Consider the following 72,089-nt stretch of genomic DNA (forward strand, 5'->3'; position numbering starts at 1 on the left):
ACCCCAACTCTCAGCCTCTCTTCATAGGAGAGATGTTCCAGCCCTCTGATCATTTTCGTGGCCCTCCTGTGGACCTAACAGGTCCATGTCTTTCTTGTACTGAGGACTCCATAGCTGGATGCAGTACTCCAGACGGGGTCTCACAAGAGTGGAGTAAAGGCGAAGGATGACCTCCCTTGACCTGCTGGCCTTGCTTCTTTTGATGCAGCCCAGGATGTGATTGGCTTTCTGGGCTACAAGCACACATTGCCAGTTCATGTCCAGTTTGACATCCACTAGTATCCTCAAGTCCTTCTCTGCAGCGCTGCTCTCAATCTCTCATCACCCAGTCTACAGTGATACTGGGGATTGCCCAATACTTGTTGCAGCCTAAAGTAGACCCACTCGAGGAAGGGGAGATGGCTACTTTCCTAGGAGTAACTGCACAGGCTTAGCTGGGAGAAGATTTGGGAGCACAAATGAATCTAGACAGGGTGTGAAAGATATTAGATGAGCCTGCAACAGGAGTACAGACCAGGAGAGAAGGAGCAGGGGCTTTCTGCCCAAAAGCCAAAGCCAAACTTCAGAGGCAAAGGAGAGAAGGAAGGCTTCCCAGGGACCGTGAAGAGACCTGGCAACCCCAGCGGTGCTTGCAGGGAGTGGACTTGGGGAAAGGACCTACTCTTCATGAGCACAGCTGACAGGGGACCTATTTAATCAAACCTTTTAAAATAAGATTTGCCCAACAGCTCTGTAGTTGCTCTGCTGAGAGTCACCCTGTTGCAGATGATTATTTTGTACTCTAGTAAAATCTAGCTGTAGGGACTGGAAGTATCTGGTATTTTTTTGGCATGGGAGAGCCCTTTTTACTTTAAAAACATTCCACTTCCGTGAACTGGCTGGCTACCTGTCACACTACGTTTCTGTCACCTCATAACACCCCTTTCAACGTCAGTTTGTATCAAATGACAGGTTGGGTTTTTCACAGAGAGCAAGGGCTTTTCTCACTTTCAGATTCTGCTGCTGTAAGCGTATATTTCACTCCAAAGGACAGTACTGACCCATCTCATGTCTCCAGCTGTAGTGCAGACTGAACACATAACTAATTTGTATTTCCTTCAAAGAAAGCTGTGTAGACCAAGCAGGACCTGCTAGTCCAGTCAGAATCCATTAGCAACAAAGATTACATATTTCAATGTTTGGTCCGTTGTTTTGACTGTGGGAACAAGGAGAAACAGTTCTTAATTACTAATAATCGCTAGCATGCATTATTAACAGACTATTTTGTTCAGGTAGTTGGAGCCTGCAGTGTTTTACAAGCTCCATGTACAAAGTATTCATCTTTGCTGATGATAATGAAAAACTTTGTTATTTATTGTTTTCCTGGGAGAACCTTTCTGCGGCAAGGCAGCCCACCTTGTGAGGGAAATAAAAACTAAAAATGTAGTTCAGTTTTAAAGCTGTAATAAAAAGCTGTGATAAAAAAAAAAAAAAGAATCCTGAATCATCACAGATTTATAAACTAGCAACTAGAAGAGAATCAGGCCCAAAGCTATTAGAAACCAGAGAATTCAAAGTGATTCATTACCAGTGATGTGTAACTATATTACGGAATCCTACAGTATCTACAAGCCAGAGTGATATTACACAGTCATGTAGAACTGTTCATCAAATAAACTAATGACTCATGTCTTTAGGATTTTTATAGAACAGACAATTTTGTTACCAGAAGTGCCATGGTATCCCAGGACAAATATCAGTCAGGTAGACATAAGACACAGCAGTAACGCTCATGTCCAGGATGCAAAGAAACTCCTTTTACTGAGTCTTACTCTGTAGTGAAAAATCAACATCAAAAGCAAGCAGCTTAATTCATTAGTTATTAATAAAAACATGTTAGGGAAGTAGAGCACACTCTCAAGCATTGCTCTGAGAGCAAAATATGAGACCGCTGGGAAAACTTTTTTTTTACTTGTTCTTTTTTTTTTTTTCCCAGATGTTTTTCAAGTCATTGAGCTTGAGGAAAAGGTGAATTAATAGGCATAGCTTCTGTTTCTGCCAGAAATCTTCGCATGACCTGTAGTCGGATACCTAATTATCCAATTATGAAAGTGTGGATGTAGGGTGAGAATGTGCCTGAAACTGCTTTTCATTTTACAAAGGCTATAAAGGTTGTTATTATAATCTAGTTTGAGCAGCACAACACAGGATATAAAAACATCACCCAATCAACTACTTACTACTGGAAAGGCACAGATGTCTTTAGGAAGATGTCCAGTCCAATTTATTTGGTGATGGAGAAGAACAAGCATCCACATTGGTGCCACAGGGGCTATTCTGGTTCTCAGTAAACAGCCTCCAGACAGGCACTTCACTATACAGAGCAAGCATTGCAGGCTATAAAAATTCTTTGGAGGATTTCCCAAACTAGTTATTTAGGAAGGGTGTGATGAATTGTAGCAGTTGCTGAAAATTTTCCTGGGGTAGCAGTACAGAAAGATGGATTTATAGGATATATCGCATACCCAGGAAATGTTTTCCATGCCTAACCTGAAATGACTGCACCTGAAAAAGCCAGAGAACATCATCAAGAGCAAAGAGAAAGTATAATTGGGCAAGCTAGAAGTAAGTTGGGGTGCTTGGGGATGTAAAGGTATCTCCTGTGGTCCCTGAGAGAAATAGTCCTGGGGTAAAGCTAATTCCAGGCCATAAAGTAGCAGCTGGTATGGCTACAATGCACTTTGGTAGCCTTTTGTTTATAGAAAAATGCTCACTGAGGGTCAGATTAAACTCTGGTTTTAAGCCAGGTTTTTATGGCATTATAAGAAATGCATCAGTCAATACAGAAAAATGTCTGGATATGTAAAAAAGTGAAGGCAAGATGCTGTAAAGGAATGGCAATGGACTTGCCTCATGACTATTTTTGAATAGCAGGGTAGGGAGAGGTGGTGATGTGGAAAAAAAACATTTCAGAGCTGGAACACAAAAAGGTTTATGCACTTCAGTGGCCTTCAGAAAGAATCAAGCTGAATCTAACTTATGTGTAAAATACAAAGGAATGGCAGCAAACTCCCTGCCTGCTAAGTTAGCCCAATTTTAAGCTCCCTTTGATTTGCTGGAATCACGCTAAGGGACACTGGTGTAGGTCAAAATATGACTCACTCTGTGTCAGAGTTGAGAATGAGATCAGTTACTAAGGACTATATTTAAAAAACCAAAAGGGAATGGAGGGAAAATTCACAAGACCGCTACAAATGTTAAAAGTGAGTGAGATGAAGCCCTTGCCAAAGAACCTATAAAAAATAATGAAAGTGATCTCAGCATCATTCTTATGAGAAATCAGGGTGAAAGGGTCTTTCACTGAAAGTCCTGAGGATGGCTGAGATGTTCAAGGCAGGACATAGGGTTGGCAGAATTTGCAGTAAGTATCTGGTACTTCCTGTTACAAATATATACAATTGGCATTTGGGATCCACTTCTTACACAACTTTAAAGGATTTAGGTGAGATAGGGCTGTACTTACTTTAGTCTGCCTATGAAGTCAAAAGAAGGAGAGATGGGGTCATTTCCAGAAGACAGATGAGCTCTCAGGTAAGATGCATAGCAATTTTCAGTAACTACACAAAAATACTACAGTGCCTCAAGTCCTAATTTATACATGTGGGTTTTTAGGTAGATGGGGTAAACCAGAGCCTACCACCCAGTCCTCTTTGATTTCTTCACTCAGATCAATGGGAGACCTCACTGGAACGGATCCTCTGGAGGATCAATAGTTAAATAATTTTCTTTCCAACAAGGAGGATATTTTAAAAACAGGCCTTCACAGAAAGCAAGCTCAAGTGAAACAGGGATATCTATAAACAGAGGCATCAACCTACAGCTACACAAAGCCACTGAACAGATTCCCTTTGAATTAAAAAAATCATTAAATTAAAGCCAGCGAGTATCAATTAAACTGCCTTAGAGACTACTGATGATAACTGGGTCTTCACACCTAGAGAAAAGTAAAGTGCATAAGACATTACAACCCTTCTGTAGCTTCATGATCAAACCCTGGCCTACTTTGACACAAAGCCAATTGCCTGGGCAGACCGCAGATAGGGTTGCTTTCCTGGGAAGGATTGCTGTTCTCAGAGAATTAAATGGATGTGAGAATGGCCTTGTACAAGGTAAACTGAGACTCCATTGTTGCCCTAAAGATACTGAATAATCAGATCCTTTGAAGTGTAAAAACCAGGAAGATTTTCACAACTGATACCTTTTTCTTGGTGTCTTTTGAAAATTGTCACAGTTCTTTCTCAAGAATGTTTGGGATGCCTGAGAAAAGTGAGTGCAGCGGCTTCAGGTTTGCAAATAGCATGTTATATACTACTGCAAAAAGGCTTTATGAACTTAAATGTTACAATCACATAAAAGGAACAAAGGCCTACCTTTATCCTTATCTTAGATCAGAAAGGAAATACAAACAAGGCCAAGAACATGTATTTAAGCACACAAATCTGTAGAAGAGTCAGGTGCAGCTCTCAGACCACCCCATACTTGGTCTCCCCCTTACCTGCAAGATCATCCATCAAATTTGCCAGACTATTTTCTTTTCTTGTTCATTACTAATCAGATAACTTTCCTGACTGATATTTAGACAAATTTTTTCATGTTTACATTGCAACTTTCTCATTCTAATTGTTAAGCCGGTACACTGAGCCAAAATAGGTGCAGCATTCTTTTAAACAATCCCTTCTGTATTAGAGGCCATTTACAGTTCACAGTCTTTGTTTTCAGCTTGAGATTCTAGATACCAGACTAGATTGGTATCGATACAGCACACCATAGATAACACTTGAGCTCCAATTCCACAGCCAGGGGATCCACTCAGTGGAAAAGTTTGTAAAAGAACAGTGCCTCTCCCCAGATAAAAATCCAGAGCACACCTTTAATTTTCTTTTCCTCCTTGCAAACACCAATAATTGGTAACAAAAGCCAAACAAAAATTTAGCTAAACTACGTCAAAAGTAGTGTTGGGAACTGACCTTTCCAAGCCACAAACCAATAGGCAAGTCAGAGTAATGGCAACCCAGGCTCAGAGCACACCAATGACATGATAAAGCGTCTTAGGACTTGTTCACCTGACACAAGGCAGTATCTCCGGCAAATATTTATTTTAGCAATATGGGACAGTACTTCCTGGTATGTTGCCTCAGAACTGTTCAGTGAGTGGGAGTACCATCCTCGCATGATAAGAAAAGAATGGCTACAGGCTGAAACCAGCTGAGCCCTGGCCCAACTGGCTCAGCTGAATGCTGGTTCTCCTGGGGTTACCCTATTGAAGTGGATGCTGGTGTAAAGAATTCACACAAAAGGAAGAAACAGTACTTGGAGACATGCCACTGATTTTTCTTGAGTTATGCCAGGGAAATGTTTGGCTTGCAGAGACTAGTCACTAACTGGAAGAGATGGCCTGGGGCTACAGATGAGGGCTTGACCATGCACACGTGAGAAGCAGTCACACAACAGTGGCAGCAAGATCATGGTCAAGTAAAGTGTTCACAGGGAAGCTTCTCCTGGAAGAACTGCTTGTGTTCAACTTTGCCAGTTCTCATGGGGAGCTTGTGACAACAACCTAAAGAAGGACACACAGACTTTAGCTGCAGTCCAGCTTGCTCTGTGCAAGCAGCAATGCTGCTGCATGCAGAGGCAGAGCCACTCAGCAAGAAGGGCCAGCCTTGCAAGTGGGTCATTATATCTATTTGCTCCCAGTGTAATGCTTTCCCAAGATCTTCAGCTTTCCGACTGATTTTTGTTTCTGCACATTTGTGGGTGGGTGGCAGCGGGGAGGTGTTTGACCCACTGACTGTCTCTGAGTTGAGGAAGGTGAAAGTTCTCATTAAATAGGCTTTGCCTTGCTGGCTGCATCTCAGCTAAATAGGACTCTGCACCTGCAAACAGAGGACCAATGAGTTCACTTTAATACCCCACCATCGGAGCTGTAAATAACATTGCACAGGCCAGTTAGATGCTGGACTGAGTGAGTAAAAGAAGCGCCAGGTGTAACTGGGAATGGAGAAGAAGCATGTGAGGTTTCAAATGATCCACTGTTCAAAAGCACTCTGGAGATGGGAATATGCCTTTGGTTCCAGCATTTCACTTGCCTGAAAAGCAAAATGCGTGCCAAAAAAGAACAGGAAAGTATACCTTTAAATCAATGCCATTCTCAGTTTCTGTATAAAGTCTCATCATCACTAAAACACACAGGAGAACAGAAATCTAAGTACACCTGGTAAGATTAGATTGTGTTTTATGCCCTTCTCCCACCTGAAGATAATGCAGAGATGGGAAAGATTTCTGATCATGTTCTTGCTAAGCCATCTTGCTGAGAATGATTGATATGCAGGGTTTACATGAGTGTGTATCTGACTACTTACAGAGTCTGATGAGATAAAAGCACTCAAGAATGATTTCTTCCCCCTCAGGGAAAGGCAAGGAGGAAAGAAAAGAATGTCCTTTTTTGCTGCTGTTCTTTCCATTGTAAAAGCATGCATCCACTTGATTTGTATCAGTAAGAATGTTTTCTGGGCTAATGTGAAATTTATACATGAGCCTTACTGTCAAGCAATTGCAACACGTGCCTTCCAAGGGAGTTGCATTGCACTGACAGGTAACTCAATTATTTGGAGATTCCTATAATTTATAATCAAGCAAACGGTCCACTGACTAGTGCAGAAGCTGGAAATGGGAGAGTTAGGTTCAGTTCAATGATCCTTATGGGTACCTTGCAACTTGAGGTGGTCTATGATTCTATGATTCATTACTTCAGCACAAACACCTTGTTGGATTTTGTTGCCCATGTTTCCCAAAGATACCTGCAGTGCTCCTATTCCCACTGTGATCATTAGGTACACCCAGCATCTCTTTTGTGGCTTATAAGGAAACAGAATAAAAACAAAGGATTAAATTCTCTTCTTCTGACTTCAGCTGTCTAAGCCAGCTACCCTGGCTCTCAAAATAGCCAGTGCTGAGAAACTGATAACTTCCCAAGGGCTCTTACATCAGTCTGAGACAAATCATTCTGGAAAGGGGCTGGGGAATGGGTTAGTTAAAACAATCTGAGCTGAATCCTGCAGAGGCATAACACGGACTAACTACCATATTGCATTACAGTGAAGACCCAATAAGCATGGGACTCACAGGTGAGAGGAGAGAAAAACATGTACCATTCAACTCCTATGCCTATTCAAAGTCAAGGATTCCCACAATTTTAAGGCCAGTAACACCATAATGAAACAGTACACATGAAAATAACCTGACGCCAGCTGAAATGATTTATTATGAAAAAGAATTAAATTAAAGATTACTTGGCACTCAATAGCTGCAGCATTTCAAAATGGAAAGCTAAAGGTTAATGCACTTCATACCTGTTTGGTCAGTTCAAAAGGATTCCCTTCAAAACAATTCCCAAAAGCCCTCACACAGCAGGCTGCAGGATACTGCACTCTAAGGAAGTCACAGTCCTCAGTTCTCTTTCAGGTCACAAAAGACCAAATTGCTCAAGTAGCAGAAGCATCTGCCTTCCTTGCGTACTCTGAAGGTATTGTTGGACCATTTTGGTCCCTGTCCACATAAGATTCTCACCAGTAGCACTGGACATGCTAGCTGGGAGTCAATCATTTATAACACAAATCATAGTCGTGCAACCAGTAGTGAGACTGAACATCAGTCTCTCACCTCACACACAGCTCAGAGTTTGATGTTGACAAATAATAAAAAACACTAGTGAGATAAGGACTCACAATAAGGGTGCAAATATAGTAATTTTGTAGCGTATATGTAAAACACGTTTTTACACTCCTGAAGTAGTGCTCACTGTGCAGAAGGGAAAAAGCACTTTGCTTTCCTTCAGTGACCCAGAGTCACAGCAAAAGTAGGTTCAGGACCACTGGGGAGAAGAATACAAATGCGCCTCTGAGCTGAGTCCTGCCTCTACGACTGAACCACAGCTGTGGAAGTGATTGCTGTTTCCCTTCTAATGGAAATGAAGTGATGCGTGTGGTTAAGGTTTTACAATGTGCACTTTCTTCAGGCAGGACTTTTGAAAGGCACCAACTGTCTCTAGAGTGTCTTGTAATAACCTTGGTTTATACACCACTATGGGATTAAAGACATTAGCCACCTTGCCCTGTTAGCAGCATCACTGAAACAGGAGAACAAGTCCTCTTTGAAATGCAGTTTATTCTACAAACATTTAGAGTAAAATCTTTAGCTAATTTCCATAATTGCATATAATACTAGAAGGAAAAAGCACAAGAGAGAAGTATGGTCATTTGAAGGTTACTCACAGCTGTTTTCTAAACTACTCACTTGCTAGGGAAGCACTAAATGGGAGCTGAAATGTTTCCTTTAGTTTATGCTCATGCTCTCCTCTTTGGGCATTTTGTTTCCACACATCCACATTCATCTACATGCACATACGTGAACTGGACTGTCTTATGCTCAGAGCAAACCAGTTCCACCTTCACTTCGTGACTCCTTTTTTCATGGCAGCAAATGCATTTGTGTTCCATTTCACCGGCCTCAAAGGAATACCTATAGAAATGAGATTTGCACATCAGTCTGCTGCCTGTTGTCTTCCCAAACTGATCTGTATTTGCTGCTCCGAATGGAGGTACTTCTAAGGAGCAGAGGAGCAAAATTTCCTATCTATTTTTCTGCTGATTCATAACAGACTTTCCTCAGGTCACTACTAGCCATGCAGGGCCAGATCTTCTGACACCAATGGGAAAAATCCCATAACTTCAGTGGATTTTGGATTAGGCCCATTCTGGCAAGACAGAAAGGAACAATTCATGCAGAGACCAAAGAGGAGGAAAAAACTCCACTAAACACCAGAGCTGTTAAAAAATGACATAAGAACATGTTTAAGAACAGATAGTCAATAAATTTAGCTGATGTCTTTTCAAAGGGACTGATTTTCCTAAGATAAGGCACTCCTGTCACACTAAAGACACTTTGTCACATTGCTAGTGACTGCCATTCTGCATGCCCAGTTTCCCAACCAGGTCCCTTTAAACAGCAGGAAGAAGACAAACAGCTGCATCCCATTAGCGACAAGAACCCAGGAAGACCAGATACAGGGAAGGACAGAGAAAGATTTCCTACTTACACGGAATAGGTACTGCACGTCCCTTCACAAAAGGGCATGGGGACCGGAGCAGCTGACTTACAGTTGTTGTGGATTATATATTGCTCTTTCACACTGCGTTTGCATTTATGTGGCAGGTCGATACCTGTGTAGGAGAACACTTCTGTTAGAATTCTTCAGACTGGGGAGTAAATGTTTTGAAAGCTATCTGCTAGGAAACCAAAGGCAGATCATCCTACTAAAACTTTTTACAGTTCAAATGCATAAACAAAAAAACAAATGAGAGTGCAAAGAGGCACTAATTCAGCAAAGCAATTTCCTGCTGGTCAAGGCACTTTTCTATTTGTGGACTAGGTTAAATGAAGACTTACGTATAAGTTCATGTAAAGATACTATTGAACCAAGACCTAAAGGAGACATGAAGGTTTGGGTTTTTTTAAAATTGCTATAAATGACATTTGTGACTCTATAACAACCTATGATTTCTGGGTGGATGCTACAGAAAAAAGATCCTTTTTTCCATGCAATTTCCAGATGGAAGAATACAGAGCACGTTTTCTACACATTTTCTTATCAAGAGTATAGTTCAAACTAACAGTAGTTCAGTTATTTAAAAATCCAGAAAAGGACGTCAAAGAATTTTAGTGTCCCCACTGGAAGAATGAGGCAGATTTTTAGCCTCAGCTGTGAGTAGATTTTTAACCTTAGCTGTGAGGTACAAAACAGCTGCAAGAACAGTGTTCCAGTATGTAGAAACTGCAGACTCTCAGTGCATGCAGAAACAGGACTACAGGCAGGGGAGAACCTAACAGTATTGGAATAAGGAATCAGCGATTTAGTGCACTCACATGTCTTACAACAGCCATCCGAAGTCACATCAACTGTCCCCTGTATTGAAAGCAAACATAACCAGAACAGTTCAGATGCAAATATTGCTAATCAGCTAGTAGCAACGATGAGAGTTCAGGTATATTCTCTCATCTCTAACCAACACAGATTCCTCATCAGACCTATCTATGTACCAATTATATAAAAAACTGCTTAAAAAAAATCCAGCAAGGAAGGGAATGAATTTTCTTAAAATTATATATCCTCTCTCACAAGCGAGGTAAGATGTCCTGCAACACACACCTGACCTTAGGTCCTATTGAAGCCAGCACAAAAAAACCAGCCCCAGAGAATGACAGCTGCTCCCGGAATTGAACAGCCTGACCTTCACAGAACCTACCCCAAAGCTAATTCAAGTCAATGGCTGTCTTTGTCCCTGCTTTGGTTTTCAGATGTGCTGCAAAGCCCCACAGCACTTCTGAAAGTTACTGGAAACCACTAATTGCTGAAAGCCAGGGCACGAATGGTGCCCCTTGCTCATTCATGTACAACTTCTTTGCTTAGCAATGCACCATGTATCAGAAGACACTGTGTTCATCAGTTCTCCAGGGGTCTATGGTAAGTTACCATTTGCTTGATCTCGATTGCATTTCGTAACACTGGTGTTTCTCAAGTGATGAAAAATCCCACGTTGCTATTGCCCCAATACTCTTCTCTTTCAAGTTCTAGTGCTTATCCCACAACAAGTAAAATGTGCGGGTTGTTTGCAAATAGTTTTGGTTTACTTCCATGGGACACTCCATTCAGGGCTGAAAAAGCACATTTCCTTCAAACAAGGATAATCAGTTCAGAATGATCAAGAATACTGAAGTGGCTCAGTCAAAACAGTAAATAAAACTCCCAGGCCAGCAGCAGGAGTCATTCCAGAAGGCTTTTTTTCCTGGTTCTAAAATACTTACTGGGACACAGTTTGATTCTTCAAATGGTAGGCAGACCTTGACTGTACTAGTCAAGGAAAACTGTCCCGCTGATTCAGTGCATGTATACTGAGTACAGTTATCATATGGAGCTTTATAACTCTTTCCAACCTGAATAAAAACAGGGAAAAAAACCCAACTCAATACAGTATAGCAATAAAAATAGAATAATGCAATAGTAATGCAGTCAATTAATTGGCAGAGGGACTGGGTTGTTCATATCACTCTGAAAGTGTTGAGATGTCTGGAACTCACATCTGCAAATTATGTATCAAGCTCACCCACTGCCAGCCTATGCAAAATCCCTTCTGTGGCCACCGAGGTGGAAAGAAAAGCTGGTGGCAGAATGAGCATAGAGGTATGAACAGAAATGCCAGAAGGTAGGTGTGTTAATGTATGTTGAATTAAATATACACAAAAGAAAACTAATTCCTTTAAAGGATTTCAACCGTTTTCTTTTTTAATAGATGTAAAAAACCCAAAAAGTGTGAAAGAGGAGAGAAGTCTTCATAATAGATGTTAATGGATAAATGCAAAGCCTCCTCATGGAAACATAAAAATTGTATATTGGCACAGGAGAAGCTAGCTTGCAAGATAAATTACCAAGGAATAAAAGGATGAAATAGAAAAGATGCAGAACACAAGAGCGACTAGAGAAGCAATAGCACATAAGACAGTAGTCACCGGTTGAGACAGCATCATTAACCGTTCACAGGAGTGGCAGGCTGTGATAAAACCAAAGAGCTAGCCTGAGGCTCAGCCCATGTCTACACAATGCTACACTCACAAGACATGATGTATTGCCTGGGTGTGTTACCAAGTCACACTACAGCAGCTATGCCACTTTTGATTTCTGCCTCAGCAAATTCAGAACTAGTACAGCTATATCAGCTCACTCACACTCCAGGGCAAGATAATGACATTGTTTCCAGATCAGAGCAATATGATGTGAAGCCAGCTCACGTATCTCTGCAAGAGCAGTATTACACAGTGTCACCATCCCCTCCAGATTCTTTCTCTCTGTTGCATGTGAGGAGGAGGGGTGGTAACGTGATTTCCATTCCTGCCAGAGATGCATGATTTTCAAGACAGTGGTGCCTGTGAGATGCACACAGCAGAGAGCAGCTGTATAAACATTTACATTTACTTTGGAAATACGTTTTTAAATCTTCTAGAGGTCTTCCAAGCTTCAAAATGTATGACACTGGTTCAAAAAATGCTGAGGTCTTTTTGATAATTCAGCCTTGTGTGCAGAGCAAGGGAGTGCTTACCTCAATCGTCACATTACCAAATGAAAAATTTGCTACACATGCCACTTGCTGGCACTGGCTGCAGCACTGACCCTCCTTTTCCACATAGCGGAAACCCTGTGGGAATAAAGTTTCCATTTAGCCATGTTACCTGATATCTTGTTCATGAAGCACCTTTGGATCAAAGCCACACTGGCGATGGCAGAGGAAATGAGCCAACCTTCTGGTTTCATTTCTGTTGTCTTTAGAAACTTGTTGGAACCGCTTTAAGCCTGACAATAAAAGCTGATAATTTCTTTCCCTTATTGAATAGTGACTTCTGGGCACTTCAGTTACCATGAAGACCCTGTCATTGGCTATTCTTCTTTGGACTAACACACAAGTCAGGCCGAATAAATTAATTCAATGTATGATTACTTGCACAATCTACCACCAGCATTTGGTCTGATATGATTATCCACAAGAATTGCTGCTGTCAGACATGTGGAGATGATGCACCAGTTATTTCCTCCCCTGTGTTTTAAGTATCCGTTGGTCTCTTGTTGCATGTGGGTGTGGCTGGCTTCAGGATAAAGAATAATGGTTTTATCCATTTTTAGGATTGGTGGTGCGTCTGGCCTTATCTGGGCAAGAATGGAAAAGAAACCACTCTGCTTACATTCAGTAATAGACTGAACAGTTTGTGTGCACTCTCAGCTCACAAGTACTAAGAAGTGTCTGGAAACACATAAAACACTGTCAGTTTCTTTACAAACTTAATTTTTGAGCTGACAAAGGGCAACACCAACAGAACAGCACAAACATCGTCTTTCAGCAGTCAGATTTCTCTTTAACAGGTTTGCAATCGTCCTCCCTCAGGTTATCTTTCCAAGGGTGATCTCTTAAATTTGCCAGAGCAAAAATAACCAGCACCCTAAAAAGGACTTTACAAAAAAATCTAATAGAAGATTATATCCTGCTGTCTTTCTGTGAGGAAGCAGTTATACTATCCCAGTTTTACAGTACATCCCCTAAACAGCCATTGTTCGTGGTCAGGGAGGCTGAGCATGCAGCGCTGACCTGCTGGCAGGTGGTTTGGCATTTCATTGGAACACACTGGATGCGGTTGGTCCGTGTCACAACATCCTGCTCATCTGTGCACACACAGTCCTCGCAAGAGCTTTTAGGCACCATTGCCCCAGGCTGGAAATATAGAGGAGAGAGGAGACAGGCCATGGCAAGAATTCAGTGCATTCTAGAATAAACATACATCCCCTGGACTATCAAAAATGAATGCTTATGCCTGGGATTTATTTTTGGAAGAACTTCCTGAACTTAATACCTCCAGATCTCTAAAACCTCACACTGTCAGTATCATAAAATGAACACAAGGCTGACGCTCCCAAGTGCATCAGTCGTGTTAAATGAGTTATTACGTTATCTCATAAATTCCATGCATCAATTTTCACTCAGTTTGACTTAGTAATTAATCTTACATCCAATTATATCTAAAATTTGTATTCAATCACAATTCTGACTTCTTGACTCTAAAACATAGCTAAGATCTCACTTAGTAAGCAAGCTGCTGGTCTCTAGCATTACCTATTGAGTAGCATTTCTAATCGTACATAAGACTACTGGCAAGGAAAAAATACAGGCCATTCTAATCCTGCTTTTTATGTGAGTGTTGACAATAACAACTTCAGAAAATTCTGACTCGGACAGCATTAACCTGTGGAAGACATGTCTGGAAGAAGACTTACCTTGAATTCAACTCCTTCAGAAACACATACACCTTTTGGTACTGTAAGAAAAAATAAAATGAAAAGGATGTGCTAGGGATGATGTAGACAGTTACTGTACTCATCTCTGAATTGTGAGTGATTTAGAGGAGACAAAGAGTAGAACCAAGCTTATTCACTAACGTTAACGGCCTGCACAAAAGGTGGGAAAAAGTAACTAGTACGTGGTGCTAACTGTTATTCGGAAGCCCACATGTAACATCTGCTCAGATGTTATGCATGAAGTGGGGGATAATTGTATATCCTTTTATTCTCCATATGAAAAAATCTATTTAACTCATGTTTTTTTACCCATACTTGAAATTAATTGAGCTTTTCTTTATTGTTAACCACCCTGCTAGTAATAGAGCCAATGGGAAGCTGGGTCAGGTATGTGAATCTGGAAATGTAATTTGGCAGCAGAGCTGTGGGATGGGTTCAATGCAACCGACATTCAGTATCTGATCAATAACTTAACTCACTGAATACTAGCTAGAGAACTTGCACCAGTTATCTCACCTCCAAAAAAAAAAAAGAAAGGACCAATTGTAAAGGCTGAGAGGCAAGGGGAGAGGCTACTGCTTACAATTTTGACTCATCTAGAAAAAATGAAATAGTTCAAGGAATAAACAGAACACCTTAAAGAAACATGGTACTTACTACAGGAGAAGATAGGACAACAACCATCCTCGGATATAGCAACCACTGGTTGGAAGCCTAAGTCACATGCTGTTTTGTTGATAATGCAGGTTTTTATATCGCATTCTGCAATAGACAACACAGATAAAGTAAGCCAAGGCATCCTGTCCAGCAGTGTTACTTGCAGACTGAAGCTTGAACACCCCAGAAATTGGGTAGAAATAGATGATTCTTGAACCACACATTTTTTGAGTTTGGGACATGTTCAGGTGAAGTATCTCTAAGCTTCCTCTACTGTAAAGTTCTTCCCTGGACGTGTACTTCAGGCCCTTGCTCCTGCTTCTCTTCCCCCAGTCGTTGTCACCTCTAAAAAAACTAAACACCCTTTCTCAGAGAAACAAGTTGGAGTAAAGGCAAATGAGTCAGAGTGTGAAAAAAATGAAGAGTGGATGAGAGCCAAAGATGTAAAGGTGGGGACATACAAGGCAAAGCACCCTGACAGTGCCCACTGCTCCCTCAAGGCATCAAAGGACCTTAATGGACCACTGTCTGGCAGCATGAAGGGACGAGGAACAGAAAAATGTCCCACCACCATGCCAGGATGCCCTGTCCTATAGGTGCTGAGAATGGCCAGGCTTAGGAGCAGGCTGATGAGGAGGTCCTGTGCTGTGGTGGGCATTTGGGACTGGGAGGATGCAAAGGGAAAGGTGAGGGCAAACACATATCAAGAACCTCCACGGGAGGTTTTGGGGGATCCTGGAAGATGAGCACACCCTTGCTTACTGGATGGGTCTCTGTGCAAGGATCACCCTCTCATATCAGAAGGGAGAAGAGCCAGAGGATCCTATGAAGCGCCTGGTGGTCCCAATGGTCCATGGGGGATTTTCCAATGTAAGTATCTGGCAGGTCATGGCACTAGTTTAGAATACAAGCTGGACCAGAGGAGGTCTCTTCTGATAGCAAGAGCTCCTGGCATATAGATGGAAAAAATGACCACCTCAGTGTGTTTATTTGAATCTGGTACCTGCGGGGTACCAGATCGCACTTGAGGATTGCCTCTAAAGACAAATGATGCCACATTATGACATCTGAATTATCTACTCACCACAGACTGTCTCTGTACAGCATGGGTCATCCAGACGTGTTTTTATTGTGTGTACAAAACCCTCTTTAGTGCAGTTGATAGGTGGAGATTTAGCACAAGGCCGGGGGAAGCAAGAGATATTCAAGGTCACTTCATTGCAAGCGCAGTATTGACAGTCATGCTCCCAAGCCTCTCTAGGCTGTGAAAACAATAGGGATAGCAGTTCAGAGAGCAAAAACTAGAAGCATTATATTAATGAATGCCTGCTGCAAGACAGTGTATGGCTGGGTTTCCCTGATTTATTACATAGGAAAATCAGAGTTCAAATCCCAGAGAGGGGAGAAGGGAACAGTAAGAAAAGATGCTATTATCTGCCACCTTCCTTTGCAGGTTTACGTGCTCCCGGAAGGGAAACCTGGTAGTTCTACCATGAAACAGTGATTCCCACAAACTGCTATTTCTGCTTCTGTACCTCAAGTGATTAATAAAGTTCTGGAGTTAAAATTTGCTGTTTTTTTCCTCACTGTCATTGCAGTTCACTAGTATTTAAGTTTAGAATTAAAAGAAGAAACTTATAGTCATTTTTACAGGAGGTCACAACGCCCACCTATAGTATAAAGACAGTATTTTCCTTTTTCTTACCTGTTTTACTGACCCATCTTGTGCAGTGCAACCTATAAAATGAATTACAGATTCCTTTAATGACAACTGAACTGGAGAAAACAGCAGAAACAGGAAGACAGGAGTAGAAGGAAGGTCTTGAAATCTGAGAAACAGACACAAAGAGAGATCATAGAATGCTTTGGGTTGGAAGGGACCTTGAGAGATCATCGATCCCAACCCCCCTGCAGTGAGCAGGGATTGAACCTGTGAACTTGGCATTATTAGCACCATGCTCTAACCAACTGAGCTAACCCCACTGGTCCAGAGTGCAAAGTCACAGGTTGTGTACCCAAAACATCTTAAAGAGCCTCCTCTTTGTTCTTTTGAAAGCTGCATTTTCTGCATAAAAGCAGGCAGAAATTGCCAATCCAAAATGTTTCCAGCCTAACTAGAAAGGGTCAGTATCAAGGTCTTCCCCATTTCCTCTGTATCCAGAACGTCCCCCTTAATGTGCACTTCCAGTCAGGCTCTTATCCCCGGCTCCCATCCCACCAGTTACATTATTTCTTACCACAGACAGAAACACAAATGCCATCATGATCATTCAGTAGAATTTTTCCATCAGGACAGTAGCATCCCTCAACAAACACTGATGTGTTATTTTGGGAGGGGAGGGTGTCCATAGTGATTTGTCTGCACAATTAGAATATAAACAGGAATGAATGACAGGCAGAAATGTGCCCCAGGGCAGTCAGACACCTAAATCCCAGAGAAATGTGAACTTCTAGCCTTCCTTGGCAATTTTCATGTTTTGGACTTGAACAGTGCCTTAGGAAATGACCCACCTGCTGAAGCAAGTGTTTCTTTTTGCTTCCCCGCATGGCTTGTATACCTGATCCTGAAAACAGCTGGCATCTGTGGAGCATTACAATACACGGGTTAGAAAGCCCAGACCCGTGAGTACATTTCAGATCACAATGGATGAACCGCACACACTAACGCAGCCCACCCCACGGATCGGCAAAGCCCAGGCTCCTGCCCAGCGAGGGGGGGCCTGCAGCTTCAGCAAGAGAGTATCAATGGACACAGCAAGGTGCTTGTGACAGTACTAGTAGTGCTTACCCCTGAATCACTGGGTCCCCCTGAGCAAGCAAAGCATGCAGAGAGAAGCTGTGTGTTGCCATCTAGCGATGAAGTGCTAGGTAACACATAGGGCTCCTCAGCTGCGCTGCTCAGGAGAGACTATGGGCCTGTTTCCCACTTGTTTTGCACCAGTTCTGGACTGGAACAACCTTTTTGATTTGTTCCTTCTTTTTGTTAGGTCCAGAGCAGCTCAGGACAGATTGAAGCCTGATGATGTGGAGGAACACAAACAGGTGTGTAGGTGAGGAAAGAACAGACCAGAGTCACTTCAGCACCAGCAGGTCTTTCCCAGGCTTACCACACTGCCCGTTCGCCTGCCTCCTCCAGTCTACACAGATCCCGTGAAGCCCGCACAAGGCTGCGTACGTCTGCATGCTCTGGCACCTAGTGCTGGGGTGCCGTTCTGAGCACCCGCTGGCCACACATGCCTCATAGTAGGGCTGTGGGGGGACCACGCCGTGGCACTCGGTCAAGTTCCTTTGCAAAGCAAGGAGACAGACATGGCATTTCACTTCTTTGGGCTACTTCCAAGGAAGAATTCAACTCAGAACCAAACCCATCCCAAGAGGAAGTCTTAAGGTAAAGATAAAACTACAAATTGCTCTGACAGGCAATACACCCACACATCTTAATTAAGAATGAGCTTTACCTCCTATTCTTTACAATGGTTTCAAAGGAAGTAATTTTATGCTTGGACTGCTACCTGCAAAGAAAAGTCTCCTGCACAGCTCATAGCTATAATCGATATGCTGACATTTTTATGTCAGCATGTTTGACAATCCTGTTTTAAACGACAAAATTATTTTAAAATCAGTCATACACATCTGTTTACTACATTCTGACTGTATTCCTTTTCATCCAGAGCTTTCAGATACTGGATTATAGCTAGCTCCTTGTTGGCTTCTCCAGAACTGACAGGCAGAGGGAGTGCCAAGCAGCAGACACTATTAAGAGAGGACTGGTTTTGATGATGCAGCTGAAAAATATCTATCAAGCTCAGGAACATTCACGTATCAGTTCACTGGTCAGTTTTTCAAGGTATGCTAGACTTCATATTTTCATCATATCCTATAAGCAGTTCACCCAAGTCATGTAGTGAAGCACAAAATTATCTTGTGGACTTATTTTTCTAGCACTTTGGTAATTGTCTTACCAGATTATTTTACACAGATTGGCAGGCTCACAGTGCTGATCATATTCAATCTCAGCTGGTTCTGAGACACCTGGATTACAGTGTCTGTTGGTAGGATCTGGGACTTTCCAGTCTAATGCCATCTCTTTGAAGGACTTGATAACCTCACCATTCCTCTTCATAGCATCATCAGACTTCTGGTTGGTGCAGGTACCTGGTAGCAATATAAAAGCGCAGTGCTGATGAAGCTGCTTTTAGAGAAAACCTCGAGGGATGTTCTCCTTGTGGGAAGGTAACAACATGTGGGGTCTTCGATGAGTTCACAAGAACTATTTGTAGGAAGAGAAGGCTAGAAGAAATAGTTTACCAGTTACTCATGAAAACCAGAGTTGATGTGTTGTTGATGCATTTCTCCTGGTGGCTAAAGCAACTGAGATGGCTCTGTCTAGCACAGGACTCTCCAGATTTCATACATTCACATATTGAGTAGATATGATCAACAGGAAGGGCTCAGAAAGAGCCATCTACCAAAAGACTGTGAACAGAATGAAAGCAAGTGACTTAAAACTCCATCTTCTGACAGTGTCTTTCCACCAAATTGAGATAAATTTGTTAAAATTTGTGAGAAATAGAAATCAGTGGAGTTGCAAGCATTTAGAGATGTTTACAAGGGGACAAGAGAAAGAAGGAGGAAAATTTATTGTATTCATTACTGTCAGCTGATGAGGGCACTCACCACACAGTCCCATGGTATTGTTATAAAACTTTCCAAAAGGGAGTTTTACGTAAAATGCAAGTCGACTGTAGGAGACATAAACTTCTAATTCAGGTATTTCAACTATGACGTAAAGGCCAGAACTGGTTATCCTGATACCATTCTTGGAAATGTCTGGAACAACTTTCTTATCATTAAACAAAATCTAAAAAGAAGAGAAACAAAAGGTCTTTATGGACATCCTTCTGTTGAGTAAGGTATACAGTTTGTGCAACTGGAAAGCAGAGCAGCAAAAATTCAGACCTCAGGTGTACCGCATGAAATCTGTCAAAGGCAGCTATTTAAGCAGTCCTCTATGATTCCTTTTTAATAGGTTGCAATTTATATTTGAATAGTCATGTCAGGAAGAAAAACACAGCTTTCAATTATGTGATCATTTCCCAAGTTTTCAGAATATACAAATTTTTGTTGACGCAAAGGAAAAAAGAGAGAGAGAATGTAATTGCATTTCCTACCCATTCCATTTTTGACAAGCTTCATCCCTTGTCATGACAAGATGTTTGGCAGTACAGTAATATAACTACAGCAAAATAATACTGAGAATTCATTTTAACACAATACTCTACCAGGTTTGTTTCTTTTCCATGTTCCATTGCTTGCGTCAGAATAACAACAGAGTTGGAGTGAAAAATGAGAAGGGACATTGAACAAATTGCTCCATCAATGGCACCACAGTAGTAGTTGTCTATGTGAATCCAGAAGCTGTGAGAGTCAGGATGAATTGACTTCACGAGGACATAGGTGCAGTTTTCTTTAAAATGATAATATGTTCCATCAAAAGTCACATAATGCTCATTTCCCCATCCACTGCAAATACCTGGAAGACAGAGTGACAGACTTCAAGTTTGGCTTCTGAGCTTCCTGTAAGTACAAGCTGGTTTTAACTCTTTTACTCGCTTTCAGTGAGAGCTGAAATAACCAGTTTGATAAAGAAAAATTAGCTCTGCAGGGACACTCTTATCTGCTCTTAACAGCCCATGTTTTAGATGGGACTTCTCTTCCATTACATCCTACTGAATTAATATGAGCATAATATAGATGTTGACCACATAGACGTATTTTTCTTGAGGCCCAACTGAACATGACATAAATTTCAGGAATTCTCCTGCCGCAGTACTTACACTGACACTCAAAGAGTTCACAGCAACCAGTTTCATCGTAGCGTTTCATGAATGGGAAACCATTGACACAGAGTTTCAGTTGCTGAGGAGGGCAAGTCATGCTGGATAGTTTAATACTGTTTCCTTCTCCCAGGCAAGTGGCAATCTGGCAGTTTCCAAAGTTCCATGTTTCATTAAACTATTGACAGATTGAAAAAGAAGAGAGGCACATAACAAAGTAATGTAACAAAATCTTTAAATAAACACACACAGCAACTATGCTCCATTCAGTTAATTGTCTAGCATGGCATTATTTGCTATCTACTCTTTCTCTGGAAACTGGCCAATACGAAACATATAGCAATCAACAGAGCCTTGATACCTACTTCTGTTTTACAACATTTTGTATAGGACTCAATATTAAGGTCCTGACCACTTCTGATGATGGAACACTGCCAGATGTGGTTTCCTAGCTTTTTTTCAGTAGGTAGCTCTGCCCACATACGATCATTCAGATGTTTCATGTGAACAGAATAATCTTCAACTTATTCCCCCAATTATTTGGGGACTTCTGGTGTACTTCTAAATCATCTAATTCAGCCACACCTACAGTCCAGCTGTAGTGGTGGTTACTAGCATCAGAGGAGATCACCAAATCTTGGTTACAGGCAATACTGTAGCTGAAGGAACACATCTTCTTTCCAGTCTCTCACCTTTCTGGGAGGAATAAGCCCAAGACAATCGCTCACAGGAGTCCCTGTGGAGGCAGTAATGCGGCTTGTTGCACTAGGAGCAGACGTTGGTGGACAGGCTTCAGAGTCTGGATCACAGATCTTGAGGGCCTCAGTATGACCAGTCTTACACTCTGCCCAAATTAATTCAATCTGACATGATGCATTGCAAATGGAGTAAGCACAATGACCTGATACATTCACTGGCAAAGAAACATTTTCTCCTGCAAAGCCAAAACCCAACTGTTAGTGCTGGACTGTGCAAGAAACTGGTGACTCTCAAGGCCTATGAATCACAGATTGGCCACATATTCAGCCTTGCATTTAACTGGCTGGGTCTGCGTGTACCTAATGGCCATATTCAGGTGTGACTGCCTGTCTGCAGCTCCTTGAATTCAATACTGAACTGGAGCTCAATTCATCCAAATGGCAAAGGCTGAGGGAGGGTCACAGGCAGCTAATCTGAAATTCTGCTCTTAAGTACATTAGGGGGAATTGCAAAGTACATTGGCGGGAATTGAAAATGAGTGTAAGAGGAGAAAATACTGAATACATCACTGAGTGCATCTGGTCTTCACAAAGACCAGGACATAGGTGGTTCAGGAGCTACTAAGAGATGAAGAAGAGTCTTCCTTCCTCTTTTTTTGAGATATGACTGTGGATTACAAGCCCATGTTCAGCAGTTTGGGATTCAGGTTTTGTGCTGGAGTCCACTGAAGTTAGCATCTGGTATAAGCTTCCTTACACCAGGGATACCCAAACCAGGAAAAAGTTATAGGATATGGGAGAGTTGTAGTTCTGAAGGTGTAGTTACAGTTCAAAGACGTAACAGCTTGTGGTAATGTGTAACTGCAGCAGGCTGGATGAGCGCTTGCTGAAGCAGCTTTATCTAACAGTACCTCTTCCAACATCAATGGTGCAGAAAAAATATTTGCTTGGTTTCTCACCCATTTGTATCAATTGTCCATTGTCATTGCAGAAGCAAGGAGTGGCTACTGTTGACAATGGAGGTGCAGTTGTTACAGGTTCCATACGTAGTTCTGCAGAAAATGAAATCAATTAATATTCAAATCCTCTGCTACTCTACTTTAAAGCCCTATGGCATCTATTACATTCTCTACAATCACAAAAAGAGGAAAAAATATTTTTTATACCCCTACCACATTCTGTACATGTACACACTAAACCCATCGTTTCTATTTATATACACTCTCTATTACACTGTATGCTACTAGAATAATACACACACACTTCCCCTTGTAGTTAGTTTCTTTTTATATAGAATACAATAAACCACCCTTCTGCTGTCACTTATTCATTCCAATTTAAGGTTTCTTTGACATTTCTAATGCCGCAGGACTTCACCTGACTTTGGAGAGGTGATTTCCAGTGGCATTCCATTTTGCCTTTTAATGTCTTGTGAAGAATCTGTGGGTGTAAATACAGACAGGTCATTTAGACATTTTACTATGCCACCTACATTCTGCTTTCAATACTCTTTCCTTTCCTAGCTATTTCTCCATTATACTTCTTATTCCACTTGTTAACACATTTAGTAAATGCCAAACACATGGGCTCACCATCAAGTCTTTAGCTCTTCCACTCACTTGAGTAGAGAAGATAACTTTTAATTTTCCTTGTCCCCTTTCTATAATTTGCTACCAGGATAATACACATTTTTTTAGCCACTTATTTTTCTTTGCCATAATCATGTAGCAGAATTCCACCTTTTCTTTATTTCTTTTTACTTCCTATTTTTCTGTGCATTCACATCCTCTTTACCCTGCAACTTCTCTTTTGGGAAGGGAGTAAACCACCAGGCAGTTTTATTTTCTTGTTCCAGTGACCCATTTGAGACTGACTTATTCCAATGCAGAAAACAGTACAATAAGAACCATAGTGTGATATAGGTGATGAGAAGGAGAAAAACAAGGTTTAGAAGTATGAAATATTGAGCCTAACACCACCAGAGTGTCAACTGCAGTATGCCCAAGGTTATTGTAAAAACTACACTGAAAAATGGTTCAACATCTCTATTATCTCTTTACCCCATTGACAGTAAGAATCTATAAAAATTACACTTTTGGTCCCCACCATGAGACCCACAAGCACTGTCCCCTCATTCCTGAACCTTCAACTTCCTAGACATGCAGTAGGAGTCTTTTTCCAAGATGGAGGAATCTTATTACCGTTACAGACTTTCATAAAATCACCACCAAGCCTCTTATAAATCTAGTACCTTGTGCTGGTGTGGATGGTGTTCTGCAAGGGATAAGTGTTTTAATGATCTCTCCATTAGGGCCGCAGATAGCATCACCGCACTTGGTCCCATATACTTGGCTGTATACAGTTTCATTTAAGGTGTAGGTCTTTCCATTGTAGCAGCAAAGGCAATCTGAGGCACGAAAAGACCAAGTGCCATGGTAACAGGGGACACTTGTAATAAAATACAAATGAAAAGAAAACCAAACTCTGGATTTACCCTTCTGCGTTCATATCATCAAACGTGAATTACCTGGCTGAAAATCTTTCTCAGTTTCTACTTGAGAAGATGCACTGGGAATCTACCTCATTTATTTAAAGTGGGTTGGATTTTTGTTATTGCAGGTGTTTATTGGTGTCATCTTGCACAGAGGAATTACTGGCTGGTGAAAGCATCAGAACTGGCACTCTCCTCACCAAGCATGGAGCACAAGTGCATTCCCTCTTGGCAGGGAAAGTGATGGGGATTACTGCCTTGCTGAGTGATAAAACACTAGCTCAGAAAGTGTTGCCCAGCCATTTCCATCCACTAATGAGGAACACGCAGTGATAAACAATTTCATTCAAATATGTGAGAAGCTCTCCAGGTTTTGGAGAATGTACATTCAGGAACCCAGGGAAATGTATCTGTTACTGTAACAAAATCAGCAAATCTGAAGATGTGTTGTCTACTGGGTCACCCTGCATTTTGAGATGTGGTTTCTCCCAGATAGGGGTATGAACTCATATCATACCTTAACCAAGTATGTCCTTTAGGCACACAAACATGTCTTTCATAAGCTAGTAGTCTAGTCCTACTATGAAATTAGTGGATAGGAAATAGCATCTCTACAAGATTTGCCCTGTTCTAAAAATGATCATTAAAACAGGTACCATGAATGGCCTGCTTCAGACTACTTTCTGTCTGTCTTCACTGACTACCAAGGAAATGTAAACATGGAGAAGTGGCACTTAACTGGGTGAGATGAATCCCACATTTCACATCTCTCTCCTTCCTCCCTAAGATTATGCTTTAGACAGTTCTTCAGGTCAAAGGCTGTGTTTTGCTTATCAAAGTATATCTGTACTGCTGTGCATCCACCTATTGAACTAGCTAGCCGGAGTCCTATTACCAATACACCTGCAGTAACATGTGATGTTGGGTTGTTTCAGTGCTACCATCATTCAATAAATGGTGAGGGTGATGAAAAGTTACCTTTGGAGTCTTCAGTACATAGTTTCTCCTCAGGATCGCTGATGATAAAAAGAAAAGGAGAAGACTTGTTTTATTGACTTGAATCAGTATGTACAATAACAATGTCCGCAATGGTATCTTCTTTTATGTAAAAGCCTACCCCTGGAGGATTTAATGATAATTGTCACTGCCTATGAATATAAACCAAACATTGCCTAGCTTGTTCTTTCCAGTCCTATTCTACCTCTCTCACCATCAACTGACCTACCATGAAGTGCAGTTGGGAAGGGAGACACACTCCCTGCTCTCCTCATCAAAATATGGCTTGTCAGGACTACACTCTGGGTAACAGCCTGGAAAGTTAAAATAAACAAAGTATTCTTAATCTGCTTTACATCTATACAGGAAAAACACATAAATATCTCTATCAGATGCAGATTTGATCCCAACATGAATGTGATCCCAGCATGAATGTTCTTTATGCTACCATTTTTTTTTCCATGTCCTCATTTTCCCTCTCTCCCAAAAGTTTTAATTAACTCTGTTCATCAACAGACAATCATTCTTTGCAAACTTAGACTGAATGACCTTTCATCTCTCCCCAGATTTAAAGGTAACAGGCAAATTCTGCTATGAATGGCACAATCACACAGGGATTTAGCCCAGGCGAGGCATGGTCAATGAGTTTCTGAGGCAAATGGGATAGCCTTTCAGCAACCTTGATGCTTAAGACATTTAAAACCAGACTAACAGCTTCAACTCCCATAAACTTCATCGAAGTCAAGCAGGAATTACCTTCTAAACTGTACAGCAAGTTCCCACATCTCCCTTGTGGGTTCCTACAGGTCTTTAGACAAGGGGCTCCACAGGGTTTATAGAACCACTCATGTTTGTCAGGTGGATTGTAATAATCGCAGAACACAGCTGGAAGAGAAAAATACAAAACCTCCAAGTATCAGACACTAGGCAGGGGTTATTTTCTAAATATTGTAAACAAGAGCTTGTTAACTCATGCATGCACAGCAATGTCAGAATTCTGCTCTTAATCTCCCATGTGCCTGAGTGCATGGAGCACTGCTTTTCTGTGTGCATTTTCAGTGCAATACTTACGGCAAATGGCGGGCGTTCTCCAGTCGATACAGACACCAGCTCTGCTACAGCTTCTTGAATAAGCAGCAACTGAGGTACAGAAGCACTCACAGTCTCCCACACTGTCACAGCCACAGAAGTCAGAAATACAAGACTCATAATATGGTATTGGGTTCACCTATCAAAATACCAACAGATCTGTTACCACAGATGTACCTGCTGCACTGTGTTCTAATGAGAGAAAGGGCTCTAAATTTCTGCCATCCACTGGCAGTTTCTTTGGCGGACCCAGGCTGAATCTGTGACAGACTGGGATTGTCATGAAGGAGCTATGATATTTTACAACAGGTATTTTTCTATTTTCACCTGTCTGGTAGAATTGGACTCTAAATCTTCTCATTCTCATGTGTGTAATACCGGCATTTACGTTCAAAATGTCTTTCCAGTGTGATTTCTGCAGGACTGCACTAGCCTGCTTTGGGTTAGCACAATTATATAGTGTGTGTGCTCTCTAACTGAGAGATAGTGATTAAGTGAGTATAAAAGGAAATACTGTTTCCACTGAACTTCACGTCTCTTGTGTTTTAACCTGTGCCAACATGAACTAACCAAGGAAATTAAGCCAAGTTTACTTTTAAAATGGCTTATTAAACTGCACTGAAACTTTGTATAGACATTCTCATCAAGGATTGGTAACCTTTTTCTGTTTAGATTAATTCAATTTGTGTCTAAAATAAACCAAATAATTAATCTGTTTAGGTAATTTGAATAAACTTCCCCAAGGATCCCCATAGAAACAGTCCTACGCTAACTTATCTCTAGATTTTACAAACTAGTACCTAACTTTTTACTTCTAATGGCCAACTATTATCCTCTTTGTCTTCAGTTGCTCAAAACAGGCACTGTTGTTTCCTTACTACTGTGCAACAGGATTCAACTGGCACAGCTGTAAAGTGAAGTTTTAAGAGAGGTAGCCCTTGTACTCGAGGATACTGTGTAATAGCCTTTAATAGTAAAAATTTGTGTGCAAATGTGCTGCATAATAGCAACAAATACCTAGTGTGAAACTACAGATGATGACAGAACAGGATTACCTTACTGTGACAGGCTTCAAAGATGTTACTCTTAATGATGCTGCAGTGCTTCTGTCCCAGGACAGACTTGAAAGGCTGATCAGCACACAGGTCTGTCATGTTTATATTTGAGCAGGTGCTTGTTATTTTCCAGCTGTTTCCAAACTCCTGGATGCTCATCTCCACGGACTGCCCTCTGGTTGTGAAGTCATTCCGTGAGCGGCCATCAAAGTCCCCACAAAGGCCACAGACTTTTCCCTGGGTAATTTGCGTAGGCACAGTAAATGGTTTGGTTATTTTGAGTGCAGTCCACTGTTTGACAGAAATAAACTATAGAAAAGGCCAAGGCAAAATAGCTGCAAATTTCTGAAGAGCCATCAAAACACGGCTTAGAAAAAGCTGGACTTCTAGTGACAAGATCACTCTTAGCCCTCCAATACTGCAAAGTGTCTGGCTTTACTTCTAGCTCCAAATGTCCTGGATTGTTTCATACTGACTGAACAATGAAAGAAAACACAAGTCATGGCCTGTTTGCTTCTTCTTGCCACTGAACCGAACACTTCTCCAAGCCCTGCTTTTCAAACTGGATTAATAACTTTGAGTTTGAAATGATAATTCTTAGTCCATCCCATACCTACCTGGAAAGATGGTGCCACGTGGACAACAACAGTAGTCTTCTGGTCCCACATGAAGTTCATCCCTTGATTTGTTTCAATCACAATATAACCTCCTCTGAGATCCACTTTGTAATTCTTCTCAGCTCCTGGATCAGTTGCTATCTCCTGAATTCTTCCTTCCAAGAGCCTGATTTCACTGCTCTACAAGGAACAGATACATTGCATGGGAGGAAATCAAATGGAAAACTTAGTGTAACAGCACTGGTATTCTGCCTCTTGTCCTTCATCTTATTTTTCTGCAGTCTTTACACTATGTCTTGGTCTACCACCAGACGTGAGCCACAGACAAGACTTACTGAGTTCAATGGGAAACATCTGCCCTTGCATGACAAGTCTTACCTCACAGCCACAGAAATTGTCCACATTCTAGGTGAAATCAGTTCTGCTGGCACAGCAGCTCCTGGAAATTGGGCATGCCAGAACACCCCTTGTCACACTGCTTTGTTTCACCATCCCCTCACCCCCAACTATGGGAGAAATCTCATTTGTGTACACTTTGGGGAAATGCTAAGCCTGAGCTGGAGGGAAGAAACTCTTCCCTCTGTAGTTCCATCTGCTCTGTGCTCAAACCATGGTACAGAAACATGCTCCTCTAAAAACTTTACCATCACTCCTATACCACTAATGTCACAGACTCAAATACACACACACATACACATGCACATACATAGAATGCTGTTGACTCCCTGCATTTATCCCCTCACCCGCAGAAGTGTCCAGTCCTGTTAACACCAAATACTTAAACCTTTCCCAGCTTGCGTGCCTCTGCTTTCTGGTTGGTTGACTTCCACAGGTACTCTCTAGCAGCAACAGAGTTGGAATATAAGAGGATACTACACTAACTGCTACAAAGTGAAGACTACAGCTCCTCAGTTATAACCAGTTCTAGACAAACCTCAAAAATCAGTGTGATCTTTAGGGAGCAGATGGAGAGTGACTTCCCACAGGCGTTGTTCTGAATTACAATTCGGAATGTGCCAGCATCCATGTTATTAGGGCAAAAATCCTTAGAAAAATAGATAATGTTGTATTAGAACTTTTCAGGCAGCTAGACCAGTCTTAAACATTTTCAGGAGCTCTAAATGAATGACACTCCAATCTGACTTCTGCTATTTTGTCACTTTTTTGTCACCAAAACTATGGGCATTTTAGAAGGATCTGGTGGCAGCTGACCTGATGGCAGGTTCATACTTGACCAGGAATTTCAAAGAGAAAAGCTAAGGAAAAAACTGACCTTTTCACAGCTCCAGTCCTGCACAGCCAAAAAGGTAAAAACATTTTTTCTTAAAATTAGCAAAACCAACTGTAATTTGAGGATGACAAAATGTCTCACTGAGTACTGTCTCATTACATGTAATTATACGTGAGGCTCACATGTTAACCTCTACATGCTTCTGTCACAAAAAAATACTGTGAGTCTTGGATGGCCGAGAGAAACACTTAGCTTTTCAATACCACACCAATTCCTTTCCCTTGCAGATGCTGGAATTACATCAGGAAAGGGCTGTCCAGCCCAGGAGTTAATCGTTTAGGATGACACAGTGCCCTCTTGTGTCACTTCTGAGGGTTAATTGCTTTGCTTTTATATGGAAAATCTCAATGTATCTGCTCTAGGTACAAGAGAAGGGGAGTAGGCTCTGCTCATCAGTGTTGACTCTTTTGCATGGGCTAGCCCTTTAATTACTCAGACTGAACCCTGCAGTGTAAGCTGTGAAAAGCATATGAATAGGAAAGAGAAAACAATTGATACCTGAGCTAGGATATAGTCACAGTCTCCCAGGAAATCAAACTTCTCCCCATCAAAGCTCATGTAATGCCCGTTTCCATACACAGTGCAGGTTCCCTTGCAGGGATTGTCTGTGCAGTTCCACTGCCTTTTGTTACAGGTGCTGGGAGGCAAAATGCAAAGAATTATAATCTTTGTATGAGGTGTGTTTTTTCCTTAACCCCAAACAGGGACAGAGTGATTGAAAGGTTTGTCTTTTGCAGTACTTCAAAGAAAGCAATCATCTCTCACTCTTCCAGGCTTACCCTCTCAACTGTTCTGAGATCATGCCATAAGATAGCTTACTAATCAGAAAGCTCATGTTTACTACCAAGACACATTTGAACTTTGTCTATTTTTATTCTATTATTTCCTTCAAATATATTTTAAACCATTAAGCCCTGGGAGCAGACAGTGGGGATTTAGGAGGTAAATTCAAGGTGGAGAACTGAATATTTCAACCATTTCTGAATATTACTCTGTCACATACCATGTAGTCAGTTCTGTTCCTGACTGTAAAGTGGTGTAAACCAGTATTATCCCTGTCTTCCCTTGTGTACTGGGTCTGGCTGAGACGGAGTTATTTTCCCCATAGCAGCCCTCATAGTGCTGTGCTTTGTATTGGTAGCTAGAAAGGTGTTGATAACACCCCAGTGTTTTGGCTACTGCTGAGCAGTGATAGCACAGCATTGATGCTGTCTCTCCATTTTCCCCCCTCACCAGTAGGCTGGGGGTGGGCAAGATCTTGGGAGGGGACATAGCCAGGACAGCTGATCCAAACTGACCACAGGGATTTTCCATACCATATGATGCCTGCTCAGCAATAAAAGTTAAAAGAAAGGGGGGGTGGGGGGGGGGGGCATTCGTTATTATGATGTTCATCTTCCGGAGCAATGACTACAGGTACTGAAGCCCTACTTCCAGGGAAGTGGCTGGACATCACCTGCTGATGGGAAGCAGAGAATAAATCTTTTTTTTTTCCTTTGTTTCCCCACACGGTGTTTGCTTTTGCTTTAAGAAACTGCCTTTATCTTGTATCTTGACCTATGAGTTATTTCTCCTATTTTCTCCCCTCCTCGTCCTGCTGAGAAAGAGAGTGATAGAGTGACTTGGTGGGTACCTGATGTCCAGTCAAGGTCAACCCACCACACCTTGACAAACTTTACCTCCAGTTCAGGGGGACCACAGACAGAAAATTTTAGTTGTAATACCCTTGACACAGAGACTGCAGGTTTCTTCCCATGTGTGTTCTGTTCTCATAAGAAAACAAAACCCTCACTGCAATAAAACCTCTTAATGGCCTCTGTGATATCAACAACTGCTTATCAGGGTTTGGCTTCACATGTTAAACTTGATTGCTTGTACCAGTGGTGATCAGACCAAAGTGTTACTGGCACTTATTTTCTGTGCATCCTCTTGGCAGGACTATACAGTTTCATCTTCACTAACTAATGGGTAAGGATTCAAAGCATTTTACCCACCATGAACAGTAACAACAGTGAAGTCTATGCCAGCGTCATACCAGCAATTGGAGCAACTAGAGCATTCATTTATCTTATTTGAGAACTATGCAACCAGAAGCACTGCAAGTCACTGGAAGATTGTTGTGATTCCTCCCTCCTCTAAATTCAATCCTTTTCTGGGGTTCAGTTGTGCCAAACAGACACAGACTCAATTCTCCCTTGTAGAATGACCAGCCACAGACCAACCTGGATGAGGCTGGTACTTCTAAACCTGGTGTTGAAGCAGTTTCCAGACAAGGGTGGAAATTGTTTGACAGAAGATCTTGGTACTTGTTCTCCCCAACTGCAGGCTCGTGCAGCATGTTGCAGAGAGGAAATGTTTCCCCTCTTATTTTTACTAGAAGCTCTAATGGCTCTAATGATGAAGAGAAAGGCTTCAAAATACATCCTGCCCCATGGGCACACTATGCAGTGATAATTTTAACAGCCTTTGTTACAGAACAAGGCTCCCTGGAATAACATACCATGTGTTGCAGTCCACTTTGATGGTTTCCCCAGGTTTATAAAAGTGTCCTCCATGGACACATGGGCATTGGTCTTTGGGAATACATCCTCCACTGCCATCCAATACCAGCCCATCGGGACACATGCAGCCAGAAACACATTCTGTGATATACTGTGTATATAAAGATACAACACAACGCAACTCATTAATGCACAGGAAGTACAGGGAACCAGCAAAGGTGCTAGCTCTGGATGCCAAACTTTTGGATTTTTTTTTTTTTAAATCCTGTAACTGTAAGTTAGTGGCAATCAAACTACAAGTATCACAGCTATGTGATACTACAGCTATACACAGCTATAGCTGCTGTGTTAACAGTAAAGTAGTTGGTCTGTGAACAGCATAACATGTTACCGTCAGCATTTGTTAAGGACAATCATACATGCACAATCATGTTGTCCCATGCTCCTGCTAGGAGGTGAAGTCCTTACACAGTGCATATCCTGCGTCTTACAACTTTTCTGACACTCTGATCCAATTGCACCAGGACCCGCAGAGCTGCAGTTGAAGTAATACATAGGAGCTGGGCAATCTAGAGGAGGAAGAAAACATTTTAGGAAGGTAATTTAATGAAAGCAATATGGATGCTGTCAGCAATTGTAAAACAGAGCAGAGGATTTCAGAGGGCAGCATGTGTCTCTTATTTACAGTTTCTATTAGCTTTTGCTTCTGCCCACCAACAGTGCAGGGAGAAGGAAGCAGATAACTGCTAAGCTTTGGGAAATATCTTCATCTTTTAAAGAACTCAGCAAGTCTGGTGACATTTTTACAAAGACAACTATTATCAATAACCAGCACATTTCAGGGAGAAGTAAAAAATGTGCAGAATACTAAAATCTTACAGAAAGTGAGAGATAACACAGAAAAATACTATAAATACTAGCTGACACCATAATGCCAATATTTAACAAAATCTCACCTTTTACAAGGACAGTTTCTCCAATGCAGTCTAATCTTCCTTGAATGCATTTGCTAAAGAGATTCCATAAAATGAAACACATCAGCTCTTTGCACGTTTCTCTCTCACTAGAGAGAAAGGCACTGCAAAGCTTCACTAGTCATACAAATAAAAAATTCCTATCAAAATGAATATTTGGCACAGCTATCAGGTTCACAGACATGGATTACCATCCCCAGAAGGAACATTAAGACACCCAGCTCTTAAATACTCTTTCTTCATCTGCCACTGGTTTACTGTGTGGTTTCCCTAAATCAAGTTTTTCCTAAGCATCTATTTTCCACTCTGTGAGATGAGACTAATACTTTCTTAAATAAGAGACCTCTTAAATTACTAAATGAATCTGTGTTTACAAAATAGTCTAGAATCCTCAGAAAAAAATATGGGAGCTGGAAGAGAGAGAAAGAGACAGAATATGTAGACATCTAAAGATACAAATAAATTGAATATAACAGCCTTCCTCTGGTATTTGTTTGCATTGCTGCCCTGAACTGCTTGAAAATGAGAAAATGAGAATTGTTTTTCACTGCAGGTGCAAATTGATTACGTTATTTTTAGTATTTTCCCCCAAATCTCTCTTTCTCTCTTTTCCCCTTTAAAAAACTCAGTTTAAAAACTGAGATTTTAGGGTTTTTCCCTGGACCACTTTCATTTTTCAAATAGTCTGCAGATGATGTGTTGGAGGGTGTTTTTTAGTTTATTTTTTCATTTCAAAGCCAGAAACTCCCCCAAGCCCTCTGTCTTCTAGAAAATTTGCTCCCACTGTATATCGATATTTTTTACACAACAATGAACTTTGCATAGAGAAAGATTGCAAACATTACTGTACTTAACATGTTTTCAGGTTCTTGTTTGCTAGCAGGAATATAGGATCTTAACCTTTGCTGTGGCTGCACTTCCTGCCAGGGGAATATTTGCTTTGGTACAGTCTAGGAGAAATTTGTCATTATTCCTTACGGTGAAATGACACCATTCAGGGATTAGAGCAGGGACTTCCCCAATGAGCCCTGACGTCCCCCAGGTATGCAGCCTTTGCATCATCAGAGCAGCTTACCACATCAATTTGTCCTCTTGGAAGGAGTTGCCAGGCTGAACAATCTTGCCTTTGTAGTAGCAGGGACAGTCCTCTGGAGTTACACATTCCTCCTCGTCATTGAGGTAGGTCCCTTCAGGGCAACCACAGCCCTCCATAGGAGTGATCTGAACTTTACACAGCGGATCAGGTTCATCCAGCGAGCGGCAGGACTGGTTACAGTACTTCACGCTATAGTTATAAACCATAGTCTCAGGACACTCCTCAGAGGGATCTTTGCAAGAGAAATAAAATGGATGTATGGCCTTCTCTGCAATCATCGCTCATGCTGTTAACGCAGCTTTCTGCATGTTGGTAGCCACAAATGTGCTTTTTTCAAACTAGAAGACCTTGTCTCCCAGTGGTGTGGGGGAAGTCTGCTCACATAGCCTAAACTGCGTGACACTGTATACTGGAATACTCAGCAGGGTATATCTTGACTGAATAAGGAAATCAGTGTAATTTTGTAATTTGTACTATTTACATTTCTGTCTTATGCCAAGAACTGAACCAGTAAGTTCTGACTTGTCCTTGTAGTTAAAAATTAATTTTCTTTCCTTTACTAATGATTTCTTTGTCTGGGAATAATTTAAGAAATGAGCATATTTTGTAAGGGGTAAATTTTGATGTTGAATAGGCAGTGCCAAGGGACTCTGCTAATCATTTGATGCTACCAAAGAAAGCATGTTTGAATTCTTATAGATGTCTTGAGGAAGACTCTTGTTGTCATCCTCTGGGGAAAGGAGAAACAACAGTTTCTAAGACCTCTGGGTGGAGCAAACAGTTAAATACCAAAATATAAAGGCTCAACTGACCCTGTGAGACAGTGAAAAGCTAGTTAATTTTCACAGGCTACCATGAAACATCACCTTCAAAACTCTGCCGTAAAATCTGCAGTATTGATCCATAAGGATGACATCAAATTTTGTCAGGAAATGTCACCTGCATTAAGGCTGTGGTTTTCAAGAAAGCCTGGTATCCAGATTCTTCTGAAATTCAATGAGAAATGGGGATCTAGTCATCTCGGACCTCTTTCTAACTCACAAGTGCAGATTTAACCCCACAGCTGTTTTTCAGATACATTTCTGAATATATTTGAATATATCTGAATACATTTCAGATACATTCTAGATGTACTAGAAGGTACAGGGGAGTTGTTCATGGGCAATTGTGCCAATCAACTTTGCAGCAATGTTATCACCATATCAGCAACAGGTTCCATGCTTAAACAAAGGTCTGTATGGTTTTCCAGTCCATGACCATAGTACAATTTCTTAGATTAGTTAGTGTGCTACGTTTGTGTACATGTTCAAAACAGCCACCTCCACCAACAAAAACCAGTTGGTTTCCTGGTCTTAGCTGGAGCAGACATAATATCCCGTGTATAAACTGGGCAAGTCATATTCTCCTACTTTACAGGCGTACTATGAAGATGCAGCAACTGGTATTTCTAAATCAAAATAGGCCAAATAAGAAGGATATTAATAAAGATGTTACATTAATAATAAACATTAATAAACATTAGTTTACGTCAGATTTCTGAGGCAACTTCTTTGCCTCAGTCTTCACCGGCAACCTCTCTCCTCACCCCTCCCGAATCGATGGGCCAAAAGATGGGGGCCAGGGGGCCAGGGGGGTAAAGCCCCTCCCACTGTAAGGGAAGATCAGGTTCGAGACCACCTGAAGAACCTGAATGTACACAACTCTATGGGACCTGATGAGATGCATCCCAGAGTCCTGAGGGAATTGGCTGATGTAGTTGCCAAGCCACTCCCCATGATATTTGAAAAGTCATGGCAGTCAGGTGAAGTCCCTGCTGACTGGAAAAAGGGGAATGTTGTGCCCATTTTTAAAAAGGGAAGAAAGGAGGACCCTGGGAACTATCGAGCTGTCAGGCTCACCTCTGTGCCTGGGAAGATCATGGAACAGATCCTCCTAGAAGATATGCTCAAGCATATGGAGGACAGGGAGGTGATTCGAGACAGCCAGCACAGCTTCACCAAGGGCAAGTCCTGCCTGACCAACCTAGTGGCTTTCTATGAAGGAGTAACTGCATCAGTGGACAAGGGAAAAGCAATGGGTGTCATCTACTTGGATTTCTGTAAAGCATTCGACACAGTCCCCCACAACATCCTTCTCTCTACATTGGAGAGATATGGGTTTGATGGGTGGACTGTTCGATGGATAAGAATTGGTTGGATGGTCACATCCAGAGGGTCATGGTTAATGGCTCGATGTCCACATGGAGACCGGTGAAAAGTGGAGTCCCTCAGGGGTCCATACTGGGAGCGGTGCTATTTAACATCTTTATCAATAACATAGACAGTGAGATCGAGTGCATCCTCAGCAAGTTTGCAGATGACACCAAGCTGAGTGGTGCTGTTGACACGCCAGGAGGACGAGATGTCATCCAGAGGGACCTGGACAAGCTGGAGAGGTGGGCCTGTGTGAACCTCATGAGGTTCAACAAGGCCAAGTGCAAGGTCCTGCACCTGGGATGGGGCAACCCCCTGATACCAATACAGGCTGGGGGATGAAGGGATTGAGAGCAGCCCTGCGGAGAAGGACTTGGGGGTACGGGTGGATGAAAAGCTGGACATGAGCCAACAATGGGCGCTTGCAGCCCAGAAAGCCAACCATATCCTGGGCTGCATCAAAAGAAGCGTGGCCAGCAGGCTGAGGGAGGTGATTCTGCCCCTCTACTCTGCTCTGGTGAGGCCTCACCTGGAGTACTGCGTCCAGCTCTGGGGCCCTCAGCACAAGAAGGACATGGACCTGCTGGAGCGTGTCCAGAAGAGGGCCACCAAAATGATCCGAGGGCTGGAGCACCTCTCCTATGAGGCCAGGCTGAGGGAGTTGGGGCTGTTCAGCCTGGAGAAGAGAAGGCTGCGAGGAGACCTTATTGCGACCTTCCAGTACTTAAAGGGGGCCTACAGGAAAGATGGGGACAATCTTTTTAGCAAGGCCTGTTGTGACAGGATGGCGAATAATGGATTTAAACTAAAGAAGAATAGATTTAGACTAGACATAAGAAAGAAGTTTTTTACAATGAGGGTGGTGAAGCACTGGAACAGGTTGCCCAGAGAGGTGGTAGAGGCCCCATCCCTGGCAACATTCAAGGTCAGGTTGGATGGGGCTCTGAGCAACCTGATCTGGTTAAAGCTGCCCCTGCTCACTGCAGGGGGGTTGGGCTAGATGACCTCTAAAGGTCCCTTCCAACCCAAAGCATTCTATGATTCTATGATTTACCTGAATGGGTGGCTCAATTGTTAGCTATTAATGCAATAGAATAGTGTGTTTACTTTCTCCCTTTAATTTGTCATAGAGGAAAAAGATCAATTTTGGTAAAGTGAGATCTGGTAAGAAAAAGGTTATTTGATTATAGTACTCATGATCACAGATTTATAATCTTAGATTACATACATCACAACTGGAGGCGTGAGTGCAGAGAACGTGAGCATACCAAAGATAGCTTCAAGCTAGCTTGCACAAGGAGTGCTAGAAAAACAGTGCCATGACTTAGCAGAGGCTACTAATCCCAGTGGTGTTCTGGGTAAACAGTAACTCAAGTAATGGTTCATGCTCCCACTAAAGATTGTGTCACATACACGCACTGCCAACAGTTAGCTAGTAAGGTTTACTTACTTCATGCACTCTTACTGACTTCAATGTAGACATCCTCTTAGGATATAACCTGCCTTGGATGCTGCCTGCAGCGCAGCACAGCTGGACACAGCTGCAGGAGCTGGAAGAGCATTTCCAACCCCTTCATTGGGACAGACCACCGAGAGTGACTGTTCTGGCCCATTGATTCTTTCAGTCATGCATAGAGCAACCTTCCATCTTATCACAGGCATGTTCCCGAAAGATTATTTCTTCTTAAATAAGGCCTAAAATGATTGTGCTGATTAAGCCATTAGCATTTTTTTCCAAAGGTTACTGCACTGTTTTAGTCAATATTACCTACTGTGTCATAAGTCCACAGATTTCAGCCTAACCCATGCTGCAAACCAGTCTCTCTTTGGCATAAAAAATGTCAGTAATTCTATGTTGGTAACAAAGCTTTCAGTAACAGGGACTGTGTCCAGTACATAAATCTGCATGATTCTAGGATAATTTGCTGTGGGCTACACTGTGTTCCTGTTGAATTATTTCAGCACAGGTTTGTTAAATTGTTCTTACTGCAATCTTAAATGCCTTCGACAAAGCATCATACCGGTTACATTGTTTGTGTCTGTTAAATACCCCAGCTAGCCTCCAGGTCAGGCAATTAAATAGATCATAGTGGCATCAAAGCTGCATAAAAATAATTTTTGTTATGTTTCCTATTCAGATGTGTTATTAGTCAAGAAACCCATACATCTATTTTCATGTTGATATAGGCAAATCTCACTTGAACTATCTGATCATCAACGGAAATAGTAGTAAAAGAAGTAAAATTCAGAAGCTGGGACTTGCAGTTTTATTCTCAGCTCTGATACCATCTCATAATAAATTCTGGCATTGCCAAAGAAAAATATATACATATGTGGACGCCAAACCCAGGATTTAGTGGCAATGTGTATGTCCAAGAAACTTTTATTCATTTGTTAGATAGTCCTGAGCTGAAAATGCCTTTAAACTCTTTCACATTCTCAGATATTACCAATATACATTTATTAAAAAAACATTACTATTTTACTTAAACACGGAAAAATGCAGTTAATGAGAGTGATATCATTTGTATGGGCAATGTCTGAGACAAGAGGGCTGAGATGAACTGCAAAAAAGGTATTAGAATTAAAATACATGGGAGGCCCATTTGTTCAAAACTAACCTAATTGCAGCTCCTTGTTGTGATTTGATTAATACACCTTATACTCTTTGTCTTCTCTGAGTACTGAATTCACCTAATATTTTACACAAGAAACATGCATCATAAGAGCACGAAGTGGACATGAACTGATTTTGGCAGGCAGATGATTTTATAGAATGTATGCTTACTCTGTTTTTCAAAGACCCACCAACTTGATGACTAAGCACAAAACATACTGACTGCCACAGACTGGGCTCTCCTGAAGCTGCTCCCCCATATCCCTACCCAAGGTATTTTAGGATGCATACCACAGATGCCCTGCCTCCAGCCCTTCAGGGACACGCCTGCTGCAGCACAGTCTCTGGAGTAAGTAGAGAGCACACTACACAGTGCAACTTCACTCTTCTCAGCATTACAGGTGTCATACATACATTTCTAGGGGACAGAAAAGGGAATGAGTATTATTATGTCCAGCTCACAGAAGCAAGAGGGAAACATATAGCAATTCAAAAAGTAGTCAACCAATATATCTTTGAAAAAGTATTATTACCGATGAAACTTAATTTTAATATCTAAAAGAAAATATATGCTAATGAAATACTATGCAAGCCTGAGAAATAGGAAATCAGTTACAGTCATGTAACTGCAATGATGTTATGTCTAACACTCATGAACAGAGGAATAATAAAAATTATTAGGGCACCTATAGTTCATTCTATACCAGCCTCCCATGAGGATGTACAATCTAGGACATGTCAAAATACATCATCTGAAAATATACAGAACTGAAAATATTGCAGAGTGATGACTGGGACTTGTGTACCTATCTAGTGTGTAGCCAAGATACACCCAATTAAATGATGGGTGCATAACAGAAGATGCTTTAGTAGGGAATCATATGTAATGACATCTAAAGAACTAGTTATGTAAGTATAAAGGGGTTTTAAAGCTCAAGTTCTTTTAATTGGGAGGCTGGACAGAAGAACCGAGATACAGCCAGTCACTCAAGAGCAGTAGGGTCATACTGCATAGATGGTGACTTATCCTGCCATTATTGATGTAATGGAAAATGCTTCCATGAATCATAGCTTAAAATCTGATGAGATCAGCAGGAGTAACAGACATATCCATAAGAAACTAGTCCTTACTTTTCTTTAATTAAAAATTGCAAATTCCTATTTTACTTATAGTTAACATAAACTCTCAAGCAGATATATTTTCTGAGGGAAACTTGGGAGAGGTAAAGCATAAGACATATTTTTAAAAGTACCTGAAGACATATTAAATTTTAGGCAAATCTTCAGGCTCAGGTATTTTCTCAGTAAGTTGTATTACACAGACCCCCCGCATGAATTTTCTGCATTTTTGCAGAAACTTCTTTACTATTCACATAAATGTGGCAACTCTCTAGCTCAGCCAACTTCCTGAACAGCATTACAGAGCTGTACACCAAGACTGCTTATGGGCAGCTTCTTGCATTCTAAATACAAGGAGACTAATATGATTCCACAGTAATAAATGGGATATAAATGTTCTAAATGTAGTAAATGTTCTCCCACTAGGTGTGAATTTTAACGCAAGTCAGAGGGAATCCATGGGGCTGAAAAAACTCCCAGTTCAATTCCACACAGAAACACTGATTTGGCTTTTCAAAGAGTGAACAGTTTTCAAGAACAGTAAATCCTTTTTTTTCCTATTTTGCTTCTGGCTCATGTAACAGAACTGTCAGTGATGGTAATCACTTAATATTTTCAGGGCTGCAGCCAAAAAGGCCCATCGTATTTTGCAATCAGTTTGTTATTTTTCTTATCACCATCAGTGAACTTCTTTGCAAACAGGCATTACTGTAACCTCTTTCACTCAACTAGGCCAGACTACCTTCATGGTAGAGCAGTCTCTGGACTAGATTAAAGCACCCATTTAGACCAGTGCCTTACCTTGATGTACACAGAAGTGTCTACAACAGAATGGCAGGCAGCAAACACACTGCTTGTATTAGACAGAAGAGCACACCAATGCTGGGCAAATTTTTCTGAAGTGGGAAAAAATATCATTGTCCGTAGTCACTTAAACCATATTACTACCTGAATCAGTATTTTTATCAGAACTAGAATGTCCTGAAGTGTTCAGATAATGCCAGAGGAAAATAAGGGGCATTAACATAACAAGGTAATAAGCATAGTTGGATGGGTGACCAGCCATCTCCCTGAAAGAAAGGTTTCACCTTCCAAGTACTAACATTATTACTGTGGCTGGATTTGCAGAACATCTGCAAAAACTCCCCATTTTCATCATTTTCCATCAAACTTACCTACTTTTTTACAGTCTGGCAATTCTTTATAGCCAAGCAATAAAATTAAGCATGTAATAATCAGTGAGCTATGTGGCTATGAGCTGCAGCTTTAATTACACATGGCAACACCTAGAAGAGCACAGTCTGAATCCTATATATATCCAAACCCAGTCAAAGTGAGAAAACAGATGGCACCTAGTACAGTACAATGCTTGCTGAAATCACTACTGTTGATAACTTATTCCTTTTGACTTCAGCACAGCTGTAACAACTCAGATTGCATGAAGATCTTGCCCAAATATTGACAGCCAAGTATGCTCTGCCTTAAACCTAAATTGTTCTCATTGATGCTGTGTGTGCTTTTCAAATCGTCGGTGAAGAAGGTGTTGGCTCTTTCTCCAGCAGTGCAGCCTTTTTGTTGTAAAAGCAAAGCTGTCACCTTAAAGACTGGCAAGACCCAATGTGTTCTCTCCACTAATAGCCTCAAAGGCAGTGGCTTTTAGTGTTTATGAGTTTTCTAAAGCTTTTTTGGTTATCTGTCATGTGAAAATTATTTAGCACTTATAATCCAGGGATGAAAAACCTGTTACCTTTATCCACACTGTTTGAACAAGGATCTTCAAAGCTGTCCTCAACATCAAAACAGCTGGCTCTAGTTTTCCATGAGTTACCAAAAGCAGAAGCTGAATCTTCCACAGCTCCAGTAACTGTTCTGAAGTCGTCAGTCTGGATGTTATTGAAATTGCCACAAAGACCTTGTGTGGGTGGCAGGGGAAAAAAAATAAAAAAGCAAAAGAAAAGAAGAAATCATTACATGAGTGGAAAAAGAAATGGCTTCTAGATGAATGCTCTTAGTTCTATAATGGGCCTCGCCTGAGAGAAGCCCATTTTCCTTCAGAGACTTCCTGATGTTGCCACAAATCAGACAGGACCCTGTCTTCAGAGTGTAATTATTATTTTTCTGCATTACAGTAGCACTTAGTGATAGCACAGAGATTGGAAGCTGCTTAAATGTGCTTCAGTAGACACTGGCAGACAGAGAAGTGCCTTCCCCAAAGGCTTATAAGCAAAGGAAACTGCAAAAGCAAAACAAAATGGGTTGGAGAGACAGGATGTAATCCCGTTACACAGATAGGAAACAGAAGCACAAAAAGCTTAAATGATGTGAACAGGAGATTGGTGGCAAAACCAGGAACATAATCTGCATCTTGCAAGTCTCTGATGAAGGCCTGCTTTTACAGATAGAATGTAAAAGACCTGCTCACACTAAATATCACAGACATTATCTAATTTTCTCCAGCAAATCGAAGGGTTTAGCCAACACTTTGTTTCAGGAAGGCTATAGATTTAACCAGGGGTTCTAACATACCGAAGTCAATATAAAATCAAATAATTTGTTCACTTAAAGTGATAGACAAGCAGCTATAACTCAGTTTAAGAGCAAACTGAAAGAGCATGGTGGGTCCTACCAGATGTGCGATTCTGATAAGGATGATCGACTGTTATGGAGAGTTGCATTACAGGTTTCATTTGCACTTGAATCTGTACTCCAGTTGAGCTCAAGATTTTGATGAAAAATGTAGAGGGTCTGAAGATGGTGATGCCATCTAAAGAGGAAAAAAAGAAAAAAAAAGATGTATGCACCTGCAAATCTTTATGAAACTGAGTAAACAGGAACTTCCCTTTACCAGTGCATCCAGCGTAACACATGAATTCCCAGGGAGTCCCACGCCTAGTATCCACATAAGTCAAATGACTTAACAATGAGCAGGATCATGTTCTTTTCAGAGAAAGGAGCAGGGATCCCTCTGTAAATAGATGTAGGCTAGTCTGGGGAAGATATGAAGACGGACATTTACCTTTGTTTACTGGCAACTTCACAATGAAATTGTTCATGTAGATATTTCCGCAGGAACATATTTTTATCGTCTGCAGGAAAAAAGAAAAAAAGAAAAAGCCCACAGTAGTGAATGCATATGACATGAGACAGACAACAGGAACCTGACAAGCTTCATTAAGTGTTAAGAAGTAGTGTCTTCAAAACATGATCACCTCTGGGGTCAATGTAACTCAGCGTCTGGATGCCATACAGTAACGTAGAGCAAATATCTAGGCCATAATAAAAAATGAAAAACCCTCTCCATAAGCAACAGCTTGGATTGAGTGCTTTCACATACCTAAGAAGTTAGTTATCCTTTTGAGAACTGCATGTGAGATGTTACATGTAGGTTTGGACCCATCTCATTGGAAATGTAACATACCCAAAATGAGAGCACTCTGACTCAAACTCTCTTAGTATTCAATGGAGGGAGACAGGCCCCTCCAGAAGAGCATCTCATATCTTAGGGGGGCTGACTTGTCCTTTGGAGATCGCCATCTTCCTTTATTGACTACAGAAGGAGGTTAGGATGTTGGATCTCCTAACAAGGCTAGGACTACACCAGTTAAATACCAGCTGGACAGAATGAATCTGTATAACTTTAGGGCTGCATAAATACCAGCTCTAACTCAGCTTCTACTGAATTCAGTTTGAATCATGGCATAATCTTTAGTAGGAGAAACCTCTGGCCTTCATTTGGACAATACTACTACTTCACTCATTGCATTAGGAAAAACCTCAGGACTCAGAACTGTTGTAAAAAGAAGGGGATCTTGTCTTGTAGAAATCTCAATCTTTCAAAAAGAAACAAGTGAAAAAGTTTGAAGCAATGAAAAAGAGAGAGAAAGCCAACAAGGACAATTTTTAGCGACCTACCTCTAAAGAAAATGGTAAAGCCAGAACCCAAAAGAACTGGAAAGGAAATAACTCTTGTAGAACAAAACCAATAAACACATGTACCACATCATCTGCTGGTATTAATCTTGCAGTCTCAGGACTGCAACAGACCAAAATGAGTCCACAGTGTTAAGAGAAATCCCATCTTTGAACCTAAATAAAAGTGACATGTGTCACTATTTAAAGCAAGTTACTTACAGTTCTTCCTAGTGTGACTAATACATTCTTTAAGCAAGTCATTGTCTTTGATGTCCCACACTGGATGATCTCTCCAATCACCACAAACGTGTCATCAGTATTCTGAAAAGACGCAAGAAAAGGGACGTGCAGACATTGTTAGCGTATTACAGGAAGGGAGCTAGAAGAGAAAAAAGGTGTCTCTGAAAGGCTAAAATGGAACAATGAGAGAACTGGGGCATTTAATCTCTAACTGCAAACTGCTTTATTTCATTGCCAAAATCAATAATGTTCACTGCCTTTCCTCTGCACTTTGTTTCCTTGCTATCAACCTGTGTGGATCGCTTATTTGCAGACAGTCTTGTGGAATTCAATCTTTTTGCAGCATTTTTTTCTCATCCACTTCCTTTTAACAGTCATACATGAAGAAATCTTCAGGAGAAATGCTTAAATCTACACTAATATATCCAGTAAGAAAATTAATTCATTTTAAAAAAAGATATAAAACTATGTTGAAGCTGCAAAACTTTAATACTGAGCATCAAGCAATTGACTTGCAATCCACTGCAAATTGGAAAATTTACGGGGTTTAAGACTAAGCATGTGTTGAAGTGCTTTGCTGGATTGGTGCCATTTAATTAAATTAAGACATATAAAGTTCCAGCACAGCTTAATGTCTCATGCTACTCAAGAGATTTAGGAGTAAAGTGGGAGATTGTTCATACCTTAGCTAAGACATAATGGCAGTTGCCATGAAAATTAAATCTCTTATTATCGAATGTTGTTATATGGAATCCTCCATCTATATTGCAACTTCCAGAACAGGGCAGAGAGATACAGGTCCAGTGACCTCCTTTGCAAGTACTGTACAAAACCCAAAAAGGAGCAGTTAGAATAAACATAGCTTTAACAGAGCAAAGGTGAGATAATACCTCTACCTGAATCTGCACAGATGATACCCTCTTTGTCTTTTTAGCTTGTTACTTGTCTGCTTACTAAATCCCTGTGGAAGACTTTATGTTAGGCCCTTAAAGTGTGAAGGTTGAATGCCTCTCAATGAGAGAGTTAACTGCACTGGGCTTTGAAATAGCTCCTTCAGAGAAACACGGAGTTGGTCAAGCAAAAAATGTTTTTTCAGGGCTTAAAGTGTTTGCTTGAGTTTTTAATGAAAGAAAGAACCTCTTCAAGCAGGATCTTGAAACATTTTATGTTACTGATGCAACTATTCAGCAAGTTGCTGATGCAACATTTCAGCAACTAATTGTGGAGGACCTGATAATGAACAGTTACAATTCTTAGAGCTGTGCACACAAGAATGGCCTGGCCACATCAGCTCAGGCTTTCTGAGGAGTAAGTGAGGATGTGGCCAGATGGGAACCACCCAGAGCCCATCAAGTTCAGTTCCTAAGAATTGCAGGTTTTGAAAAGTATTTCCTCAAAATGCAGGAAATATTCAATACAAAGGGGTTTGCAGAACATCCGGCCTACCCCACCATGCAGGACAGCATATTTCATTCCTCCCTGTAGTAAAGGTTTGGCCTATGGTCAAGAAACAATGCTGTGTCACAGGAGCTCAAATAACACACATGACTGTTCATTCACTAGATGGATATCAGAGTAAGAAACAAAACTGTTTTGAGAATAATATACCTGAGGTCTTACCACCTTTCACTAGTGCAGAGTGGAGATGGGTTCTACAGGGATTTTTCTAAATCAAATCATTCTCAAGGATCAGAACTTTTGAGATCCAGGCCTTCAAACAGCCTTTTGTAGATCTAGGGGTGGTTGGAAATGTAACTCATTAACATGATATGACTCCTTGCCTCACTTTAGTGGCCAATGCGTCTGAACTAACCAGTGAAGAGTCTCATTTTTCGTCATTCTGAAATCTTGAGCTCAGTTTTTGCTGGCAGTTCCAAGTGAGGGTGGTAACTATGTGAGGTTGAGGACCACCTCTAAGATGTCCTGTATTGTTGAAATTCAGACCCAGGTTTTGCATTGCTATTTAAGACAACTGTTAGGAATAGGGGGAAAAAAAAGGAGAAAAGAACAGAATGCAACTCATCAATGCTCTGAAATAAATGCCTCTGCCTTGTTAGTGCAATCAAGTTCACAACAGTACCAGTTTTGGCAGGGAGTGGAGTAAGTCCCTCCGGATGAGTAGGCTTTCCCTTGAAACATACAGGGGCAGCTGTCTCTGGGGATGCATTTTTTGCCACCGAGGTCATCAAGGATAGTTCCTGTTCAGACACACTGGCTAGTTAATATTCCTTTGGTGAGTCTGGGAAACACCATCAAGGAAGACTAGAGTAAGGAAAAAACTCTGGAGTATTCAGCATTTCTGTAAATGAATGGGATATGTTTTAAGTAAAACACCACACCAGGTCCTTTCAGGTGTTAATGGATGGGAAACATTTCTTACTAGAGCTCAAATGAAAGCAATACAAAACCCCCAAAATACCTCTGCATGTTACTGGAATCTGTCACTGTGAGCAGGATTATCAAGTGCCAGATTGCAAGGATGTGAGACAGTTTCCATCCTTTTGTAATAGTGAATCTAACAGAAATGAGACCCACATCTTAACCTCTACTTCATGTGCAAACTTACACATGCACATACCTGGCAATGCATTTATAGAATCATAGAATCATAGAATGGTTTAGGTTGGAAAAGACCTTTAAGATCATCAAGTCCAACCAGTAATCTAACACTACCAAGAGTGATTTAAGCTACATTAAGTTTGATTTAAGCTACAGCAAGATCTAGCCTCATAACAGGGAGGCACCTCACCAGATATCTTCACCTGCATTATTACTGTCTAGAGAACACCTGTCCTCTTTCCACATCTGTAATTTTTTTTTCCTGTCTAGTCCTTAGAAATTTTCCCTCCCCTCCTCCAGTGTCAGGATTTTGAATCATTAGAAATCTGGTTCTTCCAAGAAGAAAGTTGTTAAATTATGCTAGAAGAAACAGTTTATTCATTGGTTTTAGTGTAAAATGTTAAAGAAAAAAAAAAGACACTAGTTGAAAGGGAACAACATCCCTCTTTGTCCCTTGATAAGTGTGACCCATTGGAAGAAGTGAACTGCCTTACCAGGAGGACAGAAACAGCCATCTGTACATGGGGCTTTACAAATCTTGCTCCTTTCTGGGTCGGCGCATGTGTCAGCACAGGAATTTCCACATTCTGTGTACTCCATGTTGTTTGGGCATTCCTGATCTGAAAGACCAAATGAAAATGGGGTATGTTAATGATGTATTTATAAGAGCTCTCAAATCATTGTATCACTACCCAACTCTTTCTTCCTCCTTTCCCCCATATCTTGTTTGCAAAACTTTCTATCCAGATATGTCGTGTTTGTTTAACCTCTAAAGGAACTTTTTATGGTCACTTTTACTTCATCTTTGGAGGAGACAATACTGCTGGGAAATATGAGTTATTTCACATTATTTTCCTAGCTCAAGCTTGGCTGAAGTCATGATATAAGCAAAGGACACCAGAATAATTCATGGAGTTATAATAGTTTATTTTTGCATGGAGCATCAGTCATTCTGGCATTAATTTTCTATCACAACCCACACCAGCAGTTTGGGAGAAGTACCTGTAACCTTCCCCCTGGGTTTACAGTGATTTCCTGCTTGGTAGCTGTGACTACTGAGTATGAAAGCTAAGGACAAACACATTAGAATTCTCAGTGACTTCTTCTGACTAGATGTCCACATTTAAAACAAGGCTATTTATGAGTTAACTGCGCATGGTAAAATTCAAAAAAGAACTGGAGAAAACTTAGCCATAAGTAGGAGGGGGACAATATTAAGATATAGTTTGAATTTAAGGAGCAAAATCAAGTTACATTTGTAGAAGTACATTTTCCATTAACAATGTTTCTGTCAAAGTACTTGTACAGATTGATTCACAGTAGTTAACAGAGCTCCTAGCTTTGCTCTGCTGGGATCAGAATACATGCATATATGTCTAACCTCAAAGAAAACTCCAGAGCAGTAGTTACTTACAGCAAAGTTCTTTGGTTCTCCATTCCCCAGGGTCTCCCTTCCTGAGGACGCAGTCTCGAGAGTACTGGTTTAAAGTGCTGCATATGCAGCTGGAAACCAAATCAGAGTAAGAAGAATTAACTGCACAGTAGCACATATCCTCAGTGCAGGTCTCTACGTAGTTATCAAATGCTACCACTTTGGGGCAGTTTCCAAAACGGGACATAAGTTTCTTGCATCTTTTTTTCTGTAAAAAAGAAAAGAAGAAAAGGAAAAGGAAAAGAAAAACTTGACATTTTACCAACTTCCAGGTTTATGTATGTGCATTCCAGTTCTTGATTACACAATTCCAGGGTCACAGGATAATTCGGGTTGGAAGGGACCTCAGGAGATTATCCAGTCTAACTTTCTGTCATGAGGTACTTTTTCTTGGACTGGAAGCTGTCATTCAGTTGTGCATTTCCCCACTATCTATTTCTTTAACACTATAATAGGATACTCTTTTAGCTGTAAGACCAACATTTTGCTCAGATTCATGGGTACACTCCTGAAAAATTCAGTTCAGTGCATGCTCTGTAATTAACACTTGTCTCTCCAGGGCTGTAGTTCAGGAGGGTTTATACTTCTTGGCCACACATACTTACATATTTACTGCATCTATCGTCTTCCCTCCTAGGATGTCTTCCAGTGTGGTCATCTGGACTCACATCAGCACACTTTTCTGATGGATCCTCTACTTTGTGGAAATTTCCAAACTGCCTCGGATGCATTTTATACCCTGCAAAATCCCCAGATGCATCTGAGTAACTGCCTGCAATTCTTTAGATCAGTTAATGGGCTATAAAGAGGTACTTAATCTTTGGGGTCTAAGGCAGTATGCTCTACACCAAATGCCCAAATTTAACCTCAGCATCTATGTTATGGAGGATGACAGCCTGGTACAACTTCTGTTAAGGTAGAGCCAGGAATCTGGCACACTTGTATCAAGGCTGCTGTCAGCCTGGGTATTTATAATCACATGAGACTCTTGACCTTTCTATTGCACCTCATCATTTCCAAAGACTTCTGTTAGTTATAGGTATATTTGATCTTACAGAGTTTTGTATTTGCATGTGTAATGGTTATACATTTTAGTTTCCCTTCTACTATCGCAACCTAAAGTACAGCCTTAGGTGCCTATGTTTGTAATCATCTGGAAATCTATTGCTTTTTACAGGCTAGAGAAGATGGGAAGAGGGAGCAGGAGGAAGACAGGCACACAATACATGTATGTAAACATTACACTAGCTAGAGGGATGCGTTTTCCGAAAGCATTACCAGAAACTCTCTGACAAAGTTTGAAATCTATATATTTTTATGCATAAATTGCCTGATTTTTTTTTTTTTTTTTTTTTAAAAAACGTTTAATAGACAGATTTCTGACCAGGTCTGTTCTATATTGGCTCAGTCCCTCAACTAAGCGCAGGCCTGAGAGAATGACTTCCACAAAAGCATTGTTTTCAAGTGCTTTACCACTAACTTTTCTGGAAACAGAAGCCTTTCTAAAGCCCTGAGCTCTTGAAGCCATGTGATTTGCCAAGGATCTCAACCAACACTAAAGAATATAAAGTTTCAAGAAGAGATACAGCATGCAGAAATGTGAGTTTTTTTCTTCCTGATAATTTTTTTCCTCAAAAGAGTCTGAAAGTGAGAAGAAATTTTGGACCTTTATGTGCAGTGGATCCTAGCCTGGGCAGGCAAACTGGCTGCTGCCCCCTCAGCCCCAGGAGAAGGATGTGTTCAGAGCAGAAAGGAGGGATGTGGGACGCCACCTGGTCCCCACGTGTGGGAACCTGTTATCTGTGGAACCAGATGCATAAAAGAAGAGCCTGTTTTTCTTAGAGCAATGCTTCTCAGTAGCAAATTGCTTCTTCAGAAAAATTTGAGCCAGCTTTAGTTTTATTTATTGTGTTTGTGAAGTAGAGGGCAGAAACATGACTAAGATGCATCCAAAAAGCTTAACATGAAATTTGAAAATGAACACCAAATCTATCACTACAAGTGGTATTTTTCATCAAACCTCAGCATTCTTTCTGAATGGGTGAGGTAGATGACAATATTTTTCTGGTGACTTAAGAAGCCCAGGTATTACATGAAGGGATGATGTTATAACATTGGCTTCGGTCCTGCAGGGTGCAGGTTTCTTTCCGCTCATACAACCTGCTGCAGGATTGTAGCCTCAGCTGTTTGCTGTGTGGGCCTCTTTCCAGTTCACTGCAATGTCTGAAGGTGTCAGTGGATGGCACCACGGTTTCTGCAAAGATGCTCAGGAATCACTCTGGCTCAGTAATGATGCTTTCATTTCATTACAGAGGCAAAAATAAACACACTTGATACCCAACTGTACAATGATGAAAATGGAAGGACAGAAAATGCACTCGTGCCTCATTTGAGACTACAAGTTCCTTAAAGTTTGCTGCTATCAGTGGGCAACCTGGCAATGTTGCTGCATGATAGCCAGGCAATTAATGTGGGTCAAAGGTTTGAGCCTTGCAAGTTTGCCAACAGCAGAGGAACCCAAATCATCCCAGAACCTTTTAAAATACATCTCTTGTATATGGAAATGTTCATGTATTTCAGAGTGTCTGTCAGGAAACCTGAAACCCTGCTTAGAGGAAACAGATATCAAGTTTCGTGTCACATATTAATGGTTCAGTTCTATGTGGAATATGCTGTATTCATGGCCTACCATCCAAAATCAAATCATTCTTCTCACTGCCATCATAGTTCCCGCACAGACCACATATTTTCTCTTTATATGTTTCTTCCAGGTCCAGCTACAAAACAAAAGGAAAGACGAAACCCAGAGTTTAAAGCCTTTTCCCCACATCAGCAGCACATGTTACAAAGAGGTTCACAACAGAAAAGCACAGTAGCAGAAATGCTCATTACCAGTTTGTAGCAGTCTCCTTTTCTGTTACAAACCTGCCATAAAACTTACCTACAGGTTGAATTTAAACGGGAAGACAATCCTCTAGCAATTGTCATTCCTACCTGCTAAAGAGCTACCTGAGCATGCTGAATATTGGACTAATCCTTGGACCAGTGTCTCTCAGTATAGAGACACTGGTATATAGACATGTGGTACCTCTTGCAAGGTACCACAGCTCCACTCTGGGCAGGTCAGATAACTGTGCTCTGCTGCTGGATGCTGTGAAGAAGCAGCTTCCGGTCATCTTTTAGCCACATTTAAGGCTTTTTCTAGTCCACAGGCTAAATGGGAAACTTCATAGCATTTCTAGGGGTGGGTCTGTGCAGTGCAACATGTTCTGCCCATACTTGGGGGCAGTAAAGAGCCAGGTTAGCACATTATTGCCTTGCTAGGTAAAACCATTCCAGCTAATCACTCCTACATGCTTGGAGGGTAGTACTGGCATCACTCAGGTCCACCATAAAAAGGTGGTGCTTTTCCTACAAGTGTGTCACCACTCTACAGGTGGTGCCTGTAATACTTCAGGTATTAATTAGTACAGGGGAAGGGGGAAACTAAATACTTCATTAAATCAGATTTTGAACACCATGTGACTGTGTCCTGATTTTTTTTTTCTCCATTCACCTTCTACCCTCTTTCTGTCTCTCTGAACAGCAAAATATCACATACAACTTTCATTTATGTAATCTCAGTCCTGACTGTGGACAATAAGTGTTCACACCAAAAAATGTAAATACACTGTTGCAGAAGAGGATATTTTAGGGTAGATGTATAGAGGGGAACTCCCACATAGCGAGGCTTTCAAATGAGAGACACCAGGGTCTGAGCTGGCCACACAGATTGGTTTCCCACACAAGATGTGCACCGAGACAGAGAGTAACTAACAAGTCAGAGCTGGAGGGACTAGCTGGGCTGCTGCCAGTGCCCTATGGAGGAAGCAGATAACTACAGAGGTGCTATCTCCAGGGTTAACAGTGGCACCTTTTGTCACATAAAATTATTTGGGAATGCCTGGGGGTTGTGACTTCATGCCCCTGTCCCATGAAACTACTACCTAGTTTGGTATGTCCTTATCAGCTTATGGATAAAGTGATACCTCACCCCCACAGTCTCTTATATCAACACAGTGCCTACATCCAGCTATGCTTTTCATCATTGATGAGGTTCACCAAGAGAAAAACAACTAACTGGCTGTTCATACTAGGAGAGTGTCAGCCCAGTTCCACTTGAGTGTCAGGCCCAGCTTGGAAGTGACTTGGAAGTAAGCACAGGTGTCCTCAATCAGGATGCTCTTCAAGCTGAAGGGCATGGGGATCCTGAAAAATGGAGGGAACAAAACAGATTACATTGAAAAAAAGACTGATGAAATACTCTCAGAGATATAGGAACAAAAACTAGAGTCAAAATAAAGCTAAGCTGATTTAGCTAAAACTAAATAGGCCATGGAGACATTCTTTTCAATGTCAGCCTTCATCCATACAATGCATTACGTTTAGGTATGATCACCTTGTCCACTGTGACCTTTTACCAACCCTAATCCGCAACACAATGTGTTTTGGTCATGAGTGTGTCAATCTACATTAGCCACTCGACCGAATCAAATGCAGCTCTGCTTGTTTACATATCCTGAGGACCTAACCCAAAAGATTATAAGGAACAAGATCACACTACTGGGAAAATGGCCCTCCACACAAGGATACTGCAGGTTCTCATCATCCCTCCAGGCTTTCCTTGACATTTAAGACTCAGAGAGAAATGGAATACAGAGAGGTATGAAAAGAGGTCTGTTCTGTTACTCATATACTGATATGACTCAGATCTACTGTTAATTTTCCCAGAGCTTGAAAAACTTGAAAATCAGAAAATGGCTAAAAGATAGTAGATTTCTTGCCCCTTTGATTTAGAAGATACATGGGCTTTGCTACTATAATTACAACTGAGTGATGTTACTCTATATTTGGTTGTTTCTAGAAGGCTGTCAAGAGAAGACAGACCATATGCTTGCAATTTTCTCTCCAACAAGATTTTTCCCAGACTCAAAGCTTGCCTTGGCCCTTCATATCTATATGCTGGGAGCAGGTCACTGCACTTCTCATGAGGGTTGCCTTTAAAATTGTGCCCAACTTTCAGCTACTGTTGCATATGACTTTTTACTTATGGAGTATTTTTACCCTTCTGTTTTCAGTTTTCCTTCTGATTCATTTCAGATTGGAATTAAAGGTGTGGATTTTGACTTTTGAAACTTCTGTCTTTTGTGTAAGAAGATCCCAAGGCAAGCTGTGATCTGCAAAGCAGTGCAATTTCCTAGACTAATCTATCTGGAAACAGAAAACTTTTTCTAAAAGGACCATCTGTTCCTGAACAGCAACATAGAACAGCATGGTTAGTACCACAGAAATAATGTTCTGAGAAAAAAATACAAAACCAAAACCAAAATAAAAATCAAAATAAATAAAGTGTTGATTTTATCTTCTTCCCTCCAGCCCTCCCTCCCAAATCAAAGCAACATTAAGGAAACCTACACCAGATTCTGTATTTATAACATACACATTGCCTTTTGCCTAACATGTTGGTGTTGATTGCTGGGAGATGTAGTTTACCTGCTTCTTGCCTCCTCCACCACTATGGGGTAGACTCTTTGGCAATACCCTGTTCAAAGTGTTATGAACGTATCATACAGAACATTTGCACCTCTGCAGAACAGGACCGCTTTCTAGACAGACCACCTGTTGCTAATACATAGCAATAAAACTGCTGCATAAGAAAACAACAGTATGGTCTTTACTCACTTGTTCCCGTTCACTGTGATGCCTGTCTCCTTCACCTCCAAGATCACTCCATCAATGGTGACAGTGAAATAGATCAGGAAGCTATTCTTGTCACTGCGCCTGATTTGGATGTTAAAATCCTGGTAGCTGTCATTGCAGTGTGAAGCAAAGACATATGTGCAGGTTCCAGGAAAAGTGAACTTAACATGGTCAAATGTATGAAAGTGGAAATTGCCCCAGGTGGCACATTCACTCCTATTGACAGTAGAGACCTGGACTAAAGAAAGAGTCATAGGAGGAGAGATTAGAAATTCACCCCAAATGACATGCTTTTTTGTTGTTGAAAACCATTAAAGGAGAGATTTTCAAAGGCAAAAATATTAACCCCTGGAAGATACTAGCTTGTGGGAAGGAGTTTCATCTCACTGAACTTTTGAAGTCCATGCCAGAGATACCTCCAATGTGAGCAGATATGCCCAGGTTCCTTTGAAGTTAACAGTGAGAAGCAGAAGAGGTTCAGCTTCCCTACCTTACATATCTGCCTAGGAAGAAGATGCTCCAAGACTACATGTTTCTCTTCGTTGTCTATAAAGGTTGCTGAGGGGTGCCAATGTAGATGGCACCCCTCAGCATTTACACTGCAGATACATTTACACTGTAGGTATCTAATGTGAAGTGAGGGGAATCCCACCCTGACTGCCTAAATCTCATTTCTACTTCTGAAATCCTGCTTTTTGACACAGGCAAGACTTTGGTCCAAAGTCTTGAATTGAGTCCCTTCCAGGAGATATCACAGGTGGCATGACTCTTCAGCAAAATGGCAGCCGCTGATCTCAGCAGTTGAGGTTGCCACCAGCTTCAGCAGCTGACTCACAGCTACTTGTTTTTCATCTCAACCAAAACTCATGTCTTGGACCTCTGAGTTGTACCTCTGTCGAAGGTATTGATACATACTTTAAGTGCATATAAGACATCACTTCAGAAAGTAGTTTTCATACCACTGAGCTGCACAAAGCCAATATGAGTTAAATATTGGATTGTTTATTGAATTAAATAAGATATGCTTGCTACAAAATGCTCTTAGCATTTCTTTGAGGCCCATCTGAAAGAATGACAAATGAAAATGGGCAAATTTGTGTTGTTTATGTAGCATATTTAGGAAAATCTACATAGTAACATCCATCACAGATCAAATCAGACACAGTCATTAATGTACTTAGTGAACTCCAAAATTATTAAATATTCCTACCTAAGAACCAGCAGGGGAACACTGAAAAATTCAGATCGTGATGTTAGAAATGTGCAACAAAAACTCAAGTGCCAAGAAGTCCTTACAGAAATAGCTTTTTAAAGGGATTGTAATTTGTCATAGGTGTTTGCAGCACTAAAGTGGAATAGGGTAATTTAGCACTTTTCTACACAATAATGAGGGGAAATGAGAAAGTTTGGCTATTCTTGGCAGTGGAGTTGCTAGAATTACTAAGACAGCAGTAACTGTCACATCAATTGTTTGTGTATTAAGGAACTGCAAAAAGTGTAAGACATTCAAAACCAAACCAGAAGGTAATAGCACAGCAGACCACAAAAAATGTGATTACTCCTAATGCAGTATTTCATACCAGTCAGTCAAGCCTAGCAGGCATTATGGTAACATACTTCTTCTATAAAGAACATATGTGAAATACGTTGAAACGGATGTCATCATTTTTTTATGATACAAACTGCATCCAGAGAGTCTCTGCTTTAAGATTAGTCACTCAGGACATAAACCAGTTGATAAACTACCTAGTAGTGAAAGAAAAAAGGTGAAATACTTAAATGGTTGACATTAAAGATGAAAATGTACAATGTTAAACAGTATCTGGCATGCCTACAGCTCTTACATGAATATGTTACACATTTTCATTTGACAACTCTATTTGTCACCTACGGAGAGCAATATGTGGGCAAATAATCCGAGAATTAGATTTCTTTCTTACCTATCTGAACTGGTTCTTTGCCCTTGCAACAACTCCAAATTAGCCAGAAGATCCAAAATGACTTCCCCTTTTTTATTTCCATCTTGCCATGAAGCGGTAACTTGAAAATCCTTCCAGGGAAGTGTTTCTTGGCTTATAGGCAGATTTTTATAGCCCAGGAATTTGGCGTGAGAACAAAACATTGATGGCAGGGTCCTGAAAGGTGGAGCTTCATTCAATTCTCTTTCAGTGGTTCATGTTTAGCACCCAGCAACCTCCTGTCTTTCAGACAAGACAGGTATCCAGTTCTCTCTTTTCTTTATGTGGAGACTGAGACCTGTTCTTTTCGTATTTCCATTCTCTAATATAGGTCCCCCCACCCCTACAGTGTTGCTTGTTCTTTGGCAGCAATAGTTTTTCATAACGTCTGATTAGTAACAAGCAATCATTGCCCTCTTTCAGAGCTTTTCTCTGGCTTGCAGATCAGCACAGTCCCCCAGCTCAAGAAAAAGTGTTTGTTGCCTCTGCTAGCTTGATGGCAGCTTCTAAATGTTAGAGCAAAAATAGTGTAAGGTCAGGCATAATGTATGGTTTATTTAGAGCAAAAACTTTTGGCAGGAGGGCAATGTCCTTTAAGAAGTGTATCCAAAATGTCTTACCAAGAAAGGCCAGAGATTCACGGCTTCAACAGACCAGGAATGACATTAGTCCACAAAGTGCAAACTTCTCGCCTCTACTGCACAAATGGGATTTAATTGCACCAGTTAGCCATGGGAAGTTAATTAATTCTTTATGCACACAGAGGTGGTGATTTCTCCAAACAGCATAAAGGAGCAGTGCCCAAGTCCCACCAAAATTACTCTGCTGCAAAAGGGTCCATTGGTGCTATCAGAGTGCTTCAATACCCTATCACATACCCACAAAAAATTCAGAGGGCTCAGTCATGAGCTGATCTACATTCCACTGTAGGACAGTTCTTCAGTAATTTTAGGATCTCTTTTAGAGATTTACTTGCTCTGTTGGCACAAGCTGACCTACTATTTCTTCACCTTACCTGTGCCATGGGGGAACTGCCTCTGACACAGAGGAAGCCTCTCACCGAGTCCCACCAAATCAAACACAGGTAACAGATGTTCCCACACTTTCAACTGTTCCATGCCCCTTGGGGAATACACTAATGCCAGAATGATTGCCAGTAGCAAGTGGACACAAATACAGTTTAAAGTGGACTTAGGTTTCACCCTTGTTGCAAGTCCACAGGTCAAGTCTGTCCATGCACTCACTGGGGAATATGGCTGCCCTTTTATCTGGGTGGCAGACAGTAAGCTGGTCCTTGAGCATTGTGTCTTGCTTACTGCTTTACTAAGCTTTCCGTCATTTACAAAGTTAAGCGTCCTAAAGCTGGCCCACTTCTTCTTTTGGCTGTTTGCCCTACACACTTATGAGCCGCTTACTAAGTGGCATACAGATTTGCAGGTGCAAACGTCTGCCAGATGAATATTTGCTGCTGCTGTTTCTCTTAAGAAAATCCTGCACTAGCAGGAAAGAGCATTGTGCAGTACATGAAACACGAGTTCATGTTACCCCTTTCCCACTGTCCGTGCCCCATTAATTCCATTGTCAGTCACACTTGAGGTAAGGCACTACTGGAAGGTAAAGTCTGTTCTTGAAGCCCTGCCATTTTGGCTGCAATACAGAACCAACAGACTTTACGGCACCGGTGATTGAAGTAATAGGCTTCTGCTGCTTTTCCTTTTAATCACAACACACCTTCCCTGCTGATCTCCATCCAAATAGTTACAAAGTAAACCAGCAGAGTATCTAGTAGATAAACCAAACCACAAGAATATGACATTGTAAATATGAGGATGATCTGAAATTGAATACAGTGCAATAGTAACACTCAAATTCAGCAGATTCCCATGGTAACTTTCAAATTCAGTTCTTGTTCAGGCCACAGAACAGTGTTAATGGCAGGTGTGAGGAAGGGCTGTGAAGCCCAGGAGAAAAAGCACATAGGTCAGTAGACCACAAACACTGACAAAGAGCGCTTAGTTGAGAATAAAGATGGAAAGCTGAAACCTACTAGTTTTCTCAAATCAAAGCTAGTGTCAAAATCCAAATGCAGAACTCTGCTGAGATAGAATCAATTATTTTTTAATCATGGTCCTCTTCCTTTCCCGTTCCCACCCAGGCAATCAAGGCACCTATATCATTCATATTGGTATGAGAGCAGAAAGAAGAATAGGACTTTAGGAGTATGATGCCTGACCCTGGAAAAAATTCCCTTTGTTCCCAGTGGGCAGCACAAAAGCAGCAGGAACCACATATGAACTACTTGCCAAAGATACCCCTTACATTGGAGTAGTCCTTAGCGGACAAAGACATGGTGAGGCTGCCCACTGCAACTCCCAGCCCTTTGTCTTCTACATGTGGGGTGGTTCAGGGGCATGCCAGGGTGGGCAGGAGGGATGAGCTAAGGCATGATTTCTCCCTGCAAGCCCCACTTAGCACTTAGGGGTCTGGAAAGAACATGAACAGCACATGTTAAGACTGTGTCCAAGGAACAGACAGAATAAAACAAATAATTAATTGAACCACCATCCACTTATGCTGCACTCAGCAGAGAAAGTAGCATCTGGGATATTACATCTGGGATCCTCCCCTGAGAAAAACAAGAGCCCATCCCTTGATACTCAGAGAAACAGGAAACCCAGTCCTCTAGCTCTGTACCTAGCCATTTTCTTACCTCTGCTTGTCTGCTCTGTCATTTTTGCCATTCCTTTGCACAGTTCCTATCAGTGACTAACCAGGGCTGCTGCTTCTGGCTTCTCTGCAGAGAGTGCTGGCTACGCTCCTTAGAAATTATTTCAGGGCTACTGACAGGGCAAGGATATTTGCAATCAATGAAGTTTTTATATTCAAGTGTGGCAACACGGAGGTTTTCAGAAGAAATACATGGTAGCTTTTCAGAAGGAAATTCAGACTGACGGGGAGCTTGTGAATATGTTGATCACTTACCACTGAATCATTGCTATTGCAGGCATGCAAGTTATAACTATTCCCCCTGCAGTGACATACTGGGATTAATAACTCTTCCCTTTATTGTGCCCTGCAGCATAAAAGGCCTTCACTCTGCTGCAGCTGTACTAGCAAAAAGAACAATTCCTCTTGGCCCCTTTACAGCCCATTTCATGGATCATTTGCCATTAAAGGGTATGTGATCTTAGTAAATACAACAGGTAAATATTAACTCAGCTTCTTTAACACCACTGACTCACTAGAGATAAACTGTCATGGAGCTAATGTAATAGACCAGTGACTCACATCTCATATTTTTTGATACAAACTTGGTAAAGAGGCACTCAGATGGGGGGCATCTGGTGGATTAATGCCATTCATAGCCAGCCACCATACTGAAGCCTGGCAGTTGCATTTGTATCATACTTCTGTCAAAAGGTCATCCCATATGTACTGTAAAACACTAAGGCTACCAAGACTTTTGTAACACACCATCCTGGGTCAGTCCAAGCACTAGTGGGGTTCAGCCTGGAAATCCTCTAATACTCCAGTTCATTTCAGGCAAAGCTGGTACTGCTTCCTAAAATGTGAATCCACTATAAAATGGTGGTTTATAAGCACTGGCTAGATACTAACTCTAAAGAAATGCTGTGTACTTCATTAAAAAGGTAATGTTAGCTAGAAAAACAATTAATTTGGATTTGTTGTCGAGCCCTCGTGTGCCGATAATCCACATGATAAAAATGTTTGAAGTGAATTTGGCAAAACATTTTACATAACTGATGGTTACAACACTATTTTGCACATACTAAATTGCCAAAAGGATTCAAGAACACCATGGATTACATTTTTATCCTTGGTATAAGGTATAATCCCATAGAATTTAAGCAATTCACATCAAAGATTTATTTCATTCAGCTGGACTGCATCCACCACACAGTTTGAAACAGCTTGCAGTAAGTAAAAGGTGATCTGTAACAGGCAGAGTAAAAGCAGGGAATGGATCTCTGTCACTCATTGCCGATTAACATACATGAAGAATGTCTTCATTATTTTAATTTTGGTAGGAGGTGGTTGTGTGTTTTCTTACATTTTGCCTTAGAATGAACACAAAGCTCCTTAATCTTTCATCTTGCCATAGGGTTCCTTGACTTTTCCTGAACTAATCAAGGCCATTAGTTACTCCTGTTTGCAAGGAATAAGTTCAGCTGCTCTCTTCTGTTGGTTGTGTTTGGGTTTTGGTTTTTCGTTTTTTTTTTTTTAAGAAGATGTAGATCTTTTAAAATCCACATACAAGGAGTAATGACACGGCTGATTGGTGTTTGTGCACACAGGTCTCATTGACCTACTGGCACTTCCTCACTTAAGAAAAACTCCCTGCATAGAAAGCCATCTCTTCAGGATGCTGGGCCCTTGAGCTTTTTCTACTTGAAAGATTTTTCTTTAAACAACCTTCCTGGTGAAAAGCATGGAGTAGCAGAACAAAGGGAACCCAGGGCCCCATGTGGGGAAAGGTATGAACATTCTTCTTTAAGAATTAGAGCTTTATGGGGTTTGGGCTAGAATAGATTCCACCTCTTTTTTTAAAAGCAATTTATTTCATGGATGCCAAGACAGTTTAGAAGAGGTCACTGCATACTTATACTGAAGTCTGTATAACCCCGAAATTACACAAAAACACATACCCAGTAACCATGTCCACCATGACTGAAAGTTACTGCAAGCCAAAAGAAAGGCAGAGAGATGGGGCAGAGAACAGGTTGAGGTGAGAAGCTAAGCAACCTTGGCCTGTTTTTTTTTTCCTAAATTGGACTTACACTATGTCCCTATTAAGGACCTGATCTAAAATTCTGTCAGAGCATGACTGAACTCATGAGATTGCGATCCTTCCAACACAAACCATGATATTTTGCAGTAAGCAGATAACTTTTCTACATCTTCCAAGTTTCAGAGCTTGCCTTGCCTTGAACGCTGTAGCCACTAAAACCAAAGCAGTTTTGTAGGTGGCTGAATACCAATTTTCTTTTAAATTCAAATTACTATCCAGAGAGAGGAAAAACAAGACAAATGGGGCCACAGTCTTTCCCCAGGCTTCTGCTTAGCATGCCACAAAAGTTAGAATTAGCCACCAAATAGCTAGCTGCCCTTAGTGTGCTGTGTTTAGCTCAGGTTCCCTGTGGTTTTAAGAAGGAGAAGAATGAGCACATGGCTCCCATAGATGCTGCAAACAAAATGGAAGAAGCGCTCAGCTATACTAGTCCAAAGGGACAGACTATTGAAATTTCACTGCTGTGTCAGGTCACAGGCACTGTGTAAAGCCACGTTCCTTGATCACAGTTCCTGTTGCCTTTTGTTACTGCTTAAAAGAGAGCTGAATGAAGCAATGGTGCTCCTTCTCAACCCCAGCTCTGCCATATTTTCTCTCTACTTGATTTCTGCCAAATAGTGTAGTTGTATGTATGTTGCTTCACTTAGTATCCGAGCTTTCTTCTCCACCTTGCTCCCCACATACCTGCTAATCTTTGCACAATTTGAAAATCTGGATGCTTCTATTATCATTAGGTCAGACTGAGATTAATGCCCTTGGTATGGTCAGGTGGTAGCTTCTTCTATGTGCAAAGATTAGCATTTGTGTGACTAACTGAATTAGGCTCTCCTGACTAGTCCTTCTGTTTAGCCTTCAAAGCAAATGAGAAGGTTTTCACCTGTCAAATATACCATATAATATGACCAGGAACAAAATTCCAGAATGATTCTTACAAGCTACTCTTTGTAAGAGTAATTGCTTATCACTGGAAGATCCATGGTTTCCTGGAACTAAGGAAGGTCAATGGCAGTTGGGAGAACCCATTTCTTTATCAAATGTGGAGAGGAGGCTAGCCAAAAGCATAGCAAATGTGACATAAAGTGTTTTCTGTCTTTAAACCACTCTGCAACAGAAAGACATTCTGATATGGAAGTTGTTGCACTGAAGCAGTGTCAAAAATACATTATGAGTTCTACTATGTTTGGTGAGTTTTCTCAAAGTCTTGGAATAAGGAAAAAATTACAATGGTGTTTTTCACTGTTCTAGAAACAAGTTTGTGAAAGGAATTCAAGCATTTTACATATGAATGCTGAAAAAATGGAACATTAAAGGAAGTCCTTTTTCAACGTATCAGACTTTAAAAGGGTGATGCTGAAAAAGAACTTACAGGATTTTCTACATTAGTGATGGGAATATGGCTTACTTAGTCTGGTTGGAAGTTAGTCTGGGAGGTTGCCAGTTAAGAACACAGTTGTTTGTGATAGCCTGAAAAGACTGAGTTAATTTAGGAAATTTGGCCTAGGAAGAGGGCTGTTTAACTTGAAGAACTTGTTCTGCCTTAAAATACCCCTACCCCTCAAAGATTCTGCTGGGAGATGTCATTTCAGAAATTGCATATTAATGTTACAGTTATTTAAATGTACTTCAGTTTTGTGGGACCTAAAGTTCACAAGAATTTTCTTTCCTATGATCTTAGAGATTGTAAGTTTATTTCTGCCTCTTTTCCCAGTGTTTTGAGTTTGCTTTGCTACACAAGTTCAAAGAGTATATAACAAGTACAGTAACTACATGATTAGTTACTTAGGGCTTTGACTTTGCCATAGTCCTTTCTTTGGGGCTTATGTGCAGAGTTGCATGTGCTTAGTTCAGTGAAGCATGGTTTAGCAAAGTAGAGTCTGACAGTAAAACATACCAAAAATGTTATCTTACCTTTCCTCTTCAACAGCACAAAATGATAATGTTATAATACATAGTTACATCACTAAACAAGGCAGTTATTAGATCAGAAACCCCTACCTTGTATTATTTGGGGGAGGGTTCTTGGTTTGCATGCAGCTTTTTCCTCCGCTTCTGAATCCCATCTGTCTTGCCTCAGATAGCAGCAGTGATTTTTCCATATCGCTAACAAGCATTTTCCTTTCTGCTCCTCCTGTTCTCAGAACTCTTGTCCAGTAACAGTTCATAAAACTGTGCTCACTTTATCAGCAAATCTTCTCAGAACTCCTTTTTAACTCCAGATGAAATTCTCACTGTATTACTGTAGAGTCATATGAACAACACTGGGTTTCCATTGTATCTCCAGGTAATTAGGAATAAATTGTCTGAGCTTCAAACTACCTTGGAGAAGACTACAACTGGGAATGAAACCCATGTACTTCCACAGATAAGGTGTATGCCACAATCGCCTTGCTTCCAGGGTAGCATGTAACTTACTGTAAGGAAGGCTCGGGGTGCATCTAAGGGAATACTTGTGTGTATCCCCCCAAAATGGCCCACAATGCAATAGGACAATGAGCTTTTTTCTTTTTGCTTATTAGAGTGACCAGGCATGTCAAGAGCTGCACTGGAGACCCTCAGCTGCAGTGCTCTTTACTTGTGTGGCAACAGCACCCTCCCTGAGCTGCAGCCAACCCACCCAGGTTTGCTCCAGCATTTAGCACTGGTCTCCTACAGCTAGCTCTATGTCGTGAGGAGCCTCCTGTAAGACTGCAACTGCCTGGGAGAGATTTACTTGAGCTTTCAGCTGCCTTGGAGGAGCCTGCACCTGAGGCAAGGACTCAAAATAACAACCTCTGGAAACCAAGGCAATAATCATGCTACAGGTAAATCCCAGCTCCAGCCTGTACTTTGGAATTTCAGCCTGCCTCTATCTGCCCTTCCTTCCCTTAAGGAAAGCAGCAATAAGGCCATGATTTTTTTTGTTTTGTTTTGTTCACCAGAATGTCCAAGCAGGTTCAAGCACTTCTTTGAGGGCCTCAGGGAAATGTTCAAACCCCATCCTTAGAGAAACTCTGCTCATCTCTTGCTTAGGGACAATGTGACAAAGTGAGGCCAAACTAAGCAGCTCCTGGAGAGCAAGAGCTAGGACCCTGGCTTTTCATGCCTTCAAAGGTTGTGTGGCTAGAAGTCTCACTTGTCTCCCAAGAAGGCTTCCTGAAGCCTTTCATTGGGGCAACAAAGCTGGTGAAGGGTCTAGAGCACAAGTCTTATGAGGAGCAGCTGAGGGAACTGGGATAGTTTAGCCTAGAGAAGAGAAGAGAAGGCTGATGGGAGACCTTATTGCTCTCTACAACTACCTGAAAGGACATTGCAGTGAGGTGGGTGTTGGTCTCTTCTCCCAAGTAGTTAGCGATAGGATGAGAGGAAACAGCCTCAGCTGCATCAGGGGAGGTTTAGATTGGATATTAGGAAAAATTTATCCATAGAAAGAGTAGTCAAGCATTAGAATAGGCTGCCCAGAGAGGTGGTGGAGTCACCATCCCGGGAAGTATTCAAAAAACAGGTAGATGAGGCACTTTGGGACATGGTTTAGTGGGCATGGGGGTGTTGGGTTAATGGTTGGACTGATGATCTTAGAGATCCTTTCCAACCTTAATGATTCCTAGTTTTTACTTTCATTAAAAAATAATCCAGCCACCAAGCCAGGAAACATGAAATTGCTACTGTACCCTTAATTGGTTTAGTGGTGGACTTGGTAGCGAACCTAAATGATTCTATGATTCTATTCTATTCTGTTCTATTATATTCTCCTTTGTCAAGGCAAAAGTAAAACTGCCAAGTAACTGGAGATGAAGAAAAAGAAACAAACCCAAAAGAAACCCTTTGCCCCTAATGAAAGTGAGAGGAGAGACAGAAGGACTAAAAGGAGATGAACACAAGACTTGGGCATGGAGACATGACTGTTTTAGCCACTCTGCTACCTAGCTGGGCAATTCTTACTGCAATACCATTGATGCGGCATATAGCAATCATAATATATAGTATTATATACTTAATGTTAACCTACTATATTATATTAACATGCAGTTAAGAGATAACATATAGTTAAGAGATAATATACAGTATTATAAAGCAATTAATATTATACAATTCAGTTCATTGGCTATTTTCACCCAAAATCAAATTCCCTTGAGGTACACATTGGGCTTCCCCATCCTTTCGCATCACCCACCAAGTGCACCCAGGTCCTTGAGCAAAAGCAATCCCACGAATGGGTTTGCCTTTGCCAGAGGGGGAAGTAACCCACACTGTCTTCCCCAGCATATTTTTCATGTGCACTACAGGAATTTTATCTCCTTCTACAGTACGTAGAAGTTTTGATTGGGCAGGGCCAGCTCGATTGGCAGATCCCCTGGTGTTGACTAACCAGGTGGCTTTTGCTAAATGCGTATCCCAATGTTTAAACATCCCACCACCCATTGCTCTCAGGGTAGTCTTTAACAATCCATTGTATCGCTCAATTTTCCCGGAGGCTGGTGCATGGTAAGGGATGTGATACACCCACTCAATGCCGTGCTCTTTGGCCCAGGTGTCTATGAGGTTGTTTCGGAAATGAGTCCCGTTGTCTGACTCAATTCTTTCTGGGGTGCCATGTCGCCACAGGACTTGCTTTTCAAGGCCCAGGATGGTGTTCCGGGTGGTGGCATGGGGCACGGGATATGTTTCCAACCATCCAGTGGTTGCTTCCACCATGGTGAGCACATAGCGCTTGCCTTGGCGGGTCTGTGGGAGCGTGATGTAATCAATCTGCCAGGCCTCCCCATATTTATATTTCAGCCATCGTTCACTATACCCAAGGGGCTTGAACTGCTTGGCTTGCTTGATTGCAGCGCATGTTTCACACTCATGAATAACCTGTGCAATACTGTCCATAGTTAAGTCCACCCCTCGATCATGAGCCCATTTATACATTGCATCCCTTCCTTGATGGCCTGAGGTGTCATGGGCCCACCGAGCTATAAATAATTCACCCTTATGTTGCCAGTCCAAATCCACCTGAGCCACTTCAATCTTAGCAGCCTGATCTACTTGCTGGTTGTTTTGATGTTCTTCAGTGGCCCTACTCTTAGGTACATGAGCATCTACATGACGAACTTTTACAACCAGGTTCTCTACCCGGGCAGCAATATCTTGCCACAATGCGGCAGCCCAGATTGGTTTGCCTCTGCGCTGCCAGTTGCTCTGCTTCCGTTGCTGCAGCCACCCCCACAGGGCATTTGCCACCATCCATGAGTCAGTATAGAGATAAAGGACTGGCCACTTTTTTCTTTCAGCAATATCTAAAGCCAGCTGGATGGCTTTCACCTCTGCAAACTGACTCGACTCCCCTTCTCCTTCAGCAGTTTCTGCGACTTGTCGTATAGGACTCCATACAGCAGCTTTCCACCTCCGATGCTTTCCCACGAGACGACAGGACCCATCAGTGAACAGGGCATATTGCTTTTCATTTTCTGGCAATTTATTATACAGTGGGGCCTCTTCAGCACGTGTCACCTCCTCCTCTGGTGATATTCTAAGGTTTTTTCCTTCTGGCCAGTCCATGATCACTTCCAAGATTCCTGGGCGACTGGGGTTTCCTATTCGAGCCCGTTGTGTGATCAATGCAACCCACTTACTCCATGTAGCATCAGTTGCATGATGTGTAGAGGGGACCCTCCCTTTGAACATCCAGCCCAACACCGGCAGTCGGGGTGCCAGCAGGAGCTGTGCTTCAGTACCAACCACTTCTGAAGCAGCTCGAACCCCTTCATATGCTGCCAGTATCTCCTTCTCAGTTGGAGTATAGCGGGCTTCGGATCCTCTGTATCCCCGACTCCAAAACCCTCGGGGTCGACCTCGAGTCTCCCCTGGTGCTTTCTGCCAGAGGCTCCAGGTAGGGCCATTCTCCCCAGCTGCAGTGTAGAGCACATTTTTAATATCCTGCCCTGCCCGGACTGGCCCAAGGGCTACTGCATGAACTATCTCACGTTTAATTTGTTCAAAGGCTTGTTGTTGCTCAGGGCCCCATTTGAATTCGTTCTTCTTCCGGGTCACTTGATAGAGAGGGCTTACGATCTGGCTGTAATTTGGAATATGCATTCTCCAAAAACCCACAACACCTAAGAAAGCTTGTGTTTCCTTTTTGCTAGTTGGTGGGGACATAGCTGTTATTTTGTTGATCACATCCATTGGGATCTGACGACGTCCATCTTGCCATTTTATTCCTAAAAACTGGATCTCCTGTGCAGGCCCCTTGACCTTACTCTGTTTTATGGCAAAACCAGCCTTCAGAAGGATTTGGACTATTTTCTTTCCCTTCTCAAAAACTTCTTCTGCTGTGTTGCCCCACACAATGATGTCATCAATGTACTGCAGATGTTCTGGAGCTTCACCCTGTTCCAGTGCTGTCTGGATCAGTCCATGGCAAATGGTGGGGCTGTGCTTCCACCCCTGGGGCAGTCGGTTCCAGGTGTACTGAACACCTCTCCAGGTAAAAGCAAACTGGGGCCTGCACTCTGCTGCCAAAGGGATGGAGAAAAATGCATTAGCAATATCAATTGTGGCATACCACTTAGCTGCCTTTGACTCCAGTTCATATTGAAGTTCTAGCATGTCTGGCACGGCAGCACTCAGCGGCGGTGTAACTTCGTTCAGGCCACGATAGTCCACTGTTAGTCTCCACTCCCCATTAGACTTTCGCACTGGCCATATGGGACTGTTAAAGGGTGAGCGAGTCTTGCTGATCACTCCCTGGCTCTCCAGTCGACGAATCAGGTTATGGATGGGAATCAGGGAGTCTCGGTTGGTGCGATATTGCCGCCTGTGCACAGTTGTGGTAGCAATCGGCACCTGTTGTTCCTCAACCTTCAGCAACCCTACAATCGAAGGGTCCTCTGAGAGACCGGGCAAGGTGGACAACTGTTTAATTTCCTCTGTCTCCAAAGCAGCTATACCAAAAGCCCACCAGTACCCTTTTGGGTCCTTGAAATACCCTCTCCTGAGGTAGTCTATGCCAAGGATGCACGGAGCATCTGGGCCAGTCACAATGGGGTGCTTTTGCCACTCATTCCCAGTTAGGCTCACTTCAGCTTCCAGTACAGTTAGCTGTTGGGATCCCCCTGTCACTCCAGAAATACAAATGGGTTCTGCCCCTCTATAGTTTGATGGCATTAGCGTGCACTGTGCACCAGTGTCCACTAGAGCCTTATACTCCTGTGGGTCTGACGTTCCAGGCCATCGAATCCACACAGTCCAGTAAACCCGGTTGTCCCTTTCCTCCACCTGGCTGGAGGCAGGGCCCCTCTAACACTGGTCACAGTATTCGCTGTTCACTTCCTGTAAATGTGAATCAAAAGTCCCCTGATCAAGGTCGGAAGTAAAATTAGCCCTCTTACTCTGTCTCGGGAACTGCTCACTGGAAACTGGAGCTGCAATTTTCCTGGGAGAACCGCCTTTTCTAATAGTTTTTCCTTGCAACTCACGCACCCGTGCCTCTAAGGTTGAGGTGGGTTTTCCATCCCACTTTCTCATGTCCTCTCCATAATCACGCAGGTAAAACCACAGGGTGCCCCATGGTGTGTATCCTCTATATCCTCTCTCTTGAGCATAGGGACGTTGACTCCTAATGGCTGAGACACTGGTCCGTGCAGGTGGGGAGTAGGACAGATCCTCTCTGAGTTGTTGGAACTCTTGGCATATTTTTTCAGACAGTTTTTCCACAGCCGAGACACAGGCCCGTAGGGAGGAAGAGAGCTTTTCTTCGTAGTCCCGGAGTTGTCTAGCCACTTCATCCACCGTTGGTGCCTCGTCGTCTTTCCAGGCTAGTATTGCCAACGAGTTGGAATATGATGCTGGTGCGCTCCGTACCACCTTCCGCCACATGGATTGTGTGCACCTGACTTCATCTGGGTCTTTGGGTAACTGCTCATCATTCAGGTCACTGTAAATCACCTCCAGCACGCCTAATTTCCTCAGGTACTGGATACCTTTCTCTACAGTGGTCCGTTTCCTTGGGTGGTATAAAACATCCTCCTTGAAGGGATACCTTTCCTTCACGCTTGACAGAAGTCGCCTCCAGAGGCTGAGCGGTTTTGCCCCTTTTCCAATTGCTTTGTCAATGCCCCCTTCCCTGGAAAGGGATCCCAGCTGCTTGGCTTCCCTACCCTCTAAATCCAGGCTACTGGCCCCGTTATCCCAGCATCGGAGCAGCCAGGTGATGATGTGCTCGCCTGGATGACGACCAAAATCTTTTCGCATATCTCACAGCTCACTCAGGGATAGGGATTGGGTGGTCACCATCTCATTTATGGGTTCTTCCTCCTCTGGTTCTCGTGATGGCCCTGGTTCATCTTCATCCCTTACTAAACGAACTGATTTCCTCGTGTATTTTTTCTTCTGTATAGGGGCAACTGATACCGGCGCAGGTTGGTTCTCTGGTTTAGCCGCAGTGCCTGCCACTGGGGTTGGAGTGGCTGCAGTACCTGTGGTGGGTGTTGGAGTAGCCACAGTGCCTGTGGTGGGTGTTGGAGTAGCTGCAGTGCTAGTGGCTGTGGTTGGAGTAGCCACAGTGCCTGTTGTTTTGTCATCAGATCCAGAGACCCTCTCTTTCCCTTGAGGGTACTGAATAGTGTTGAACAGGGCTCTATAAGCATGGGCCAGTCCCCAGCATGTTGCAATGAGTTGTGTCTCTTTGGAGTTGCCAGGGTGAGAACATACTTCTTCCAAATACTTTACTAGTTCTTCAGGATTCTGCACTTGTTCAGGGGTGAAGTTCCAAAACACTCGAGGTCCCCACTGCCCTAGGTACTTGCGCATACGATCCCACACACCCTGCCACTCATAACTCTCCAGCCTTGGGGCAGATCTCTGGATGATATTCTTAAATTGCTTACTAACCTTTGTCAAAACCAAAACAATATTCCCAAGAAGTATCAATAGAAGTATCTTAACTGCCCAGGGATGTTCAAAATACTGAAAACTTTCTGTAATGAGGGAGGAAGCATTATAGAATAAGGTAATGAAGGTGCCATTCTGTAGTTCCTCCACAACAAACATCTCCGAGGGAAAGGTATAATTGCTAACTCTCTCCATGAGGTGGTACCCGAAGTACAGTAATGACTTATGTATAAAACCCAGATACAAAACCATGCTCAAGGTCAGGATTTTGATAAGGAACCTCCCAATCAAAACATCCTTAATCACTACAGAGCATAGCGCAATGCACAAACCAACACCAAGCTTTAACATGCACAGCCAAGAAAAGAACATGGTACAGATCAGATGAACTAATATCATGACCGGCAACTGTTAACAGATTCCTTAATACACTCTAGTTAATCTGTTGTTATCTCAAACCCTTCGGGTCCCTGTTCGGGCGCCAAAAAGGACTGTCGTGGTTTAGTCCCAGCCAGCAACTCAGTACCACGCAGCCGCTCGCTCACTCCCCCTACCCTGATGGGATGGGGGAGAGAATCGGAGGAGTAAGAGTGAGAAACACTCCTGGGTTGAGATAAGAATAGTTTAATAATTGAAATAAAATAAAGTAAAATAATAATAATAACAACAATATAATAATAATAATAGTAATAATAATATACAAAGCAAGTGATGCACAATGCAATTGCTCACCACCCGACGACCGATACCCAGACAGTTCCCGAGCAGCGGTCCCTGCTCCCCGGCCAACCCCCCCCAGTTTATATACTGAGCATGATGTCATATGGTATGGAATAGCCCTTTGGTCAGTTTGGATCAACTATTCTGGCTGTGCCCCCTCCCAGTTTCTTGTGCGCCTGGCAGAGCATGGGAAGCTGAAAAAGTCCTTGACTAGCATAAGCAGTACTCAGCAACAACTAAAAACATCAGCATGTTATCAACATTCTTCTCCTACTAAATCCAAAACACAGCACTATGCCTGCTGCTAGGAAGAAAATTAACTCTATCCCAGCCGAAACCAGGACACTGAACTCTGCTGGGGCTCTTGATACTGCTCCCTTGCCAGACTCCAGAAGACAAGGAAGTTCCTGGTGAATGGAGTCATTCTTGGAGGACATAGGGAGTCAAGCCCATTCACTTCCAGCACCAATGCATTTTATGAAGCTGTCAGTGTCCCTTGCAGTAGGTCCTGCCTGGGAGACAATGGGGTCATAAGGTTCCATCATATCCTCTGAGCCCCTAAAGGGCTGTCATTGTCTTGTGAGAGATTTCTTCAGTTTGTCCCCTGGGTTTTCCAGATGAATCTCTGCTTGTGACCTGCAGACCCAACAGCTATTGCTTAAGAAACAAAATGCTCCATAGGATCAGGTAGGACAGGTCTCTATTTAGTTCCAAGAGAGTTGTAGGAAGGAGCAAAAGTGCTGCTCACCGTCCCTACTGCTCTCTTTGTAGGAATACACAGTTAAAGCTTCTTTTCTTCATTTCTCACCAAAAGTCTATCTGTAGATTTCTCTGCTGGAAAAAGTTTAATCTGTTCAATTTTGTCATCCTGTTCCAATGGAAATACAGGTGTGAACTGAACTGCAAAGTTCTAAGGTGACTAAGAGTGCAGAAAGGGGTGGAGGTTTGACATGTACAGTTTGACCTGGAACTGCCGAGCACTTGTAAGTAAGAATTCTCTGACAGCACCTGCTTGGGAGCCTGTTTATGGGCAGTGCTGACCCAGCACCAAAACTGAAGGGGCTGCTATGATCCAGAGCACTGTAAGGAATACCATCCTGTGTATGCATGTAAATTCCTGTCAGAATAGGTTTTTTTCAGTGCTTACTAAGAGCATGCAGGTGTCTGTGGGGAAATACCAGCATTCATTCTTCTCAGAGGTAAAATCCTCTACTTGATGAAGTACAAACTCTCTTTTGGGGGCAGCTTGCTTTTTTGTGTCTGAAGTAATTTTACATTCTTAGCCATGGACTGCCCTGCAGTGGCTAAGTCAGAATCTGCAACCTTACTGACTTTTACAAAGGATCTTTTCATTTCCTTATTTATAAGTAGTTTGCCCATCACTAGAAGGGACAGAAAGGGCCCATGCGAACTACAGAACAAATGAAAAAAATGAAGCAAGGGATATTTCAGTCTTCAGTGTAAATATATTGTGCAGGAAAATGCCACTACTGACTTGGAATATTTTATCTCTTTTTCATAGGAAACAAGGCAGATTTGATCACACCTTATATCTGTTTGTCTCCAGAAGCTATTTGCTGCCTTCAGCTGAATTTAACTGCAAAAATGAAGATCTCAAAGACAGCTAAATGTCAACAGATTTTGAGAAAAGTGGTTTTTGCAAACAACTCAAGAAAAAGTATGGCTGTAGTGTCAGCACAAAAATTGTTAGACAACAAAGGATCCACAGAGGAGGGTGACCTTGTAAATGCCCCAGGAGAAAAGTCTCAGTCACATCTCACAATGAACCTAGAGATAGAAATCCTTAGAAACCCATACTAAAGCAGACACCAGGCTTCAATTAGTTCTGGAGCTTGCTTTGTAAACTGATGGAACTTCTTTCTTAGATCAGATACCTCTCCCCCTCCACAGAAATTAGCTCACTAATCATAGTACTCTAAAGATGCAAAACTTCTGGAGTTTCATTTTCTGTGCATTCCTACCAGTGTCTGCATTCTAAGCTGCAACACATTTGGCAGGGCTAGTAGTAGCACAAAGTGCTGCCACCAATTCTTTAGGTAGCAAAGATGCTTATATTCAGGTTGGCTGTGGCTCAAGCAGTTACTTCAAGTTTCCAGAAGGGTAAAGCACAATTTGTGTTCATTAACAGAGACAAAATAATATGAAAAGCATTTTTCACACAGAACAGAAGGTGTGGATTACACTCGTACTTCAGATGATTCAAGAGATGTGTCCATCTCTGAGCTAATCTCCTTCAGCTCCCCTTATAGTAAGATCAGAAAAACAGGCACTTTAGAATGCAATTCAGCTAACCTCCTTTGGATATGTCCTTTTCTGTGAGAAAAGTAATGTCGCAAATGGCTATTTCTCTCCATTTCCTGTCGATGAAGCCTAGGATTACTACCTCAGAGACAGGCATCTGTTTTGCAGACATTGGAATTTGGAGACCTCTTACTATAATATTAACTGTACATCCCTCAAGCACTGTGAATGAACTTAATATTATCACAGCTAAAGGAACTACTTTTTTAGTGAAAATACAGTGATGAACTGAGACAGTTCTAACATACACAGCCCTGCTAAAATGAGATCCTATGCTGAACTAGAAGTTTCTCCGAGTCATCTGAATCACTTTATGATGCATTATTAATCTTTGGCTTTGTTCTGGCAGACAGCATCAACTTCTGCCCCACCTTAGACATTGGG

General features: G+C 41.8%; 1 protein-coding gene across 1 annotated transcript; it reads right to left on the bottom strand.

Moving 5' to 3' along the window:
* Window positions 1-8,381: 8,381 nt before the first annotated feature.
* On the bottom strand, window positions 8,382-55,064 carry LOC104035927 (mucin-5B). Its single transcript, XM_075712435.1, has 48 exons — window positions 54,983-55,064; window positions 53,025-53,280; window positions 51,437-51,551; window positions 49,993-50,080; window positions 47,909-48,042; window positions 47,286-47,511; window positions 46,366-46,491; window positions 45,393-45,510; window positions 43,996-44,134; window positions 43,292-43,393; window positions 42,177-42,246; window positions 41,787-41,924; window positions 40,908-41,072; window positions 39,962-40,056; window positions 38,333-38,459; window positions 33,212-33,464; window positions 32,119-32,171; window positions 31,631-31,731; window positions 31,162-31,313; window positions 29,160-29,298; window positions 28,305-28,415; window positions 27,371-27,550; window positions 26,754-26,990; window positions 25,681-25,837; window positions 25,366-25,494; window positions 24,839-24,923; window positions 24,592-24,629; window positions 23,374-23,529; window positions 22,500-22,562; window positions 22,082-22,174; window positions 21,117-21,358; window positions 20,425-20,602; window positions 19,870-20,120; window positions 19,265-19,448; window positions 18,550-18,742; window positions 17,695-17,873; window positions 17,099-17,168; window positions 16,825-16,946; window positions 16,293-16,324; window positions 15,672-15,849; window positions 14,588-14,692; window positions 13,910-13,950; window positions 13,227-13,349; window positions 12,189-12,284; window positions 10,900-11,028; window positions 9,961-10,000; window positions 9,134-9,257; window positions 8,382-8,556 (listed from the first exon to the last, which is right to left on the bottom strand). Exons 1-48 carry the CDS (start codon window positions 55,062-55,064, stop codon window positions 8,382-8,384), a joined length of 6,390 nt encoding a protein of 2,129 aa, XP_075568550.1.
* Window positions 55,065-72,089: the final 17,025 nt, after the last annotated feature.

The sequence above is a fragment of the Pelecanus crispus genome, chromosome 6 (genome assembly GCF_030463565.1).
Source record: "Pelecanus crispus isolate bPelCri1 chromosome 6, bPelCri1.pri, whole genome shotgun sequence".
Lineage (NCBI taxonomy): Eukaryota > Metazoa > Chordata > Aves > Pelecaniformes > Pelecanidae > Pelecanus > Pelecanus crispus.

Excerpts from the sequence above, each read along its gene's own strand:
- LOC104035927 (XM_075712435.1), bottom strand. The coding sequence starts at position 55,064 with ATGGAAATAAAAAAGGGGAAGTCATTTTGGATCTTCTGGCTAATTTGG. Across the intron at positions 24,630-24,838 it reads CTTCCCAACTGCACTTCATG|CGATCCTGAGGAGAAACTAT; the intron begins GTAGGTCAGTTG and ends TTTTATCATCAG. Across the intron at positions 17,874-18,549 it reads AATCTGTGTAAAATAATCTG|GAACTTGACCGAGTGCCACG; the intron begins GTAAGACAATTA and ends TGCTTTGCAAAG.